At 44.0% G+C, this 72,089-nt stretch overlaps 3 protein-coding genes across 5 annotated transcripts; 1 reads left to right on the top strand and 2 right to left on the bottom strand.

The window, feature by feature from the left end:
* Positions 1-20,737: 20,737 nt before the first annotated feature.
* LOC125240042 (zinc finger protein 572-like) lies at positions 20,738-25,309 on the bottom strand. Its single transcript, XM_048147869.1, has 4 exons — positions 25,041-25,309; positions 24,507-24,644; positions 22,683-22,928; positions 20,738-21,544 (listed from the first exon to the last, which is right to left on the bottom strand). The coding sequence occupies exons 1-4, from the start codon at positions 25,102-25,104 to the stop codon at positions 21,069-21,071; spliced, it is 924 nt and encodes a 307-aa protein (XP_048003826.1). The 5' UTR covers positions 25,105-25,309; the 3' UTR covers positions 20,738-21,068.
* A 299-nt stretch (positions 25,310-25,608) lies between these two features.
* On the top strand, positions 25,609-34,683 carry LOC125240041 (zinc finger protein 79-like). 2 transcript variants are annotated; one of them, XM_048147867.1, is made up of 4 exons: positions 25,609-25,898; positions 31,589-31,729; positions 32,193-32,282; positions 33,419-34,683. In XM_048147867.1, the coding sequence occupies exons 1-4, from the start codon at positions 25,808-25,810 to the stop codon at positions 34,387-34,389; spliced, it is 1,293 nt and encodes a 430-aa protein (XP_048003824.1). In that variant the 5' UTR covers positions 25,609-25,807; the 3' UTR covers positions 34,390-34,683. The 2 variants fall into 2 exon arrangements, with proteins under 2 accessions (XP_048003824.1, XP_048003825.1); XM_048147868.1 differs by having other exon boundaries at positions 25,613-25,898; positions 31,592-31,729; positions 33,419-34,680.
* Positions 34,684-43,998: 9,315 nt separating this feature from the next.
* On the bottom strand, positions 43,999-71,569 carry LOC125239730 (phosphate carrier protein, mitochondrial). 2 transcript variants are annotated; one of them, XM_048147374.1, is made up of 10 exons: positions 71,450-71,569; positions 70,225-70,321; positions 68,812-68,914; positions 55,526-55,695; positions 54,793-54,855; positions 54,567-54,665; positions 53,496-53,675; positions 52,827-52,964; positions 45,222-45,353; positions 43,999-44,639 (listed from the first exon to the last, which is right to left on the bottom strand). In XM_048147374.1, exons 2-10 carry the CDS (start codon positions 70,315-70,317, stop codon positions 44,553-44,555), a joined length of 1,065 nt encoding a protein of 354 aa, XP_048003331.1. In that variant the 5' UTR covers positions 70,318-70,321; positions 71,450-71,569; the 3' UTR covers positions 43,999-44,552. The 2 variants fall into 2 exon arrangements, with proteins under 2 accessions (XP_048003331.1, XP_048003330.1); XM_048147373.1 differs by lacking the exon at positions 54,567-54,665 and having other exon boundaries at positions 54,694-54,855.
* Positions 71,570-72,089: the final 520 nt, after the last annotated feature.

The following is a 72,089-nucleotide window of genomic DNA, read 5'->3' as shown; positions in this document are numbered from 1 at the left end:
TTACAGATTTCGATAAACTCACACCCATAGGGTGTGAAATGATCAAAAATCACATTATTTTTGAGCTAGCTCCTACCGTTTCCGAGATAATATGAAAAATTTCATTTTTGCATAAAATCTGTTAAATTGCACTTTTAATATCACCTTATATTAAGAATGTCACAAAAATCATAATTTTCTACAAAAAATGTAAAAATGTCATTTTATGCCAAGATTTTGTCAAAGTGACAGTCTCGTGTCAAAACTGTTAAAATTCCATGTCATTTGGCCAATAAATTAGAAAACGACACTTAGGCCAAAAACTGTGAATTTGTGTCATTTTGTAAAAATCTGTCAACTTCAAGACGTGATAGCTCAGAAACGGTTAGAGATATCGGAAAATGGACTTCAGATTCGAACTGTCGGTGGTACTTTAGTACCCCACGAGTTATATGTTTCCGTATCAAAATGACTTTTTTATTTTTATTTTGGACAACTTTTTTTCAAAATTGACATTTTGACAGATTTTGACATATCGAAAAATACCTTTACAGATTTCGATAAACTCACACCCTACGGGTGTGAAATGATCAAAAATCACATTATTTTTGAGCTAGCTCCTACCGTTTCCGAAATAATATGAAAAATGTCATTTTTGCATAAAATCTGTTAAATTGCACTTTTAATATCACCTTATATTAAGAATGTCACAAAAATCATAATTTTCTACAAAAAATGTAAAAATGTCATTTTATGCCAAGATTCTGTCAAAGTGACAGTCTTGTGTCAAAACTGTCAAAACTCCACGTCATTTGGCCAATAAATTAGCAAGCGACACCTTAGGCCAAAAACTGTGAACTTGTGTCATTTTCTAAAAATCTGTCAACTTTAAGACGTCATAGCTCAGAAACGGTTTGAGATATCTGAAAATGGACTTCAGATTTGGACTGTCGGTGGTACTTTAGTACCACACGACTTATATGTTTCCGTATCAAAATGACATTTTTTTTTAATTTTTGGACAACTTTTTTTTCAAAATTGACATTTTGATAGATTTTGACATATCGAAAAATACCTTTACAGATTTCGATAAACTCACACCCATAGGGTGTGAAATGATCAAAAATCGCATTATTTTTGAGCTAGCTCTTAACGTTTCCGAGATAATATAAAAAATGTCATTTTTGCATAAAATCTGTTAAATTTCACTTTTAATGCAGTCTTATACTAAGACAGTGACTAAAATCAAATTTTTTTGAACAAAATGTTAAAATATCATTTTGAGTTAATATCTGTCAGAATGACACTATGGGTTAAAAATGACAAAGTGAGTCAAACTGTTAAATTAACATTTTCTGTCAAAACTGTCAAAATGACATGTTTGATCAAAACTGTCAAAATGATATTTTAAGAAACACTGTCAAAATGACATTTTAGTTCAAAACTGTCAAATTGACATTTTCTGTCAAAACTGTCAAAATGATGTTTTCTGTCAAAACTGTCAAATTGACATTTTCTGTCAAAACTGTCAAAATGACGTTTGGTCAAAACTGTCAAATTGACATTTTCTGTCAAAACTGTCAAAATGATGTTTTCTGTCAAAACTGTCAAATTGTCATTTTCTGTCAAAACTGTCAAAATGACGTTTGGTCAGAACTGTCAAATTGACATTTTCTGTCAAAACTGTCAAAATGATGTATTGTGTCTAAACTATCAAATTGACGTTTTCCGTAAAAACTGTCAAAATTACATGTTTGCTCAAAACTGTCAAATTGACATTTTCTGTCAAAACTGTCAAAATGATGTTTTCTGTCAAAACTGTCAAAATGATGTTTTCTGTCAAAACTGTCAAATTGACATTTTCTGTCAAAACTGTCAAAATGACGTTTGGTCAAAACTGTCAAATTGACATTTTCTGTCAAAACTGTCAAAATGATGTTTTCTGTCAAAACTGTCAAATTGTCATTTTCTGTCAAAACTGTCAAAATGACGTTTGGTCAGAACTGTCAAATTGACATTTTCTGTCAAAACTGTCAAAATGATGTGTTGTGTCTAAACTATCAAATTGACATTTTCCGTAAAAACTGTCAAAATTACATGTTTGCTCAAAACTGTCAAATTGACATTTTCTGTCAAAACTGTCAAAATGATGTTTTCTGTCAAAACTGTCAAAATGATGTTTTCTGTGAAAACTGTCAAATTGACTTTTTCTGTCAAAACTGTCAAAATCTGTCAATTATCATTAAGATAAATAATATTATGAAAAGAAATGACATCATTTATAACCAAAACCAAATATGACAAAAGTCTGTCAAATTTGACAGTTTGACAGATACTGTCAACAACAATTATAACATATTAATTTTACACCAATATATACATACAAAATATGAAAATTCCATCAAAACTATAAAAACACAACTTTATATGAAAATTGGTCAAGTGCGAGTCGGATTTCACGTTTTCCATACTAAACGCTCATGAGCGCCTGAATTTTTGAAATAGCAATCATTTAGTACAAAATAGTAAAAGTTTGCTATTTTTGGTACATTCATGACGTTATATCTCGGAAACGGTAAGAGATAGAGCAAAATGGACTTCAGATTTGGGCTTTCGGTGGCACGTTAGTGCCACACGAATATTATGTTTTCGTATATATAGACCTTTTTTTGGACCGATTTGGACAAAAAAATTTTTTTGAAATAATCTAACCCGGGTCTAAAATTTTTGTTTATTATCCGATTTTCATGAAAAAAATTGCATTCGATGCAAAATTACTTAAATTTTGGGGTAGCTATAAATCCAACACCCTTAAAAGAAAACCAAAGCGGAGAAAAAAAAAAAAAAACAAATGTATGGGAGGTACCAGACGCAGGATCATTTCATACCAAAAGCGAAAGACCAGAGATAGATCATGTAAAATAAAGCCCCTATACCAAGTTTGAAAGAAATCTACCGAGGACGGTACCTATAACCTAACCTAACCTAACCTAACCTAACCTAACCTAACCTAACCTAACCTAACCTAACCTAACCTAACCTAACCTAACCTAACCTAACCTAACCTAACCTAACCTAACCTAACCTAACCTAACCTAACCTAACCTAACCTAACCTAACCTAACCTAACCTAACCTAACCTAACTCAGACCTAACCTAACTCAGACCTAACCTAACTCAGACCTAAGCTAACTCAGACCTAAGCTAACTCAGACCTAAGCTAACTCAGACCTAAGCTAACTCAGACCTAAGCTAACTCAGACCTAACCTAACTCAGACCTAACCTAACTCAGACCTAACCTAACTCAGACCTAACCTAACTCAGACCTAACCTAACTCAGACCTAACCTAACTCAGACCTAACCTAACTCAGACCTAACCTAACTCAGACCTAACCTAACTCAGACCTAACCTAACTCAGACCTAACCTAACTCAGACCTAACCTAACTCAGACCTAACCTAACTCAGACCTAACCTAACTCAGACCTAACCTAACTCAGACCTAACCTAACTCAGACCTAACCTAACTCAGACCTAACCTAACTCAGACCTAACCTAACTCAGACCTAACCTAACTCAGACCTAACCTAACTCAGACCTAACCTAACTCAGACCTAACCTAACTCAGACCTAACCTAACTCAGACCTAACCTAACTCAGACCTAACCTAACTCAGACCTAACCTAACTCAGACCTAACCTAACTCAGACCTAACCTAACTCAGACCTAACCTAACTCAGACCTAACCTAACTCAGACCTAACCTAACTCAGACCTAACCTAACTCAGACCTAACCTAACTCAGACCTAACCTAACTCAGACCTAACCTAACTCAGACCTAACCTAACTCAGACCTAACCTAACTCAGACCTAACCTAACTCAGACCTTTTTTTTTTTTTTTTTTTTTTTTTTTTTTTTTTTTTTTTATCGAAGTGGAATGCATTTACGCATTCCCCCAGCCTTCAAAGGGGTCAAGGTCTTACAGGGGATATGTGGGACTCGCTCCATCAACCTGCAGCTCCTCTGAGTGAGGAGCGCGGGAGGAGAATACCCACTAAACCACTCCGGGCAGACATCTTGACTGTTGTTAGGGGGCAACACCGTGGGCCCAATTGAGGTCATTCTCCACAGTGACCCCCAGTCATCCGTTTCGGAACACACCTGGGGGAGAAGACGGGTGCCATGCCGCCTTCTCAACCTCCTAGAGCCTTTACGTAGCGGCACCCTGCCGCCAGCTCATTTCGGGATCAGGCGTCACGCAAAAATTGTGCTCGCCTTCTCCCCTTCTTCTTCTTCTTCTGAGCGGGGTGCATCAGCTGCCTCCTCTCGCTCGCGTTCTGCAGCCTCCTTCTGCAGCATTATATTTTCGCAGAAGGAGGCTACTGCCTCCCAATTCCTCTCGCTGCGCAGCATCGACGATATGACACTGTGCAGCGAGAGGTTCCCACCTATTTGCGCCTTCAGTGCGCGGCGCTCGCCATCCCACCCACTACATATTTCGAGGGTGTGCTGAGCAGTATCATCATCAGCACCACATTTCTGGCACTGTGGCCCCTCTTCTTTACCAATCTGACACAGGTAGTGTCCAAAACAACCATGCCCGGACAATACCTGTGTCAGGCGGTATGTAAGAGCCCCGTGCTTGCGCCTGACCCACTTCTTGAGGGACGGCAGGATTGCTCCTATAGTCCGCGTCCCATAGGGCGAGCACTCCAATTGGCTCTGCCACAATTCCCTACTGTACTGTTCATCTTCTCGACGAGCACGCGCCTCTTCTCCGGGGTCTGGGGGATCACTCCTGTGTCTGGTCGCCATCTTGCGCTCGTATCTCCTTGCCAGCACCTGATCATCCAGCTCCCACGGAGGAGTACCGGCAAGTAGACAGCCTGCCGCATGTGACACCGTACGGTACGCCCGACACGCACGCAGTGCCACGACTCGTTGTGGTCGACGGAGAAGCGCCCTGGCCTTCTCCGTTATCCTATCAGCCCATATGGGCGACCCGTATAGCGCCATTGAGCGGACCACTCCGGCATACAACTTACGAGCCGGAGCGTCTGGTCCGCCCACGTTAGGCAGCAGGCCGCCCAATGCTTTTGCCGCCTTCACTATTCTAGGAGCCAGTCTGGAGAAATGCTCCTCAAATCGCCATTTTCTGTCCAGGACAAGACCCAGATATTTAATGTGGGCCTTGACCTGGACAGTACCCCAGAAGTGCGTAGCACACGCCCATTGCACCTGCCCCACCCGCGGCCTCCGAAGACTGTAGCCTCAGTCTTCGTTATCGCCACTTTTAGACCCAGGCGCTGTATGCGGCTTACCGTGAGATCAGTGGCCACTGCCGCCCTCCTCAGCGTCTCCTCCAGTTGTTTTCCACGCACAGCCACCATTGTGTCATCAGCATAACAAATGGTGACCATGCGTGGGAGCTGCACTCCGCGTATGGCCCAGTCGAACCCGATGTTCCACAAGAGTGGTCCTAAGACCGACCCCTGTGGAACACCGAGCTCCATTGTCTTCTCCTTTATCCTTCCTTGGCATTCATAGAGCACTACCCGGTTTGCCAGATAGTGCTCCACTACCTTCCGTAAGTAAGGAGGCACTCCATGATGTCGGAGTGCCTCAATTATTACACCATATGGGAGGGAGCCAAATGCGTTCGCAATATCTAATGAGACAGCAACTACTCCCTCCCCTTTGTTTTCAGCAACGGTCTGTATTTCCCTGAGTGCCCCGATTGCCCCAATGGTAGACCGCCCAGCCCTGAACCCATGTTGGTTGTCACTAACATCGGGGCCCACGTCCCTCAAGTGCTTTGTTATTCGGGAGGCCAGGATCCTCTCAAAGGATTTCCCAGTCTCGTCCAGGAGCACCAGCGGACGGTATCCGGACGGGGAATCAGCCGGGCGTCCCTCCTTGCGCAGTAAACATAGCCTTCCTCCTTCCAGCATCCCGGGAATCGACCCTCCTCAAGGCAGTCCTGAAAAAGATCCCTCAGACGATTCCCGAGATGTTTGAGAGCTATGTACAACACTTTGCCAGGGACCCCATCAGGTCCTGGTGCCTTTCGCCCCCTCGGAGTCGCTCAATAGCAGAATACATTTCGGTGTCCGAAACTGCCGGGACCTCTTCCACCTGATCATTTCCTCCAGGAGGAGCCATGACAGGGGGAGTATTCCTCAGCCCTGGGAAATAGTCCCGAAACTATAGACTCCAGTAGGTTGGGTTCTAGCGAGCTCATAGGAGGAGCGCTACTGAGCTTATCCCGCACCAACTTATATGGGCGCCCCCACGGATCCCTGTTGAGGGTATCCAGGAATTCCGCCCTGGCTTCGTCTTTACGCCGGGCGATACAGGCGACAAGGTTTCCCTTAGCGATACGATAAGCCTGATAGAGGGGCGCAATCTCCTCAGGTGTGTGCCGCCGACGTCTACATCTTTGGAGTGCTCGGCGGGCCCCAAGGCACGTAGTGCGCAGGACCGCCACCTCAGCTGACCACCAATAAACCTGCTTTTTGTTTGGGAGGCGTGTGGCTTTGGGCATGGCGTAATTGCAGATTCGGGCTAGTACGTGTCGGAATTTTCCAGCCCTCTCTTCTGCATTTGCCGCCGCGGGGGAGCACACCACACTTCCACCAGTGCCGCCTCCTCCACCATATTATAGTCTAATTTCCCCAGTGCCCATCTGGGGAAGGTTTGGCCACCTCCTCTTGCTGTTCTATCAGGGACCCCTGTTGTCGCGGAGACCTCCATCCGTATATACAGATGATCGGATAGGGTCTCCGCATCCTCAAGTACCCTCCAGTTCTTGATACGTGCAGCGACGGCAGGCATCGCGAAGGTTACATCTACTATTGATGCTCCTTGCTGCCGCACGCACGTACTCACAGTACCACGGTTTAGTACCAGGAGTCCCGTCAGCACAAGCCAGTCTGACAGAACCGCCCCTCTGGGATCGGTGGCAGGACAACCCCATTCAGTGCATTTCGCATTGCAGTCACCAAGCATTGCGACTTGCAGGGGGCTGCCCTTCTTATCACCCCACTGAGTTTGTCAAGGTATTTTTCGAACTCACGCAGCGGCTTGTTTGGGGAAAAGTAAGTGCCCACTAGCATCATGTTCCCCCATTTGGCCGCCGCGTATCCTACACCACGTTCGAATGCGATGAGTGGGATCTGGTTTGATGCCGGGACCATCACCGCCACCGATTCATCTGTGGCCGCCACCCAGTTGGGGCGGTCCGGAACAGCATATGGTTCACACACAATGGCAACACTGATGTCCCACTCCGCCACATGCTGCACAAACAGGTCTTGTGCACGGGCGGAGTGATTGAGGTTGCACTGCAAGGCTTCTAAAACTGGTGGTCGTATTGGCATTAGAGCTCCATGTTATTGTTGTCCTGCCCGTCCTTTTGAGGACCCCCTCCTTCTCTTGATGCCGCCGTTCTCCACGGAGCCTCTCTGCCTCTGGTGACTGGAGGGGAGCAGGACTGTCCACCCATTATGTGATCCGCCTGTAGTTTGGCACGGGCGCAGACCGCACACCAAGGCTTATCGGCCTGGCACTCCCACTGGGAATGCCCTGCCTTGCTACATCTTCTGCAGAGATGGCCTCTTTCCACCGATGATGGGCATGAAGCGATAACATGGCCCAACTCAAGGCATCTGAAGCACCTCATCGGTAGAGGGCTCATCACTACGACTTTAGCAGCTGACCATCCAATTAGCAGACTTCCGGCAGCAGCTATAGTTTTAGCCGCCTCTGTTGGGCATCTGACAATGGTCGAGAAGACCCCCTGCCCTCGACCCTCAAACGCCCCACTGTAACGTGCTGCTCCAAACATTTACCACTTTGGATCACCGCTGCCTTTACGTCCTCCACCGTAACCGTCTCGTTAAGGCCAGCCACACGGAGGTCTGTTTTGGCCACCGGCCGGATAACTTCAGCAGATTCCCCGATTACTTCACGTATCCTATCCGCCAGTCTATCTGTGGCAGTCCCTTCCTTATCACTCGGGATCTCTAGAAGACGCGACCCCGATGCCGTGACCCGAATGTTGACACCTTCTATGCCAAATTCTGCCAAGTCCAAGGCTTTTGTGGCCTTGGAGATTACCGTCTTGTAATCTGTCTCGACATTAGGCTTCATAGTGATCATCACAGCCGATGGGAGCTTGACCAGCGGAACCTTAGTGGGGGGCTTCTTCGGGGGCTTCTGAGTCTGAGTCGTGCCCTTGGAAGCAGGTCTGTGTGCAGACGAGTGCGTAGGTTTGGGCGCAGTTTTGGGCGCCGGCGTAGTCTGTGCCTGTGCTGGGGAGGGCATCGCTTTGACCCCCTTACCCTTATTCCCCTTTTTCCTCACAACCTCATTCCACGGTACCTCTTCTGGCTCGCAATTATTTGCAGTAGCAGCCACAGCCTGTTCCGCACGTGAGGCATGTGGGAGGGCGCTCTGGGGTGCGCGACGATTCTGGGCCTGTTTTGGCGACACCTTCGAGACCACTTTCTGGGTGGCGGCTGGGGCCAGCGCTTCGTCGTTTAAAGGGGCAACTTCTTTCTCACCAGCGTTGGTCGTGGCCCTTCTGTCTGCCGCCAATGGGGGACGGAGGATAGGCTCAGGAGAAAGGGGAAGCCGAGAAGCCAAATCTTCGAGGCGGGCACTTATCATTGTACCTAGGGTAACAGTAAGGTCCCGCTCCAGTTCCCCCATTTTGGCCGCGAGGGTAGCCTCGATTTGGCCCTTGATGCTCTCCTGCTGAGTCGTGTTGGAGAGGGGGACATCCGCCTGAGGGGTCCGCGCCCCGCGTTCCGAAAAGGCGACCCTGAGTGCCTTGACCTCATCTTCAGCTATTTGTAGCTGCCTGGCCATTCTTTTATTGTCCGCTGCCAGGCGGGTTACTTCCTTCTCTGGGAGTTTTCCAACAGGGCGGCAACCTCCACTAGTTCCTTACACGCCCTGTTGATTCTCCCCAAATGTCCCCCTTTAGGTTGCCTGATTTGGCAGCATCCGCCTCGATGGCTTTAGCACAGCGCCTAACGCACTCCGATATCGTTTCTGCCATCACCTCCTCTACCGGTTTACGGGCGCCCTTACTTGACCGCTGTGGGCGGGGGCTGGGGCTGGAGACGAGGCCAGAGATCGTTCCATTTCGACCCCCTCTACATCTGGAGTATACTCCTCGTCCTCATTCGCCAATCTGGCGCGCGCCTTGGCCATGCCATAGTATGCCCCTATCGATGTAGTCCTTCGACCTCGTCGGGCTGTGTTCAGTTTAATACGCAGCTTCCCACCGCCACGACTTTTCCCCCTACTGGTTGGGGAAGAGAGGGTCCCCTGGCAGCAGATTTGGTTTTAGGGTTGGGGGCAGTGTCATCGCCGCTTCCCCCTGCCGTCTTACCCCTTTTAGTTCCTGCGATGCCTTGGGTCCTCATATCTACATCGCACTCTCTTTTGCTCCCCTCCGCGTACGCCTCCTCCCATTCACTGTCCGAGCTTTGTGACTGGGACAGTCGTCTGTGCTTCGGAGCCTCCTTCCTCCAGAGCTTACCCTCGGGTTCCATTTTACCCGGAGTATCACTCTCACTCCCCCTGTCACCTCCCCCTATGTATCCTGGGACATTGTCCTCATCGCTAGAGCTGGTTTTCGCTCGATCCTTGGCGTTTTTAGCCCTTTTACCCTTTACCCCCCCTTTTGAACTGTCGCAATTTTTTTTGGGTTCGTCAGACATGATAATTTGCTTTTTGGTGTACCGCATAAAAGAATAAGAAGAAAAACTGGGTTCGCCTTTTCCTGCGCGGGCCCAGAACTATAGGGGACAGCAGAGACGGCGCATTCCTATACGACTACTAGTCTTCATTCGCAGGAATATTCCCAATGTCCGTGGCTCCGTCACGCACTCGGGGATTGGCACAAAGGCCAACGCCGTTTGTATCCACTCAGTATTCCGTCGCTAGCGCGGAATACCAAGTGGACGTCACACTCAATGTCACCTGAGCGGTGACTTTCACCACCTACTTGGGGTTGCGGCCAGCGACGAATTACACCAAGATCCCCGAATCGACACGCGCCATACGCCAGAGGACATATGGGTGACGTTAGACGGGGCACATGGTCTTTGCTGCCGACCGCTTAGCACTTCAGTGGCTACTTGTACACATCGAGGATGCATTAGTGCCTTGCCTTAAACTAAGTAAATATTTTTATACACCGTAACACCCCACCGCACCAAAACACAGATCGTTCTTTGTTGCCATGGGGGGGTGTTTGTCCCCCATGCTGGGGTTGGTTTATGCCCACTAAAGGGACTTATAAAACCGGCCGACCCCAGAAGGAAGACCTGTGAGACGGTGCGGAGCGGTTGGTTAGTTACGGCCCCGGTCAGAACCGAGTATTTTTTTTTTTTTTTTTTTTTTTTTTTAATTTTTTTTAGATAGGGTGAAAAGAAGGAGAAGAATAAGAGATAGATTAGTTTAGTGTCACCTGTGGTCAATGGACCACACCGAGCCGCGGGAGGGCAAATACCCCTACCCCGCATCCACAACAGCTGCCTCCCGACGCTAAGGCCTCAGGCGCAGCATAAAATACCCTCGCCGTTGCAACTCGGCTGCCACCATGTCGACGGTAATTCGCAGAGAAAGGACAGAGAACGCGCAACTGAGCGTCTATCCATTCCCTCCCAGGGTGCACCACGAGGAGGTCTACCGTCTCGCACCCCAACCTAACTCAGACCTAACCTAACTCAGACCTAACCTAACTCAGACCTAACCTAACTCAGACCTAACCTAACTCAGACCTAACCTAACTCAGACCTAACCTAACTCAGACCTAACCTAACTCCGAACCTTACCTAACCACTCTAATTCTAAAACCACGTCATGATTTGTAGAAAAATCTTAATAGCGACTTTTATCTCAGTCACTTGCTTTTGTTCAGCGACATCTTCCGGGAACTTGGTTTTGTACAATATACTTCATATACAATATTTCTGTTAGTAATACTTCTCACGAATAGGTGGCAGTAGTAGTGTTACATTATCTTACTTTAGAGCAGAGTAAGATGTTATGATGGTTTTTATTGATGATGATGAGACATTTATTGTGAACAGTGTTGAGGATGGTTTTCGCCTTTCGCGGCGCATTTGATATAAAGTGAAAAAAAAAAAAAAAAAAATCATCGGTATATCTATTACACCCACATTTTTAACCCGTTATTACATAAATACATATTAAGGAAAAAAAAAAGTGGCGTATTGTAGTGACGACACGACGACGTTGCCACTTTTTAGTAGTGACGACACGACGACGTTGCCACTTTTTGGAAAAAAATGTTTTAATTTCTAGTCTTATTAACGAAGCTGTTTTTTTGAAAACTTCAAATACAACATATGTTTAAAAAATATGAAAAAATCACAAAAGTAGGAAAAAATTGTTTTGAACTTGATAGCAATAACAAATAATTAGCCTTCGAACAACTAGATGGTGATAGTAGTCCTGAATATTGAACTAGAGATGGGCCGAATATTCGTTAAATATTCGGTATTCGGCATATTTCTATTCGGCTATTTTGCATTGCCGAATATTTAGCGAATAAACAAAATAACTAATGAAGAGATAATTACCTATGCATCAAAATATTAGGTAGGTACAATTGTTTTGTAAAAAAGTTATAAAACCGTAGTTTAAGAGTTAAGAAGAGTTCAGAGTTGTTTTAACTAAGTTTTAGTTATCCATTAAATCATAATAATATAGTTGTAGTAACATATCGTCACTACTTTGAAAAAATCTCGTATCTCACGCTGCTCCTCAAAGTTAAAACGCAGTAAGTCTATAGATATGCATTCCATACATACTTACTACAATTTTCTTTTCATTGACAGACGAAGATACAAGTTTTTTTTTAAAGTAGTGACGATATGTAACCATTATCAATCATTTAATAGTTTTAATGAACATATCCGCTTTAAAAATATGCCGTAACCGAATATTCGGCCGAATGTTCGGTTCGGTAAGAGCTGAACCGAATGTTCGGCCGAATATTCGTATTCGGCAAAGTCCATATTCGGCCCATCTCTATATTGAACTAATAATATATTAACATTATTCAAACTTTACCTTTCTTGCAGCTTTCAAATTACTTATTATAGTATTGTAAATATTTGTGTATATGATTAAATTACAAAAACATGTCATTATTAGATTTTACAAAACAAAAAAATGAAAATAAAGACATTTGACGACCGGTCATGCCTAGCAGCGGGCGGTAGCCCTGCCTGCTGAGCCGCGGGCCTGAGTTCCAATACCGATAAGGGCATTTATTAGTGTGATGAGCTTAGATACCTATTTGTTCTTGAGTCATGAATGTTTTTTAACCGACTTCAAAAAAGGAGGAGGTTCTCAATTCGACTGAATGTTTTTTTTTTTTTTTTTTTTTTTTTTTTTGTATGTATGTTACTCGATATCTCCGAGAATCGTGGACCGATTTTCAAAATTTTTTTTGATCGAACCGGTATAACCCCGAGATGGTCCCATTGGCACCAAGTCAGGGTCTGATGATGGGATCCTGGAGAAATCGAGGGAACTCTTCAAATGTTATAGGCACATGTAATGTTTTTAGTCTATTTTTCAAAGGTACACCAGTATTTACGTCTGATGGTAATAATTTTATGTGGCTGAGCTGATGATGGAAGGTCAACTCCTCAATGGTTAGGAGTTTAAGGATAATTCTTTCACTACTGTACATGTATTCGGACTGATACATATAATATCACTAGGAACCACTAAAAATCAACTGAGCTGATGATGGAAGGTCAGCTCCTCAATAGTTAGGAGTTAAAGGATAATTCTTTCACTACTGTACATGTATTCGGACTGATACATATAATATCACTAGGAACCACTAAAAATCAACAAATAAATAAACTTTTTAACAAAAAATGAAACCGCCTTCAAAAATAAGCGCGTTACAAAACACGGAGAAACTAAAAAGCCAAAAATAATAAACCTTTCAATTCAGATTTCTTATCGTATTGCAATAAGCTAAACATCCAAATTATAAACAAATCAATTATTTTTGGAGTCGGTACCAGCCTGTGTATGGTTGGGTGGGGCAAACAGGCAATAGCAAGGCGACGAACAGGTCTGGTACCGACTACAAAAATAATTGTTTTTAACCGACTTCAAAAAAGGAGGAGGTTCTCAATTCGACTGAATGTTTTTTTTTTTTTTTTTTTTTTTTGTATGTATGTTCGTCGATATCTCCGAGAATTGTGGACCGATTTTCAAAAATTTTTTTTTGATCGAACGGGTATAACCCCGAGATGGTCCCATTGGCACCAAGTCAGGGTCTGATGATGGGATCCTGGAGAAATCGAGGGAACTCTTCAAATGTTATAGGCACATGTAATGTTTTCAGTGTATTTTTCAAAGGTAAACCAGTATTTACGCCTGATGGTAATAATTTTATGTGGCTGAGCTGATGATGGAAGGTCAACTCCTCAATGGTTAGGAGTTAAAGGATAATTCTTTCACTAGTGTACATGTATTCGGACTGATACATATAATATCAATAGGAACCACTAAAAATCAACAAATAAATAAACTTTTTTAACAAAAAATAAAACCGCCTTCAAAAATAAGCGCGTTACAAAACACGGAGAAACTAAAAAGCAAAAAATAATAAACCTTTGAATTCAGATTTCTTATCGTATTGCAATAATCTAAACATCCAAATTATAAACAAATCAATTATTTTTGGAGTCGGTGCCAGCCTGCGTATGGTTGGGTGGGGCAAACAGGCAATAGCAAGGCGACGAACAGGTCTGGTACCGACTGCAAAAATAATTGATTTGTTGATTTGTTGTTGAGATACTTCCATAAACGCCCTTGGTTTAGTTCCCAGCCTGGTTCATTAACCCCTTTAGCAACCTTTTCCTCTTCTGCCTTGTACCAGTCGTCTTTATCTTCTGGAGTTACTTCCAGTAATGCGACTTCTTCTGTAACAGCTCGAGACAGGGCATCAGGTACCGTATTATATTTCCCCCTTCGGTGTACTATATCGTAGTCGAATTGCTGTAAACGCATCGCCCACCTCGCCAGACGACCGTGTGGGTCTTTGTTGCGGTGTAGCCACTGGAGAGCACTGTGGTCAGAAATTACCTTAAAATGACTTCCTTCTATATATGGTCGGAATTGTTCAACAGCATGAATCACGCTAAGCAATTCCCTTTCAGAAGCAGAATACCTACACTCTCTTTCAGTGAGCTTTCTGCTCGTATAGGCTATTGGTGCTTCTAAGCCATCAATTTCCTGAATCAAAACACCACCTGTTCCTCTATTGGACGCATCACATTGTACCGAGAATGGTTTGGCGAAGTCTGGAACCTTCAAGACTGGTGTAGAAGTGAGTGCTGTTTTAAGATTAACGAACGCTTGCTGTGCATCTTCGTTCCACAGTATACGTTTGCCTTTTTTACCACCCTTGGTTAAATCATGTAAAGGAGACGCTACAATTGCAAAATTCTTGACAAAACGACGATACCAGCTTGCTAAACCAATAAATCGCTTTAACTCTGAAAACGTCGTAGGCCGAGGGTAATCTAAAATCGCTCTCACCTTGTCTGGGTAGTTCTATCATTTCGTGCAAATCATATGTTTGTTGATATAAAACATATACTAACTCCTAAATTCATTTAAAATATTTTTTATATGTTGCGTAAGGTTCATAGGTATACTTTGCATCTAAAATGAATTATATTATTGCAATATAAAATATATAAATAAAATATAAACATGCTAAAACTTCATTACCATTACCAGTTAGAACCTAGATTTATAGATTCGAGAGCAAATTACATAACTATTACATGTACTGCTTTAATTTAACCTCTTAATTTAGATGAAGTACTTATAAGGGAAAAAAATTTTGGTGGTTTATACAGTATTAACATTGATATTTATATCCACCGCTTCAAAATATTTTTGTACAGAAAATAATTTCATTACCATAAGTTTAATTTGCAACAATGGAATTGGCCAGTAGGCATTGCAAGTGTTATTCTATACGCGCGGGAGTCGTGTTCAATGCGCGCAGCGACGTAGACGCGTTGATGAGTAATTAAAATAAATTGCGAATTAGCGCGGCTACAGCCGCGCTGACGATTTGACGCGATGGATCACTCCAAATCGAGTCAACCCATCGTGAATGAATTCCTCGCCTTTCTACAACTGAAGAACAAGCTGTTGCTGGAAGGAAAGATGGATGCGGCTGCTGCTATGCAGATGAGTTCTCGTGCGTCGAGTTTTACCATCGAGGACATCTGCCAAGCGAAGCAAGTGCTGTGCCAGTCCCTGGGGATCGTCGGCACATATGTACCTCACCGGAGAGGTGATGAAACCGGGGAGAAGACCCTTCAAGACATTAAGAAGATCCTGAAGGAGTATGAAGACCGGATTCCGGAGTTTGTAGCGACGGATACCATCCTGCCGTCATGTGATCCGGATCTTGTTGATATATATTCGCTGCTTGGTTAAGGAAATCGTGGCCCTTAAATCAAGTCTAGCCGAAGTTAAAGTTAAGTTTGAAGCCAGCCTAATCACAATAGCCGAATTACGTAATGAAGTCTCTACTTTGCGTAATGCTCCAATTCGGTCGGCGGTTTCAAATATTATTAATAATGATATTCGGACTGACACTAGTGTTAAGTCGGTCAGTATGCGCGATGCTGACACGCTGAAAAGTCCAGCACGTGCCGCCGCTCCGCGCGCGCCCCCCCTGCGCGCGCGACTGCCCCCCGTGACCTCGAAACCACGTCAGCGTGATTATGCTGGCGTCGCAGCCGGTCAGCTTGTCGCAGCCAGCCGGGTCAATGCACCTAATAAGGGGTGTGAAGAACCAGTGGAAGAGAATTCCTCCCGCGCTAAAGTCGATAAGGAGGGATTCACACTGGTGGAACGGAAGAAGAAGGCGCGCAGGGCACCTCGTAAGACTCTGTGTGGCACCGCAGAGCCGGTTAATTCTGGTCTACGGGTTGCAACACCGAGTAAGGCGCTCTACGTGTCCCGTCTTCATTACTCCGCCGTGGCTGACGATGTGGTGGAGTACGTTCGCCGGAAGACTGGCTACACGCTGAGGGTACACCAGCTACAGTCGCGTCATTACGTGCACTTCAGTTCGTTCGTGGTGCGCGTGCCGCGGCCGCTGCAGGACACCATCGCGAGCGCAGACTTCTGGCCGAAAGGTGTGCTTTTTCGGCGGTTCCGGGGCAACTTGCCGAATCCTACACCGGGGCAAACGACGCAACGGAGCCACGCTGTTTCGTCATCGCCCAAATCAATTGTTTAGTTATAATACTTTTATTCTTTGTAATGTTTTTTTTTATTATTTAATTTCATGACGCATTGGATTTATCTGTAATGTCATTGAAATATGTTTTCAAATAAATAAATAAATAAAATAAATAAATACGACGTTCGCTCTGACCGCGATCACCACGTCAGTCGGCCAGTAAACAGTGAACAGGACTGACGTGTGCCATTTTTTTATAAAAAAATATATCGCGCCGGAGATTTGGATTTGGTACGTTTTTTCTTCATTACCATTTGCACTGTTTTGCTATTTAATTGTTACGTGTTTTATTGAACTATGAATATTTAAATAATGAATATTCTATTCGAAAGCTTAGTTAATAAATATACCTAGAATAGCATTTGCTTTTAAAGAGTTAATCGACAAAAGGTAAATAAAACTCATTACCATTCTTTTCATTACCGTAATTTACTGTTTACTATAAAGAGAATGGTAATGAACATAAAACGGTGGTAATGAATTGCAGTATTAAATTCATTACCATCATTTTATGTTAATTACCATTCTCGTTTATTAGCATGCTCCTGACTATTGAAAGTAACAAGTAAATATTCAAAACTACGTTTTCAGTAGGTATATTTAAAATAGAACATGTTATTATTAATTACTGTTTCTCTTTTTTGTGTTTTTGGCTTTTTTATTTGACACTTCATTACCATCATCGCATTTTCATTCCCATAAATATCTATCATCATTACCATATTCTATACTTCATTACCATTTCTTTTGGAAAATCTTTTGTTCATAAATCGGTAAATTTTGCGTATAAAAGAAAATGCATTATTGATAAATGTTTCTTTTTCATAGTTCTTACCATTACCACACAAAAAAATGGAAATTAAAAAATTCTCCCAAATTTTGCCGATTTGCACGAAATGATAGAACTACCCGTCTGGGTCTGTGCGTAAACCATCTTTATCAACTATATAGCCTAAGTATTTTAACGATGGCCTCGCAAAGACACATTTCTCTAAGTTTATGGTGAGACCTGCTTCTCTTAACTGATTCTTGACAAATGTCAATGACGACAAGTGATCCTCAAAATTGTCATTGCATATGACTATGTCGTCTAAATAAGAAAACACTTTACCCTCGTACTCTGGCGGAAATAAGCGGTCCATTAAGCGTTGTTGTGTTTGCGACGCATTGCTTAAACCGAATGGCATGACCTTGAAATGATACAGTCCTTTACCAGCCAGCCCGAACGCTGTTTTCTCCTTACTCCCTTCCTCAAGCGGAATCTGCCAAAAAGCTGAACGTAGGTCAATTGTCGATAAGAAGCGAGCATTTTTAAGGCCGTCCAAGATCGTCGTTACTCTGGGCAGTGGATAGGAATCCTTTGTGGTTATTTTGTTCAACTGCCGACTGTCTAGACATAAGCGGTTCTTACCGGAAGCTTTTTTCACAAGGAGTACTGGCGAGCGCCACGAACTGCAGGAAGGTTCAATTACATCGTCCTTGAGCATGTCTTCAATCTCCTGCTCCAACTCTCGCATTATCGGCGGTGCAAAAGGGTATTGCCGTTGGCTGGTAGGCAAGTGATCACCTGTGTCAATTCTGTGCTCAATTAAAGAAGTTCGCCCTAAACCTTTACCAATTTCCTTATCCATTTCTTCTAAAAGACTATCCAAGCTTGCTTTCTGTTTACCCGTCAATTCATCACGTGAAATTACCGGAGTCACATGTGTCGCGACACAAACTTCTGAAATGCTATCACCTCCCGGTACTTGTTCCGTAACTGACAAATCAAATGCATCAAAAAAAGTCATTCCTAAAACCATGTCATGCTTCAACTGTCTCATGACGAGAAAAGGGACTACCTTATACTTAGCTCTAAACTGTATAGGCAAATCCAATATCGTGTCTATGTAGTGATTAGTGCCGTCAGCAGTTGAAATATTATCATTGTTTGCACGTCCTGTTAGCCCTAAGTCCAACAGTTTTTTCCCAAATTCGTAGGACACTAACGACAACGTAGCTCCGCAATCTAACATTCCCATGAATGGCTGGTTCAATATCTTGAGATTTGCATACAACCGCGTATCTGATCTCCTCTGAATATTACAAATTTCCCCCGTAGTAAAAAACGTTGAGATGGTACCTAACCATTTCTGCCAATCGTCATGCGCAAATCTGCCTAATTTCTTGGAGTCTGATCGGCAGGCATCGACTCCGCTTTCCCGTTTCCCTCCTTTGCGGCGTTGCAACTACACTTCTGAAACGTATTCCCAAAGCGTCCACACTTATAGCAAAAAAGTCTTTGCCTTGGCAAATTGCATTCCCTAAAGCGGTGTCCTGTACTTCTACAATTCCAGCATTTAGACTGCGACTTGTCTCCCATGGCTGCCACCTCATTTTGCCTGAGACACCCTGACTCACCTACGCCCTTATAAGCGAGATCTCGCTCCAATGAATAACTATCTTGTGTTGGTTCTTTGAATTTCTCGCACGTTACCTTAGTCCGCTCAATAACTTTTAGAACTGCTGTCAATTCTGCCACCGTTCCGAAGTGATCACGACATATCTCCTTCTGGAAGTAAGGTTGTACATTCTTTCGCAAAATTACTAGCTTTTGCACCTCAGTGAGTGGCTCAGGTAAGCGATTAAACATGTTCTGCATGGTGGACACATATATGATTACGCTCTCCTCAATCAAAGCGACTAAAGTGGCTAACTTGCTGCTACAAACAGTAATTTCACTACCCTGATTTTCTGCTGAGGCAATGGGAACCTTGAACGAAACTGAAGATTCCCCAGAAGCTTCTCGTTTTAACATCGCCCGCAAAAACTTCCGCATAGCCGCTACAGTCTGACAATCAGACACCCCTCGGCAGGCCAATTCAAACTCTAGCTCATCCTTGTGTAGGTGGTTAACATCCATGATTTTATTTGCTAAATAACGAGAATAATACAATAGTAACCACTTATCTAACAACTAAATTTCCATATAATGCCAACTATTGCCAATGGTGTATCAACTCAGTACTACCTGCCAGGCGCCAATGTAATGATCAGGGTTCGTGCAGTGTGCGTACACCAAGGAAACCATTGACAAAGTTGACTAATCTTATATTAAGTAGGTAATTAACAGTAAAATTTGGAAATAGTAACTACAATTTCTAACAGAAAACTAAAATAAAATAAACAATTAAAATACTATACAGGATAAAATGACTTGGGCCGTATAGACGAAACTTTACAACAAATATGAAATAAAACTTATCTTAACATGCAAAATTTAATCTAAAATAAAATATAAAACAATAAAAAGGCATAAAAACACAAAAACAAATATAAAACTAAAAAAAACACAAAAAATCAAAAAGGTAGCCTGCCGGGGTTCGAACCCACGACCTCCAAGTAATGTCGTCCCGGAAACCTTGCTATCTTGCCGCTGGGCCAACTGAGCGATAGTGAATGCGGCGAAATATGGAATCGTATCCTATCGATAGCACTTGAATGATTCGATATTATTTCCTTCTATTTATTTATCCCAATTTCGCACATGAAATAAAAGGGCGTGCCCGTATGCTGCGGACAAAACGGATATATGAAATTTACCAGTAATTTTGAGAAATATTTTAAAAGCAAACTCAAATAGTCCCGACTGGAAATATCAATGTAAGAACACTCACCCCGTGACTCGTTCACACCAACACACTCCAAATATTATGTTTCGAAATGGAACGCGCACTATGACCATAATATGTGCATATTTACATGGTAATTTATTGCGATTGCAGTTACAAACGCCTTTCGCGTCTGTCTCCGCGGTTATTTTTCCGTTGTCTACCGCGTCCTATTTTTGACCGCTACCCTCAAATTATCATCATAAAACTTTATGTTTTTAAAACGTACCGCAGTGACTTTCACTTCATGGAAATAAACAGAGATGGCGTTAGTATACCCTTATTAACGTTATGAACCGTATAAGAACATTGCAGATAATACTGGTCATACTAGCATAGTTGCCCTTTGTTCTAAATGCTTTAAAAGGCCAGGTAGCTCAGTTGTCGGGCATATAACTAACACCTTCTTGAGGTTACCGTGGAACTTAGTCAATTTGTATAAACATGTCTTAAGTTCTATTCTAAAGGAACATGTCATAAATATTCCGAAACGTTCAGAAACGTTACGGCCAGCATAATGGTGGTTTTTAATACAGATTCTTCACTTGTATTTTAATGGGTCCCATTATGTATTAGACCCATTAACGATTATTATTTGAGAGCAGGTACGCAATAAATAAAACGCATTTTTAAGGTAATTTAATTTTTACTGGTAACTAGTAATCTCCTCGGAGCACCACGTGATGACTTGTCGTGCGCCGAGTGTTTCCCTTACGGCTTGTTGTTTTCCAACTTTAGGAATGACAGTCTCAAAATTCTTCGGTATATAGCAGTGTATGTGTGTGAATCACATATTTAGCAAGACAATGGTTTCTCCTTCATGTTCGTTAAGTTAAGCCCTTGTCGCAACTCGTCCGTAGAACATCGCTTTCTCCCTCGCGCGCGTCGCGCTGCCTCTCCCTCGGGCTCCGCGCCGTCGCAAAGGTTTTTACATTTCCCACATGGAAAAAGTTTTTCATCTATGTGTTTCGTGGTAAACGATAATTTTATATTGTATTGATTAAATGTATTTTGTATCGTAATATTTGTAATGTTTATCACGAACAAATGATTTATATTGTATTGAATCGGTTCATATCTTTGAACTCTTTGTTACACACGAGGCAAACGAACTACTTCACTTTTATGTGAACGAAGCTGATGTGTTTTGAGGTTGATGCGTTGTGTAAACGTTTTCTTACATATATCGCACGCATAAGGTTTCTCACCGGTGTGGATCCGCTCGTGCGCCTTCAACGAATTCCACTGTCCGAAACTTCTGTCACAAGTGCGGCACACGTATGGTTTGTCCCCGGTGTGCGTCCTCATGTGTATCTTCAAGCCGTTGGAGAAGGAGAACCGCTTGTCGCACACGGTGCAGGGGTAGGGCTTCTCCCCGGTGTGTGTGCGCTGGTGTATCAGCAACTTGTTCGCTCTCGTGAACTCCTTGTGACACACGTGACACAGGTGAGGTCCGGTTCTCCTTTTTCTTCGGCTCTTCGAAGCGGCGCCGTTTTCTTTAGTTTTTCTTTTTTTCTGTTGTCGCTCGGTGCGCTCGGCAGTCGCCTCCGCGGCGGAGTCGTCACGCACTAGAACAAGAAAAACCTTTTGTACACTAGCAGGGTCTGTATTGGTTCCTATAAAGTTGTACATAAGTCATAATATATCGTTTGTTCACTTTTTCGTTGGTCATAATTTGGATTTCCTCAGAAACGCGTAACTTTGCAGGATTGCCATAAAACAAACTTAACCTATCTATACATACATGACCTTAACGAAAACCCTGAAAAGTTAACCGTTTCAGAACTATGACTAATGATAATCTGGAAATCATTACATTATGACTTATGACTTTTCAATCACATCATTATGTGAAACAAAAGGATCCGACACTATTAACTTCATAACACGGTAGCTAGACTAAACTCGACGTCCAAATTCCAAGTCTTTCGCTTACTCGTAAATTAACATATGAACAAAATGTTAGTCAAGCAACAGGCTTGCCTCAATCTGAAATTTATTCCAAGCAAGTTATAACCAAACTATAATTCTGTGGGCCTAGTGAAAAAGGGTATAACTCAAATTGACTAGGTGAAAAAGGGCACAAGTCCCATCTCGGACTTGTGACCTACGTAGTTTTCTCCCAGACAGCAGTGCGCCTCCCTCCCTTGGGATGTGTTTCTAAGTACCAACCGTAGAGGAATAAGTAAGGGAAGAGTTGTAACTCCATACATCAGTAATTGCAAGTTATTTGTAGTGACATCTAGCGTCATCCACGCGTCAATCACGCGTCGACTAGCGTAAATTATCAGTACTGCTACTTGTCAATAGATGTCGCGACGAACAAAAAGGCTAATGCTCAATAATTTTTAACTAATATTACAATAGTATTAATCAGTTATCTCTGTTTTCAATTCCTTCTGCTTGTAATATAAGTTGTAAACTGTTTTAATATTACATTTTTGGCAGACGCGACACTGTTGGCACCTAGTGTCGAGTAGTGGTACTGATAATTTACGCTATTTAACGCGTGATTGACGCGTGAATGACGCTAGATGTCACTACAAATAACTTGCATTTACTGATGTATGGAGTTACAACTCTTCCCTTACTTGTTCCTGTATGGTGCCGACAGAATCACTTCACACTGCATAATAGTAACAAATGAAGTATTCTGCTTTAAAAAATAATCTCAAGATATAGAGTTATGATATAGTAGCGACATACCTTCGGTGTTCGTGCCCGCCTCCCCCCTCTCGTGTTGGTCCCCCTCTCTAGGGTCAGCGACCTGTGCACTAGGGCTGGTATTCCGTACACCGCGCTCGCATTCCGCCTTGTCGTCAATCCGCTCGAGCTCGAGTGTGATCTCGTAAACGGTCTCCCCCTCTTCCTCCTCCTCCCGGGTCGCGTCTTCTTCTTCGATCTCTCGCTTGACGCGAACTGTGGCGACATCTGGCGGGACCGTGGCGTCCGCTGGAATATAAAAAAAAAATTGCCAAAAGTTCACAAGAGGTTATTAGAAAAATTAAAAACTGGCTGCAACAAGTCTGTTTTGTGTAATTGTATTTTGAGTTATACCGAGGTATGTAGAAATGTCAAACATGTATTAAATTATGACTTTAAACTAGCACAGATGCAGCTATCTAACTCGCTGCCCACTAAGCTTGGCGTGACTTATTTGTGTAGTTCAATAATGACCACCACAGCCACACAAAAAAAAGTCCTACAACATACTACTTGCATACTACCATTTCTTAACTTAGTCATTTTCTAATTCCCTGATAAAACTGCTGAGCTTTTTCTGTATATTGTATGTGTTCCACGCATGGATTGCATAATTTGAAGTTTGAGAGTATAGAAGGTTCCTATAAAGTCGTACATAAGTCATATTGTATCGTTTGTTCCCATTTTCGTTGGTCATAATTTGGATTTCCTCAGAAACGCGTAACTTTGCAGGATTTCCATAAAACAAACTTAACCTATCTATACATACATGACCTTAACGAAAACCCTGAAAAGTTAACCGTTTTAGAATAATTATGACTAATGATAATCTGGCAATCATTACATTATGACTTTTAATCATTATGTGAAACAAAATGATCCGACACTATTAACTTCAATCCAACTCTACTACTTACTTTATTTTTTATTTAGCATTTTAATTTTTACCCCTTGGCGGTTGCCCTACCGAGTCTTATCCTAAGCCCGTTTTCACATTATCCGATCCGATATCGGATGTCGGAAGGATTCCAATGGAAAAAATCCAAGATGGAGCCTGTAATGCATGCGATATTGATCCTACATCCAATATCGGGTCTGATAATGTGAAAACGCACTAACGCCGTCACTGGTTTCACCCCCAATTGATATATTTGCGTTATTACTATTCAGAATTAGGGTTGCAAAAAAACGGTTTTTTTTCTGGCTTGAAAAAAAACATGAAAAAAAACCGTGAAAAAAAAAACAGTTTTTTTTCTGGAGTATGTTTTTTTTCTAAAGTACGAAATCTCAAAATTTGCAAAATAGTTAATACTTTTATACGGTTTTTTAGACTTAATGTTAACTATTAAACGAATTTAATCAAATACTTTAATTTCTGGTCTTATAAAAGTAACATTTACGAAATGTGTAGTTGATAGTTATCACTATTTACTGTTGGCAACACAACCGCCTCTCCACACTACACGCAACATCGGGGATTTCCCAATAAACGTTTGTATACTGAATTTTAATTGAATTAAAATGTACGTTATTGTTATTGAATCACGTTACAACTCACGAAAAACCCTTATTGTTGTATTATTTGTTCATCTGAAAAAAAACCATATTTAGAAAAAAAACCATGGTGCTCGGTTTTTTTTCATGTTTTTTTTCACAATTCTGAAAAAAAAACATTTGGTTTTTTTTCTATTTACAACCCTATTCAGAATCATGAAAAGTTGTGACAGTTAATAAATAATTAAATAAAGGGTTTTTACTGTCATAATTTAATATTATTTAAGCAATAAAAAAAACAGTTGATATAATGAGCCTCTAAGTTATTTTTACCAGTGGATCCCGTCCAGGCGACCTCCTCCTTGATGTGGTGGAGCGGGCGGGTCAGCGCCGCGGCACAACTCTCCCAGCTCGGAGGCTCCTCCTTTATATACACCGTCACTCCTCTCTGCACAGGATCACCACCATTGACTGCAATACATCATATTATCTATCGAACACACAATTGACTTCTTCATTGCATGAAAAATATTTTGCCATTTTTGTGAAGACATTTGATTATGATTGTACTTTAAACATATGTTAAAAACTTAATTATAATAATAGTAACAAGAAAATGCTTAGAAATGCAAAACAATCTGATTATTTGATTTTATTCTTTATATAATAAAAATTCTATTCTATTCTATTCTGTCTTCGGTATTCGTAATATAGTTGAAAGTTTCTAAGCTGACTGTTTTGGGTACTCTCGACACTGACCATGCAGTCCTAAACTAAAATGAGAGCTAAAGTTTTGAACTGTGAGCTCTCATAGTACTCAAAAGGCCGATGCAACGAAGCCTGTCTCTATCGCCGCGGATCACTCACTCTGCCCAGCCTCCTCCTCCTCCGCCTGAAGAGGCTCCTCCTTGACGCGAAATTCCAGCGACATTCTGCCACTTGTATAATCAAGCTATGTTGAAATGCGAGTCACTAAGTAAATAACAGTATTATGTCTGTGGCTTTTTGCTTCAGAAATAAGATACTTTAATGTAAATAAAATAAATTTAAATTATCTTTATACACTGAGCCGCTAAAAATACGAAGTACTTGGGAGTTGGGAGCTTGGGAGTTTTCGATTCGAGTGACGCTTGCCTTGTGTTGTCAGTTGTCATTGTCACTCGTATCTGTCACTGTCAAAGCCCATGGCCATCGCATGGCGCTATTTGAGTTCTGGTCGTTGTTGATCCTATAATAATTTCTCATTCCTTTATTATAAAAACCAAATAACTGTTACTGGCGACAAAATCAGTCGATAATTTTGTCTTTTGCTGTAGACTGACCGCAAGAAACGCTTTGGTGAGTTATTGAGCGCGATGAACGAATTCTTTAATCGAAAAGTTGGTCACCCTGGAAACGTCACCTTCAGCTGTCAATCGATACCGCAATAATCCTCGTAAATCCCATGATCCCTGAGAGTTTTAAGATGTTGTCGTGTTTATATTACGCTTGTTTCGTTAATTTCATAAATTAATGTACCCTTTTTAACAGTTGAAGTGGATGTTTCACGCTTGTAGTATATCGCATCCGTGCAAATCCGTACAGTAAAGTAGTCAGTAGTGTTGGTAGTGCTTTAGTCGCGTCTCCCGGATGAGATGGAGGCGGTGTGGGTGAAGGCGGAGCCGCCGTGGGAGGCGGCGGAGCCCCCGGGCTCGCAGGGACTCGCGCAGCCTCGCGCCGCGCACGGTGAGTCACTTCACACTGCAACGAGCGAGGACTTAAACCCGACGAAAGACCCGTTTAAGCTTTCGGCGAAATACTTTGCAGTCAGGGTTCGAAAATATCCGATATTTATAATATATATCAAAATCCGATATCCGATGTATATCATATCCGATACTTATGATATCTATCGGATATATATATATCATCTTTTTGATATCTTATATCCATTTTCTATGGAAGGCATATTATTATTTTGTTGCATTATTTATGAATACTACAACAAACAGAAGCTGCTATGATGCTATGATGCTTTAGGGGAAGTTTTAAGTACTCTGCTACAAAATGTTGGAATAACATACCTCCACCACTACGAATACTAAAGAATAAAGTTCATTTTAAAACAAAGTTACGACAACACTTATTAGAAACTCAGAAAAGAAGTTCTTAAAATGTAACCCCATCTCGCTCACCATTTGTCCTTTATATTTCCACATCATGACCATAACTCTGTTACCGATAACTAAACATTGTATATTGTAATATCATACCTATTCTGTTCACATACCTACCCTACTCTTATTGCGTTTGATGAACATTATATATTTGTGACAATATTTTGCTTATTTATTACCTACCCAACCTACTCGTACACCCTATAAATATAATATATATCGACTTGCGCTGCACTAGGTCGTTCCCTTAGTATTAAGTTTGTAAGGTTCTGACAGAAGATCAGCGCTGCGGCTTCCGTAGCATGTATGCTGAGTCAGCGCCTATTCTATACCACAACTCACATTCCACAACCAATACTTCAGTTAAAATAATAAGTGTGTTAATTATTGTATAATGTTAAGTTTTTTATTTTTATTATTTCGTTTTGTGTTGTAGAATTTATCTATCTATCTATCTACTACTTTAGATAAGGAAAAATGTACTAAAACACATATTAACATTTAGTAGAAAAACAATAACAGACACAAAAAAGCATATTTTAAACATGTTACATATTTAAAACTGTTTTGTATAGCAATATTTATAAAAAAATATATAATATCGGATATTTATATCCGTTGATATATATCGTCGATCCAGCTGGATATATATCTTCCGATGTATATCGGATATATATCTTCCAATATCTTGATATATATCCTCAAGCCCTGTTTGCAGTATTGCTGACTTAAAATTGAAAATAAAATTTTTACTCTAGAATCTCTAGATTTTGTCCAAAAATGCTAATTTTCGTCCATACATGAAATAGCAAATTATTTATTTAACTTGTAATTATAAGGGATATTACCAGGCTGATGATGAAAACTATTACTTGTAACACTTTTACTTTATTCGTTAATTACAAACATAATAACAACCAATTTACAATAAATATTTCAAGACTTCTTCACTGCAACTCGTCTGTACTCGAACTGGCCCCCGTCACTGTATGTCCGCCATTTTTATAACAATCCAAGATGGCGGAAACCAGTGACTAGTATGAGTCAATTGATATTCTTTAATACTTTCATCATTAATAACAGTAAGATAAATCAAAATATAAGGCATTAATAAATAATTACTCTTACAGCTCGGCCATCCTGTGCGAGGCGAGACCCTTCGCCAAAGCTTAATGTGAAATAATTCAAAAGAAAGACAATACCAGTTTATACAACCACAAAAAGTGTAGTATAATATGCATTTGAAATAATTCTTAAACAATAGAAATACAAAACCTTTACCACATAATTACGATATGCTGTAAGACTAATATTAGCAAAATATTATTTATTTATGGAAGAGTAATTCTCAATTATAATAAAACTATAACTTACGTATATTAAAAATGGATTTTTAAATATTTCTATAAACCTTATCAATTGTAAAGAAAGAGCATTAATCAGACATAGGCCTGTGAAAAATAAATATATGAATAAGATTTACTTCGATACAATTAAATTATTGAGATCCAATTAAAATCATTACATTTAATTAAATTCATTACATCCAATTGAATTCATTAAATCCAATTAAATTATTATGATTAAATTAATTAGAAGGCATTCACAAGTTATAAACATATTTCAGTAAACAATGCAACACTTCACTTCACACTTCACTCGCGAAACATAAGCAAAAAGAACATATTTACACGATTTTATGATAGACATAGACATAGACATAGACATTTTATTAATAATATTATAAATATCACCACCTCATCACATGATTGAACGGAATTCCCGTGCCGCTACGGGGAAATAGCATCATGGGCCACCCAAGCTCTGTCAGCCTGCTGCCGCAGCTGCTCATCACGGACGCCGGACATTGCGCCGCCAGACGCAAGCTCGCATACCATGCCAGCATTTAAGGACTCAGTCGACGATCGAAACAGAGGTATCTTTACCCTGACCCTCTCTCCTGGGCACTCCTGGGTCGGAAGTGAATCTACACCCCGACCCTCTCACCTGGGCACTCCTGGGTGGTAAATGAATACCAGACCCTGGCCCTTTCACCTGGACGCTCCTGGGTCCTTGATCTGAAACTTGCAACACTTTCTTTAGGAACATAAAACTTCGACTGTCTTCGAAATTATGGTAAAATGATTATGGTTCGGTAATCAATTCAATAAGTCATAATGTATTGATAATCGTTATGATTAATTAAATTATTGTCGTCACCTATTAATATATCGCTATACTGAGTAATAATATTAAAGATTTTTCAGATTTGTAGTATACACATTTACAGAATCTTACAAATGACCTGTCAATAAAATATCGTGCCTAGTTATTTATTTACCATTTGTAACGTATACATATTATATTACTGAACCATTTAAGGCCAACCGCAAGTACACGACTACGGTGTACGTCTTTTTTTTTAATCCTGTTATTATTATTATCACATAAATCACACATAAGGCAAGTATATATTTTCTTTTCACGAAAAGCTATTACGAATGAAAGACAATGAAGATAATTAATGCTGGCTCTCTACATTCTAAAGTGTACATTTTCAAATTATTTCTTTTATCTATGAAAGGGGAACTAAACGTTAGTAACGATTTTATTATTTAAAGACAATGAAGATTATTAATGCTGGCTCTCTGCATTTTAAATTGTAAATTTTCAATTTATTTCTTTTATCTATGAGAGGGGAACTAAACGTTAGTAACGATTTTATTTTAAATCTGATAGGTCTCTTCAGAACCGATAAAACGTGTAAGTACCTACTTCAGTTTTAGTATGTACCTAATATTTTACCAACTAAACCTGCTAGGTAATAAGTTTTACATGTTAATAAAATTTATTTTAACTTCGGATCCGAACATAATAATAATAGTCTCTTTTTTTGTTACTTTATTCTTGATCACCTAAGACTATAAAACATGTAAAGAACTGGATACAGGTAGCCAAAAGAGAAATATGTAATTATTGCTGTACTGCTTTATCCAATCAAAAGTCGCAAATAATATACATTCTTATAGACACAATAATTTATATTGTACTTTTATTTTAATGTTTCATGTATTTATAAAGATTGAAATTAAAGTCATTCACGTTCATCAACGTGCTTAAAAGTTATGCACGTACATCCACGCGCTTTAAATCTCGCACGTCCATCCACGTGCTCTAAATCTCGCACGTCCATCCGCGTGGTCAACCATTTATTCCACAAGATACGATACATTGTGCCATACCCTGGCTCAATTCATTATTTTGTACGGGGGTCAAAATACCCGAGTTTACGCGTATACTGTGACTACAGCACGTGACTACATATGACTCTACATATGACTCTACATATGACTCTACATATGACTCTACATATGACTCTACATATGACTCTACATATGACTCTCTCTACATATGACTCTACATATGACTACATACGACTACATATGACTCTACATATGACTCTACATATGACTACATATGACTACATGTGACCGTCACCCATGTCATGTCACATGCACCATAATATATAATCATAATTATCAAGATTAAATCGTTGTTATTGTTATTAAAGAAGCAAACAAATATTACTAATAGTCTGAAACATGTCTTCAATGATATTTATTCACACCATATATATAATTTTTCGATTTCCCATCGAATTCTCATCCATGATCACCATGGTTACATTGATTAAATACTTCTGCCATCACTGGCCATTATAAAATAGTATTCATATAATGTTGTAGCATACCGTCAACAATAAAAATGAGATCAATCAGTCCAATTCGTGAAATAAAACGTTGGACACTCTACAACACAGTTCAGTTTTATGGTCATTAGTAAAAAAACTCAAAACTTTAAAACGCTAAACATTTTTATAACGAGTTATAAAATATCCGAAGATGATTTGAGATACAACATACTCTCCATTATTCATACCAGAGGTTGGCAACCTTATTATTAAAGTTTATTTATTTAAATTCAGTACTTAACAGAATTGAACTACCCACAATTGCACAACTTCGATTTTAACGGTTAATATAATGTTATATTCATTGTTAAATATTTATTTGCCAATAAACAGGAATCGTTTTGGTATATACTAGAATACTATGATAAAAATCATACTTAAGTATTGAAGTACTTTATGATAACATGTTTTACACAGCGTATTTAATTCAGTATGAATTTTTAATTGTGTATCTGATCTGTATAACCTGACAAGCTCGAATATGTATTATTATATTATAATAACAGAATACAACAGCAGTTTAAATCTAGACGTAAAGATTTAAACCATTACAATTGCCTCGTTGGAATAAATTACACCACTTTTCCGAAACAACATAAAATAGCTTGACCGTGTTTAACAACTCAAGGCATCGTTAAATAAAGCGGTCATTTAATCAGAAGTTTATTTCTATTGACAAAGTACAAGTTTACTCATAATTCCACGGTTTTCTTAAGCCAATTAATTTATGAAATTTTAGTGTCACAAACTGAATGCCGTATTATATCGCGGCGCTTATTATAGTTATCAGAAAAATATACTAGTCATATAGTTATCAGATTTATGTGTATCAATAACTAATGGGTAATATAATGTTACACACCTTTTGTAAAGAAAATTTTTTTAGTTACAAAAGTAAGTCATCTTTTAAATAAAAAAAAATGAAGTTAATAAATAACGAGAGCTCATCAATTAATACTGTCATGAGGGTAGATTATCACACCAGTTTCAGAACATGTAGTTTAATTTTAAGAAAAATAAATAAATATATGTCTCACTTACCATAGCAATTTAAATGCACGTTTCGTTAAATAAATTCATTACATTAGTTTGACTTACACAAAAAAAAACCTTACGTTTGTGCGGCGTGGCAAAAATCTTATCGATTCTTGTTCATCCCACTACTGAAACTATAAGGGATATTACCAGGCTGATGATGAAAACTATTACTTGTAACACTTTTACTTTATTCGTTAATTACAAACATAATAACAACCAATTTACAATAAATATTTCAAGACTTCTTCACTGCAACTCGTCTGTACTCGAACTGGCCCCCGTCACTGTATGTCCGCCATTTTTATAACAATCCAAGATGGCGGAAACCAGTGACTAGTATGAGTCAATTGATATTCTTTAATACTTTCATCATTAATAACAGTAAGATAAATCAAAATATAAGGCATTAATAAATAATTACTCTTACATAATGTTGTGCTTGCAATACTACATTATGTCATGACAATTAGCAGATGCTGTGACAGAAGCTCCTCCTGCGCAGTCTGGGTATGTGTCAGTGAAGCAGGAGCCAGTTTGGGAGGACGACACTGTTCAGCCATGCGCGACCGAGGGTGACTCACATGTCAGGGCGACACCAAGTGAGCAAGAAGGTGAGTAGTAGATGTATTGTAATGTGACACAGGCCCCTCCTCAGCCTGGGCTTATTTTGAAATATTTACTACTTAGTCCTCATATGGCCTACCATGAACACTAAGTCCGTTTCCAGACTATTTCTGTCATTTAAAGAGGATTGCTCTGCATAGAGCTTTAGGCGTCCATATTCCCAACAATTCATAAATTCATATCATTCTTTATTGCAGCCATGCTCATTTTACATAGGAATGTATTTAAATATTATAAGGTAGGTACATGATACCCTGTTAACAATGTCCTTCGAGCGTGTTAATAGGAATATGCGTACGCTTTCAGCTTTAAAAGTGGTTTCATTTTCATTATACGTAAATGCCACTTGATGCTGATAGACGTGATTCCAGGCCAAGTTCACAAATGTCTCTTTTTTCTCTGTGGTAATTTCCTCTCAGTACAGAGTTGTAAGTAAAACATTTGTTGCAGTGCTCATCCAGGTGGAACTGGAGTTCGTGAAGCAGGAGCCGGTGGGGGAGGGGGAGAAAGAGACAGCGCAAGAAGACAAACAAAAGCAAAGTAAGATGTTCATTTTAAGCATTCCTTGAAAAATAGCACTACAGTGTTATTCAGGACTAATCCGGACGACATTTGTCAAATTTTCACGTGATCCTTGTGACGTGAAGGGAATGAATTATAAAGTTAGTCATAACATAATGTTGTCTTCCTGCTGATTTAGAAGGATGCTAGGCTAGAGGTGTTGGAGGCCAAAACTCATTTTGGGTTATCACGCCAGCCAAGTAAGTAAGCTAGAGGTGATGGATAAGGTATATTGACGTACATAGTGTGGTGTACTAATTAAAATATATGAAGTTTCTATTGAATTGCTATTTTGTTTTTTATGGATATATTGTGATATGTAGTATGTAGAGTCTGTTCGGTGCGGGCCTAGTCCACCCAACACATTCCACGACTCTTCTCTTTTCGAACACACTTTATTGTTCCTCCGTCCCCATGTCACGTTAGGACCACCAGACAATCGGCAATGCGGCATCGCTTCACGGTTAGTATTCCAAAAATACGCACTAAGCGTTTCGCTTCAACATTTATTTTGCGAACCGCCAAGAGTGGAATGCCCTGCCAAAGTCTGTGTTTCAACATGAGTACAATCCGGGTCTCTTTAAAGCGAGAGTAAATAGGTATCTCATAGGTAAGCGTGCTCCACCGCAGATCGCATCATCACTTACCACCTGGTGTGATCGTGGTCAAACGTCTACCTATTCATACTAAAAAAAAGTCTGATATTGATCTGAGCCAAGTTGGTAGATATTTCTAATTAAATTAAATCAGTTCAATTTAAAAAAAAAATTTTTTTTTTAATATATGACATCTTATTTCGATTTTTAATTTATATATAGTAGTGTGACTACATAAAAAACACAAAGCAAAATATTTGTTAAAAATAATTTGATTTGTTCCCATAGTTGCAGTTCAATTTCTGAAGATGAAATACTTACATCCCACGCAAATCACATTCATGTAAAATTGAATCAAAAACGAGACCATAATTTGATGAGCTCTTCTGCGTTATACCTACTTAATCATGCAGAAAGGTCTAAAGGCAGGGCTTGAACCTGCGACCTGCAATCAGTTCTCAGTTGATTAGAGACGCTACACCGGCTATGTATAAAGCTCACGCTTTTATTTATTTTCAGTTACAGAATTTGAAAAGTCACAAGAACCGCCTGCCCGCGCGCAGAGCCGCGGGCCCAACGCGTGCCCCGTGTGCGGCAAGCAGTTCAAGCAGTCCTACAACATCAAGGCGCACATGCGCATCCACAGCGGCGACAAACCCTATCCCTGCGCGCACTGCCACAAGCGCTTCCTCACCCCGCGCGACCTCGCCACGCACGAGCGCACGCACACCGGGGAAAAACCGTTTATGTGCAAACTCTGTAATAAAGTGTTCTCGCAGCTCGGCAACCTGAAGACGCACGAGCGCACGCACTCCGGCGACAAACCGCACGCCTGTCCCATATGCGGCAAGGAGTTCGCGGAGACGGGCAGCCTGAGGAAGCACGAGCGCATCCACACTGGAGAAAAACCGTACTCGTGCAAAATATGCAAGAAAGAGTTCCGGCTGGCGAGTATGTTATCTAAACACAAGAGAGTACACGTCGAGGACAAACCATACGCTTGCAGCATCTGTAGCAGGCAGTTCGTGATGGAGGGAGACCTGCAGATACACGTGCGCGTGCACACCGGCGACCGGCCCTACGTGTGCGCGGTCTGCGACAAGGAGTTCACGCGCTCCAGCACACTCAGGCGACACGAACGCATCCACTCCGGACAGAGGGAGTACTGCTGTGAAGTCTGTAAAAAAGAGTTCACCAATTCCAGCGATTTAAAGAAACATCGGCGAATCCACACTGGTGAAAAGCCGTATTCGTGTGAAGTTTGTAAGATGGAGTTTACGGGGTCTAGTGGCTACCACCGACATATGATGATCCACACGGGACAGAAGCCGCACGCTTGCGACATCTGCCACAAGGAGTTCCGGCAGACGAGCAGCCTGCGCGACCACCTGCGCATACACACCGGGGAGAAACCATACGTGTGCGCCGTGTGTGATAAAAGCTTTAGGGAACTGAGCGGGTTCAGGAGACATGAACGGACTCACAGGTAATAGTGACCGAGTGTGTGTAATGATACTTTTAACGAAATACGAAAGTTTAAATTAAACGCCGCATCGCTGCCATAGCTTGTATCTAGTTAATTTGAATTTCTATCAAACAAAGGAAGTGTGTGAATAGAAAATAACACGAAGTTTCTTTTGGTGTTTAATTTTTCCAGCGGCACAAATTATTTTCTATGCTTTGCGTTTTTAATTTTAAAGACTGTTATTGTGTGTTACATGCTCACTTAGAATATCTTTCTTCAAGACAAACCTTCATTCATTCTCAACAGTAAGAGATCCAACTTCAATTTCTCATTAAACTCATTAACAATCTCGGGGCCAGACAGCGTAAAGGTAAAGTTGGGTGGATGGGTGTCAAACAGGCAATAGCAATGCGAGGGACAGGGCTGGTACTTGATTATTTTATAATTTGGATGTTTAGATTATTGCAATCCGATAAGAATGATTTCAAAGGTTTGGGCAGGAAATCGTATCATCATATTATAATGTTTAAATGTAAAATTATTTTTTTGCTTTTTAGTTTCTCCGTGTTTTTCTTATGCGCTTTTTTTTTGAAGACAGTTTTTTAGGGTTCCGTAGTCAACTAGGAACCCTTATAGTTTCGCCATGTCTGTCTGTCCGTCCGTCCGTCCGCGGATAATCTCAGTAACCGGAAGCACTAGAAAGCTGAAATTTGGTACCAATATGTATATTAATCACGCCAACAAAGTGCAAAAATAAAAACCGGCCAAGAGCGTGTCGGGCCACGCTCAGTGTAGGGTTCCGTAGTTTTCCGTATTTTTCTCAAAAACTACTAAACCTATGAAGTTCAAAACAATTTTCCTAGAAAGTCTTTATAAAGTTCTACTTTTGTGATTTTTTTAACCGACTTCAAAAAGGAGGAGGTTCTCAATTCGACTGAATGTTTTTTTTTTTGTATGTATGTTACTCGATATCTCAGAGGATCGTGGAGCGATTTTCAAAATTTTTTTTTTGATCGAACGGGTATAACTCCGAGATGGTCCCATTGGCACCAAGTCGGAGTCTGATGATGGGATCTTGGAGAAATCGAGGGAACTCTTCAAATGTTATAGGCACATGTAATGTTCTTAGTATATTTTTCAAAGGTACACCAGTATTTACGCCTGATGGTAATAATTTTATGTGGCTGAGCTGATGATGGAAGGTCAACTCCTCAACGGTTAGGAGTTAAAGGATAATTCTTTCACTACTGTACATATATATTCGGACTGATACATATAATATCACTAGGAACCACTACAAATCAACAAATAAATTAACTTTTTAACAAAAAATAAAACCGCCTTCAAAAAAAGCGTGTTACAAAACACGGAGAAACTAAAAAGCCAAAAATAATAAACCTTCGAATTCAGATTTCTTATCGAATTGCAATAATCTAAACATCCAAATTATAAACAAATCAATTATTTTTGGAGTCGGGGCCAGCCTGCGTATGCGTGGGGCAAACAGGAAATAGCAAGGCGAGGAACAGGTCTGGTACCGACTACAAAAATAATTGATTTTTTTTATAATTTGGATGTTTAGATTATTGCAATCCGATAAGAAATCTGAATTCAAAGGTTTATTATTTTTGGCTTTTTAGTTTCTCCGTGTTTTGTAACACGCTTTTTTTGAAGGCGGTTTTTCATATTTTTTAAACATATGGTTCAAAAGTTAGAGGGGGGGGACGCATTTTATTTTCCTTTAGGAGCGATTATTTCCGAAAATATTAATATTATCAAAAAACGATCTTAGTAAACCCTTATTCATTTTTAAATACCTATCCAACGATATATCAGACGTTGGGATTGGAATAAAAAAAAATCAGCCCCCACTTTACATGTAGGGGGGGTACCCTAATAAAACATTTTTTTCCATTTTTTATTTATTTTGAAACGTTTTTGACATTTAGATATTTTTTCTACTCCCGAACTGTTATTCGTCATTTACAGGGTCGTGCATAGATCTTTAAAACCCTACATAAAGGTCTATTCCCCAAAGCCAGCGTCCGCCGGCTTTCCGCGCATGCGCGCAGTATCGAAAAAACTGAAAACGCATTGTTTGGCTCTGTAACCATGGCAACGCCTTATAACGACACTGCGCGAGTGCGCGGAAAGGCTTTGGGCAGCCGAGCTGACAGTGCAAGCCTTCGCGTCAAAATACAGGAAGCAGTGTGAATTTCACGAAAGTTGTTCAAAAAAAAATATTTATTATTATTATTATTCTCTTTATTTATTTTCTTTCTTAGGCTAGGCTGTTTATAATATGAATATAAAAGTAAAATACAAAAACACATACAAAACAATATAAAACACATATAAACACATTATAAAAAACCTAACCTAGGGTGCCGCCAGCAGCGGGCAGGGCCCAAGCTGCCGGTGGTTAGGGCTGCAGAGAGAGGAACCGTCGAACTATCCGTGCTGTGTCCAAGATCACCGCCTTCTGCATCTGGCCCTTGATCCAGCCACCTAGCGAGAGTCTCTTAAGATGTTGGTCGAGACTCTTCGCTATGAGACCGTTCGCTGAAACGACTATCGGAACAATGATCGTTGATTCAACATCCCACATGGCGGTTATCTCGTGAGCCAAGTCTAGGTACTTACTGGACTTGTCCTTCTCGGCTTTCACGAGATTCTCATCATGGGGGATGGTGATGTCAACGAGCACTGCCCGGCGTTGCAGTCGATCTATTATCACAATGTCAGGTTTATTGGCTACAATAGTCCTGTCAGTGATAATAGATCGATCCCAATAGAGCGTGGCACGACCATTTTCGAGAACTGGCGCAGGTAAGTACTTGTAGTACGGTACTTCGCGGTCCACAAGGCCGTATTGAAGAGCAAGTTGCTGGTGAATAATCCTGGCTACGAGATTATGTCTGTGCAAGTACTCGCCGTTAGCAAGATGAGAACAACCGGAAATAATATGCCTGAGTGACTCTCCGGGACGGCGGCATGCCCGACAAATGTCGACCGTACCGTCCTTCAGGATATATTTCCGGTAGTTGTTCGTCATCATAACTTCGTCCGCAATTGCACAGGCAAAACCCTCGGTTTCTCCGAAGAGGTCCCCGAATCGTAACCAGTTCACCGATGCGAGCAGATCTACATCGGGTCCCGTGAGGGCCTTGTAGAACCGCCCGTGTAGCTGCTTGCTCTCCCATACCGCCTTGCGGTCCGCAGTACTTAGTACCACAGGTTTGCGCCAGTTCTGTTTCGCCAAGGAGAGCGGCGTGAGGTTTCCGTCCACTGCCACCACATCACGATGCATCCCGCACTCGTTGTTAAGGAAGTAATTCCTGAGATTGTACACCTCACGGTTGTGGAGATCTTTGGCGTTTAGGAAGCCTCGACCTCCGCACTTCCGTGGGATGTACAATCTCATAACAGACGAGCGCGGGTGTAACATACGGTGTGTGGTAAGCAGTGAGCGGACCCTCCGATCCAGGGCGTCCAGCTCAGTCTGGGTCCACCGTAGTATGTCAAAGGAGTATATGAGTAGAGGCATTACCCAGGCGTTAAAGGCGCGCACTTTGTTGCCTCCTGACAAAAGACTGTTAAGGACTTTTGTCAGCCGACTGAAAAAGCGCTCCTTCACCGACCGTCTAATGCCAACATCCTCAATACCCAACGACTGTGACATACCAAGGTACTTATAGGTTTCTGATTCAGAGATAGATCTGAACGACATCGTCTCAGAAAGTTGTAAATTTTCTGAATTTACAACCTCCCCCGCTGCACATGCATGACCGCACACTTATCGACACCAAACTCCATTCTGATGGCGGTACTGAAAACTTCTGTGGTTTTCAATAGCACCATCAGGTCTTGGGTGTTCGGTGCAAATAGTTTGAGATCGTCCATGTACAGAAGGTGAGAGATGACTTCACCCTCTCTCCGAAGCCGGCAACCTAGCCCAGAATCCTTCAGCAGCGTGCTGAGGGGATTCAGAGCTAGGCAGAACCATAATGGACTCAAACTGTCACCCTGGAATATTCCTCGCTCAATCCTTATGAAGTCCTGCGGGCCAGGGGGCCATCCCTGCCTCCTGGTTGACGAAGGACTGTGGTCCACTGCCTCATACATGCAGCCAGGAAGGATATTAAAGCTGCATCAAGTTTATACAGCTCCAATACCCTTCTCAGCCATGAATGAGGCACCGAATCATAGGCCTTCTTATAGTCAATCCAAGCGGCCGAAATGGCCCCCTTGTTCCGCCGAACTTGTTGGCAGATGGTCATGTCTATGAGGAGGAGCTCTTTAGTACCACGGGACCCAACCCTACATCCATTTTGAGCGGGAGCCAGAATGTTGTTAGCGACAATATGCGCGTTAATTTTTGCTCTCAAAATGGATGTAAGGAGCTTGTAAAGTGTAGGCAAGCACGTGATGGGTCTGTAGTTTTTTGCTTCCGTGGTACTACCGGACTTATAGAGCAGGAAAGTAACACCAGTTGTTAGGGAAGGTGGGAGAGAACCAAGATCGAGGGCTTGTTGAAATTGCGTTGCCAAACGCGAGTGCGAGCATCGAAACCATTTTAGCCAGAAGTTGTGCAATCCGTCCGGTCCAGGACTTTTCCAGTTCTGGGCCGTACGGGTAGCACAACTTACGTCGTCGGGGCTGATGGTGATAGCCCCCATAGGCTCGATGCTCTCGCACTCGCGTTCGACAACGGTCATCCACTCACCCTCCGTGTGTTCGACGGGCACCGACCAGATGCTACGCCAGAAATCAGACATGGCAGTAGCATCCGGCAGCCGCACGTCAGACACACGAGGGTCGGTTTCCTCCCACCTTCGGTATACTTTCCTTTGGTCGCTTTGAAAAAGACGATTCTGCTGGAATCGGTCCACACGCTTTCTGTAGCGGCGAATACGGCTTGCCCATGCATAGACTTTCTGCTTCAGGAAGTCGATGCGCTCTGTGACATTGGCCAAATAGTCGCGGGGCCTGATGTCCGTCCCCGCGAACGCCTGGTTCACAAAGCGCATTACTCGGGGGCGATTATTACCCCCTCTGAAGCAGATCAGCTTTGCAATGAGAGTCCTAAACGAGTTGATACGACGCTCGATCCGTACTTGCCATGCAGGGACACCTTCGGCGGTCCTAGTTGCACGGTCAGCGTCCGGAAACTTGAAACTTATTATTATTTATTATTAAAACTAAGTGCATGGTCGTAGAAAAAGTATTGTATGCAACGGTGTTTAACTGAGTCAAAAAATACTCGTGGCGTTTCAATAACAATTTTCGGCTTCGCCTCAAATTGTTACACACGCCACTCGTCTTTTTTGACCTCCTTTAAACGCCTGTTGCATAAAATACTATTAAGACAGGGGCCGTGTGAATAAAAAGCAAATTATGATATTCGACTGATTTAAGAACACGATTTGATATTTAAGCTTGGGAGTAAGCTATATGATACCTACATTTAAAGACAATGGCATTATGATATTTTGGTGTAACGGAATTAAACCCCGTTACGAGTTACAAGTCAAACACTGGAAATGTCGCACGGTACGGAACCCTAAAAACGACGTGATTTACGGAACCCTTGGAACGCGAATGAGGAGCGAACAGTAAGTGTTCTCCCCTCTAGGGGTCGAAAATGAAAATATGGAACTTTTGGGAAATCAATGAACAGCGGATTGGAGAAAAAATTGCAAGCAGACGACAAAACAAAAGCCAGTATAATAATAAGTGTGAGTGACCGGCAGCTTGGGCCCTGCCCCGCTGCTGGCGGCACCCTAGGTTAGGTTTTTTATAATGTGTTTATATATTTTGTATGTGGTTTTGTATTTTACTTTTATAATCATGTTAAAAATACCTAGCCTAAGAATTAAAATGAATAAAGAGTGTGAGTGAGTATATCTAGGTATGTAGTGACTAATAGGAATGGGCTATATGTTCACCACAGTAATATTGACACTGCTATGCCTATTTTTTTGGGTTCATAATAACTCTGCGTCAATTTTTCCTTGTTGAACATGAGCAATGAACGGCCAAGTATCACTGTCGGGCGACAATGGTCACTATTGTAAAATAGGCCATGTAGATGTGCTATACAATCGTGAGTGGTCCGCCGCGTGCCTCGTTTATAATATACCGTCGCGGAGCGCTGCGCCGCCGCCGCCGCCGCGGCTCCGCTGCCGACGCCGGCCGGGCCCGCGCTCGTCGCCGCCGCGCACCCTCACGTTGTAAGCCATTTTGATCATTTCTAATTATTATTGGTACAGTCGACTACAAAGAGAAGTCTCTACTTTTTCACTTTATTACAATGCATTAAGGTGAAAAAGTGGATACATCTTTTTGTAGTCGACTGTACCTACCTACAGAAACGGTCAAGCAAATTTTGGCACTAAAAAGTCGCAGAATACAAATTTTATGTGGGACTTTACACCTACGCCCACACGTTCTTAATTTGCCGCCTTTTACGAACGTTTGAGTTGCAGGCGTCCGTGGGTTGCGGTGGCCGCTTTCCATCAGGCGGACCGTTTGCCACTGACGTAGTATTAAAAAAAAAAAGGTTTGTCGTCCCATAGCAAATTTGAATTTCGCACATTTTCTTAGTGTCAAAATTAGCTTGACCATGGCCGTCAATAGATACATAGTTTTTCATGTAGACTATGATATTATGCGGTCCACACTCCACAGTTGGAGCAGGAGGTGGACAGCAAATGGTGCCGCGCTGCGCACGCTGGTGGACGAAGGATCGCTGACGCAGGAACAACTGGACGCAGCCGCCGCCAGGCTCAGCTCAACTTTATATATTTTACTAGCTTTTGCCCGCGGCTTCGCTCGCGTTCGAAAATTGCGGAAGCTCCATACAAACTTCCACCCCCCATCTTAGGGAAACGGGGGGTTAGAAAGAGACAAAAAGTAGCTTATGTCACTCTCCATCCCTTCAACTATCTCCACTTTTAAAAATCACGTCAATACGTCGCTCCGTTTTGCCGTGAAAGACGGACCAACAAACAGACACACACACTTTCCCATTTATAATATTAATATGGATATCCCATACATACCAATTTCATAAACCTAATGTCTTAACTCTGGCATATTTTACTCCTTCATGGCCTTTACTACTTCCTAATATCATGCGAAAACTTAGTAAATAAATAAATCGGTCGTGATCTCCTACTAACTTAGGTATTTTTTTAGATAGGAATAATTTATTATTTAATTATTCCTATCTAAAAAAATACCTAAGTTATAACAAATCACATACAAAAATTAATCAGATTGACTTAGGGCCTCAATTTATCAATCTTTCTTCTCTATATTTTTATACAATGTCAATTTGTGTGGGCTAACCCCCTTATTCATAAACGTTCACTAAAGTTATCAAGCCGATAAAGTTTGTTTGTCCCTTTCTATCACACCAATACGTCGGAAAGGGACAAACGAACTTTTCACCACACCAACTGGTAAAGGCTTTGTTTGCTATTCGAAAACAGATAGCAAAATTGCATTTTATCTACAAGGGAGCAAAGTAATTTCATTCAAATTTTAACTCGATGTCTTAATCTGGCTGCTAGATTTTTTTTTAGATGATTTTGAATCATAAATATTGAATAAATTGATGGATTTGATTTTGATGTCAGTATTTTGTTCTCGTTGGTGTGGTGAAAAATGTTGTGTTTCACTCGGTGGCAAAGTTTGTTTAACCTTCGTGCCTTGATACCCTCGCAACGCTCAAGATTCCACTTTTTGAACCACTCGCTACGCTCGCGGTTCAATATTGGAATCTTTCGCTTGCTCGGGTATCAATATTGGCACGTGCGGTTAAACAACTACTTTGCCCCCTTGTAAAACAAATAACTATTATCGGCTTGTAATAATAGCGTGCTCACTCAATCCACACGTACACTGATAACTTTAGTGAACGTTTATGAATAAGGGGGTAACTGTTTTCGGCACTAGCCTATTTTTAACCGACTTCAAAAAAGGAGGAGGTTCTCAATTCGACTGATTTTTTTTTTTTTTTTGTATGTATGTTCCTCGATATCTTCGAGAATTGTGGACCGATTTTCAAAATATTTTTTTTTGATCGAACGGGTATAACCCCGAGATGGTCCCATTGGCACCAAGTCAAGGTCTGATGATGGGATCCTGGAGAAATCGAGGGAACTCTTCAAATGTTATAGGCACATGTAATGTTTTTAGTGTATTTTTCAAAGGTAAACCAGTATTTACGCCTGATGGTAATAATTTTATGTGGCTGAGCTGATGATGGAAGGTCAACTCCTCAATGGTTAGGAGTTAAAGGATAATTCTTTCACTACTGTACATATATTCGGACTGATACGTATAATATCAATAGGAACCACTAAAAATCAACAAATAAATAAACTTTTTAACAAAAAATAAAACCGCCTTCAAAAATAAGCGCGTTACAAAACACGGAGAAACTAAAAAGCAAAAAATAATAAACCTTTGAATTCAGATTTCTTATCGTATTGCAATAATCTAAACATCCAAATTATAAACAAATCAATTATTTTTGGAGTCGGTGCCAGCCTGCGTATGGTTGGGTGGGGCAAACAGGCAATAGCAAGGCGACGAACAGGTCTGGTACCGACTGCAAAAATAATTGATTTGTTTATAATTTGGATGTTTAGATTATTGCAATCCGATAAGAAATCTGAATTCAAAGGTTTATTATTTTTTGCTTTTTAGTTTCTCCGTGTTTTGTAACGCGCTTATTTTTGAAGGCGGTTTTTTAGGGTTCCGTAGTCAACTAGGAACCCTTATAGTTTCGCCATGTCTGTCTGTCCGTCCGTCCGTCCGTCCGTCCGTCCGTCCGTCCGCGGATAATCTCAGTAACCGTTAGCACTAGAAAGCTGAAATTTGGTACCAATATGTAGATGAATCACGCCGACAAAGTGCAAAAATAAAAAATGGAAAAAAATGTTTTATTAGGGTACCCCCCCTACATGTAAAGTGGGAGCTGAATTTTTTTTTCATTCCAACCCTAACGTGTGATATATTGTTGGATAGGTATTTAAAAATGAATAAGGGTTTGCTAAAATAGTTTTTTGATAATATTTATATTTTCGGAAATAATCGCTCTTAAAGGAAAAAAAAGTGCGTCCCCCCCCCTCTAACTTTTGAACCATATGTTTAAAAAATATGAAAAAAATCACAAAAGTAGAACTTTATAAAGACTTTCTAGGAAAATTGTTTTGAACTTGATAGGTTCAGTAGTTTTTGAGAAAAATACGGAAAACTACGGAACCCTACACTGAGCGTGGCCCGACACGCTCTTGGCCGGTTTTTATTTTTTTCTTGTTTCTCTATCTAATCGATCACTTGTTTCTGTATACTCCAGATAATTTCTCGGTTCATGGAAATCAAATGGAAATAAAAGGTCCGAGTGCGCCGACTGCGGCGCTTACTTGTGCGGCGCGGGAGTCGGGAACTGTCTACTGCGGATTGTTGTATAAACAAATATTTTCACGTTATTCGATCCGATATCGGATTTAGGAAGGACGTCAGAGGCAAAAATTAAATAATTATGTATAGGATATCGGTCCTATTTTCACATTATACGGATCGGATAATGTGAAACCGCACTATAAATTGAAACGAAGGGGGTGTTGAGATGATTTTATTACCTTTTTTCATTCAACGATCAACTACTTACATTATCGCAGCCATCAAATAAACGGAATACATAAATAAATAAAAATATAATTTATTTAATAATAAATTAACATGATCGCTCACTTATACTGCAACTTGGTAGTAATTATTATTAATAATCACGTCGGGCTATTAATACAGTGTGGTACGGAATCCGAGGCGCGGGACAGGTTTTATCAGCTGAAGTAAACTATTAGTGACATTCCAAAGAAAAGATCCTTACGTATGAGCACCCTTAAAATTTGGAACGCCATATTGTACTTATGGTTCCATACCGATTTAAAGAATACTTCAAATTGGCACGGAACCGTCTCACATTGCACGAACTACAACAGTGTCTCAATGTCATTATAAATGACATAAATGGTAACTCCACACTCTGCCGCAGCAAACACGCAGCTTTAGATTCACGTCAGCTAATAAAATAGATTCCGTGTGTGATACCGCGCGAGTTCCCTAAGTACTAGTGTTGTCCATTGTTTAGTACGTTGGGCGTGTGGTGGTCTAGTTGAGTTTGCCCTCGGCCTCGAGGCGCTTGCGCATGGACTCCGGCATCTCGGCGGGCGGCGGCCGCGGCATGCGCAGCCACACCTGCGGGAAACGGTTTCATTTACCATTTGTAGCGAAAATGTTGTGAAATATGAGTTAGAAGAGGGCTCATAGTAGATAGTATCCACAGAGATGTCGGTAGGAACAATTGGTAAATTGATTAATCATTGAATTATCCGCTAAAATATCTGATTTTAATTCAGCAAAGCAACTTTTTGCTCAACAGTGTCTTTGGTATTACTCAAAATTTCTCTGGAGTTGCCATGAAAGCGAACTCAAAAGTTTTAGTTTTCAGGTTAAACAGTTATGACCTTATGACTTGAGAATCCATTATAAGGGTAAATTTTTCAAGTAAAAATCTGCAGATAAATGTGGGTTAGTCAAAAAGTTGATTCGCCCAATCACCTAAGATACCGCGCTGTACTTAGGCATACGGAATACTGCTTGTATTGCTAAGTCAGAATTTTTTTCGTAAAGATGTAACATGTGTTTTAACAGTGGTGACATCTGGCGGGATAAAATGTCAGTTTGCTCCCCCATCTACACAGCCGATGTCTGAGTGACCCAATGGATTTGTTTTTGTCAAAATGCATAGAGTTATAAAGTTAGGTGTGAGTGATGTACCTTGACGGCGTCGTAGATGAACCACTGCAGCGCGGTGAGCGTGCCGATCATGATGATCCTGGGCCCGAGCCCCTTCCACACGCCCGCGAAGCCCAGCTTGCCCACGATGGACCCCACCGTCGCGGTCTTGTCCTGTTTACACACAAACAACGTTCATAATGCGGTCATATGCGACGCCATTTCGCTTTTCAATCTCATTTCATCATCATTTAGCAATCAGAGAAGACATGTTGTTGAACATTACATGACAATAGTCCATCAGCACCTGCTGAGCATAGAAGAGACCTATGCTGATTCGAGTGTGCCATATACCCCACAGTCGCAAGCCAATCTCAACCAAAAATGTCTCAGTTGCCAATGTTTTTTAGAAGTGGGCCCCGTTCATTTTTGGCTGGAATTTCAAGTGCCACAGGTTCTTTATTCTTAGGTTACTAAATCCAGGCCTATAATATGCACAATAATAACATATGTACTTTCATTTTAAAATTTGTAAAAGCGAGGTCGCTACGGGCTCTCAAGTTGTATACACAAGTGTCGTCCCTGTTCTCGGCCGCTGCCAGTACCCTGGTTGGGCGCAGAACACGCCGGCGATGTATCCCGCCGCGAACGTGAGTCATACCTGGTTGAGCTTGGACACGACGGTGTCGGCGGGGTGCGACACGATGGCGCAGAACACGCCGGCGATGTATCCCGCCGCGAACGTGAGTCATACCTGGTTGAGCTTGGACACGACGGTGTCGGCGGGGTGGGACACGATGGCGCAGAACACGCCGGCGATGTATCCCGCCGCGAACGTGAGTCATACCTGGTTGAGCTTGGACACGACGGTGTCGGCGGGGTGGGACACGATGGCGCAGAACACGCCGGCGATGTATCCCGCCGCGAACGTGAGTCATACCTGGTTGAGCTTGGACACGACGGTGTCGGCGGGGTGGGACACGATGGCGCAGAACACGCCGGCGATGTATCCCGCCGCGAACGTGAGTCATACCTGGTTGAGCTTGGACACGACGGTGTCGGCGGGGTGCGACACGATGGCGCAGAACACGCCGGCGATGTATCCCGCCGCGAACGTGAGTCATACCTGGTTGAGCTTGGACACGACGGTGTCGGCGGGGTGGGACACGATGGCGCAGAACACGCCGGCGATGTATCCCGCCGCGAACGTGAGTCATACCTGGTTGAGCTTGGACACGACGGTGTCGGCGGGGTGGGACACGATGGCGCAGAACACGCCGGCGATGTATCCCGCCGCGAACGTGAGTCATACCTGGTTGAGCTTGGACACGACGGTGTCGGCGGGGTGGGACACGATGGCGCAGAACACGCCGGCGATGTATCCCGCCGCGAACGTGAGTCATACCTGGTTGAGCTTGGACACGACGGTGTCGGCGGGGTGGGACACGATGGCGCAGAACACGCCGGCGATGTATCCCGCCGCGAACGTGAGTCATACCTGGTTGAGCTTGGACACGACGGTGTCGGCGGGGTGGGACACGATGGCGCAGAACACGCCGGCGATGTATCCCGCCGCGAACGTGAGTCATACCTGGTTGAGCTTGGACACGACGGTGTCGGCGGGGTGGGACACGATGGCGCAGAACACGCCGGCGATGTATCCCGCCGCGAACGTGAGTCATACCTGGTTGAGCTTGGACACGACGGTGTCGGCGGGGTGGGACACGATGGCGCAGAACACGCCGGCGATGTATCCCGCCGCGAACGTGAGTCATACCTGGTTGAGCTTGGACACGACGGTGTCGGCGGGGTGGGACACGATGGCGCAGAACACGCCGGCGATGTATCCCGCCGCGAACGTGAGTCATACCTGGTTGAGCTTGGACACGACGGTGTCGGCGGGGTGGGACACGATGGCGCAGAACACGCCGGCGATGTATCCCGCCGCGAACGTGAGTCATACCTGGTTGAGCTTGGACACGACGGTGTCGGCGGGGTGGGACACGATGGCGCAGAACACGCCGGCGATGTATCCCGCCGCGAACGTGAGTCATACCTGGTTGAGCTTGGACACGACGGTGTCGGCGGGGTGGGACACGATGGCGCAGAACACGCCGGCGATGTATCCCGCCGCGAACGTGAGTCATACCTGGTTGATACCTGGTTGAGCTTGGACACGACGGTGTCGGCGGGGTGGGACACGATGGCGCAGAACACGCCGGCGATGTATCCCGCCGCGAACGTGAGTCATACCTGGTTGAGCTTGGACACGACGGTGTCGGCGGGGTGGGACACGATGGCGCAGAACACGCCGGCGATGTATCCCGCCGCGAACGTGAGTCATACCTGGTTGAGCTTGGACACGACGGTGTCGGCGGGGTGGGACACGATGGCGCAGAACACGCCGGCGATGTATCCCGCCGCGAACGTGAGTCATACCTGGTTGAGCTTGGACACGACGGTGTCGGCGGGGTGGGACACGATGGCGCAGAACACGCCGGCGATGTATCCCGCCGCGAACGTGAGTCATACCTGGTTGAGCTTGGACACGACGGTGTCGGCGGGGTGGGACACGATGGCGCAGAACACGCCGGCGATGTATCCCGCCGCGAACGTGAGTCATACCTGGTTGAGCTTGGACACGACGGTGTCGGCGGGGTGGGACACGATGGCGCAGAACACGCCGGCGATGTATCCCGCCGCGAACGTGAGTCATACCTGGTTGAGCTTGGACACGACGGTGTCGGCGGGGTGGGACACGATGGCGCAGAACACGCCGGCGATGTATCCCGCCGCGAACGTGAGTCATACCTGGTTGAGCTTGGACACGACGGTGTCGGCGGGGTGGGACACGATGGCGCAGAACACGCCGGCGATGTATCCCGCCGCGAACGTGAGTCATACCTGGTTGAGCTTGGACACGACGGTGTCGGCGGGGTGGGACACGATGGCGCAGAACACGCCGGCGATGTATCCCGCCGCGAACGTGAGTCATACCTGGTTGAGCTTGGACACGACGGTGTCGGCGGGGTGGGACACGATGGCGCAGAACACGCCGGCGATGTATCCCGCCGCGAACGTGAGTCATACCTGGTTGAGCTTGGACACGACGGTGTCGGCGGGGTGGGACACGATGGCGCAGAACACGCCGGCGATGTATCCCGCCGCGAACGTGAGTCATACCTGGTTGAGCTTGGACACGACGGTGTCGGCGGGGTGGGACACGATGGCGCAGAACACGCCGGCGATGTATCCCGCCGCGAACGTGAGTCATACCTGGTTGAGCTTGGACACGACGGTGTCGGCGGGGTGGGACACGATGGCGCAGAACACGCCGGCGATGTATCCCGCCGCGAACGTGAGTCATACCTGGTTGAGCTTGGACACGACGGTGTCGGCGGGGTGGGACACGATGGCGCAGAACACGCCGGCGATGTATCCCGCCGCGAACGTGAGTCATACCTGGTTGAGCTTGGACACGACGGTGTCGGCGGGGTGGGACACGATGGCGCAGAACACGCCGGCGATGTATCCCGCCGCGAACGTGAGTCATACCTGGTTGAGCTTGGACACGACGGTGTCGGCGGGGTGGGACACGATGGCGCAGAACACGCCGGCGATGTATCCCGCCGCGAACGTGAGTCATACCTGGTTGAGCTTGGACACGACGGTGTCGGCGGGGTGGGACACGATGGCGCAGAACACGCCGGCGATGTATCCCGCCGCGAACGTGAGTCATACCTGGTTGAGCTTGGACACGACGGTGTCGGCGGGGTGGGACACGATGGCGCAGAACACGCCGGCGATGTATCCCGCCGCGAACGTGAGTCATACCTGGTTGAGCTTGGACACGACGGTGTCGGCGGGGTGGGACACGATGGCGCAGAACACGCCGGCGATGTATCCCGCCGCGAACGTGAGTCATACCTGGTTGAGCTTGGACACGACGGTGTCGGCGGGGTGGGACACGATGGCGCAGAACACGCCGGCGATGTATCCCGCCGCGAACGTGAGTCATACCTGGTTGAGCTTGGACACGACGGTGTCGGCGGGGTGGGACACGATGGCGCAGAACACGCCGGCGATGTATCCCGCCGCGAACGTGAGTCATACCTGGTTGAGCTTGGACACGACGGTGTCGGCGGGGTGGGACACGATGGCGCAGAACACGCCGGCGATGTATCCCGCCGCGAACGTGAGTCATACCTGGTTGAGCTTGGACACGACGGTGTCGGCGGGGTGGGACACGATGGCGCAGAACACGCCGGCGATGTATCCCGCCGCGAACGTGAGTCATACCTGGTTGAGCTTGGACACGACGGTGTCGGCGGGGTGGGACACGATGGCGCAGAACACGCCGGCGATGTATCCCGCCGCGAACGTGAGTCATACCTGGTTGAGCTTGGACACGACGGTGTCGGCGGGGTGGGACACGATGGCGCAGAACACGCCGGCGATGTATCCCGCCGCGAACGTGAGTCATACCTGGTTGAGCTTGGACACGACGGTGTCGGCGGGGTGGGACACGATGGCGCAGAACACGCCGGCGATGTATCCCGCCGCGAACGTGAGTCATACCTGGTTGAGCTTGGACACGACGGTGTCGGCGGGGTGGGACACGATGGCGCAGAACACGCCGGCGATGTATCCCGCCGCGAACGTGAGTCATACCTGGTTGAGCTTGGACACGACGGTGTCGGCGGGGTGGGACACGATGGCGCAGAACACGCCGGCGATGTATCCCGCCGCGAACGTGAGTCATACCTGGTTGAGCTTGGACACGACGGTGTCGGCGGGGTGGGACACGATGGCGCAGAACACGCCGGCGATGTATCCCGCCGCGAACGTGAGTCATACCTGGTTGAGCTTGGACACGACGGTGTCGGCGGGGTGGGACACGATGGCGCAGAACACGCCGGCGATGTATCCCGCCGCGAACGTGAGTCATACCTGGTTGAGCTTGGACACGACGGTGTCGGCGGGGTGGGACACGATGGCGCAGAACACGCCGGCGATGTATCCCGCCGCGAACGTGAGTCATACCTGGTTGAGCTTGGACACGACGGTGTCGGCGGGGTGGGACACGATGGCGCAGAACACGCCGGCGATGTATCCCGCCGCGAACGTGAGTCATACCTGGTTGAGCTTGGACACGACGGTGTCGGCGGGGTGGGACACGATGGCGCAGAACACGCCGGCGATGTATCCCGCCGCGAACGTGAGTCATACCTGGTTGAGCTTGGACACGACGGTGTCGGCGGGGTGGGACACGATGGCGCAGAACACGCCGGCGATGTATCCCGCCGCGAACGTGAGTCATACCTGGTTGAGCTTGGACACGACGGTGTCGGCGGGGTGGGACACGATGGCGCAGAACACGCCGGCGATGTATCCCGCCGCGAACGTGAGTCATACCTGGTTGAGCTTGGACACGACGGTGTCGGCGGGGTGGGACACGATGGCGCAGAACACGCCGGCGATGTATCCCGCCGCGAACGTGAGTCATACCTGGTTGAGCTTGGACACGACGGTGTCGGCGGGGTGGGACACGATGGCGCAGAACACGCCGGCGATGTATCCCGCCGCGAACGTGAGTCATACCTGGTTGAGCTTGGACACGACGGTGTCGGCGGGGTGGGACACGATGGCGCAGAACACGCCGGCGATGTATCCCGCCGCGAACGTGAGTCATACCTGGTTGAGCTTGGACACGACGGTGTCGGCGGGGTGGGACACGATGGCGCAGAACACGCCGGCGATGTATCCCGCCGCGAACGTGAGTCATACCTGGTTGAGCTTGGACACGACGGTGTCGGCGGGGTGGGACACGATGGCGCAGAACACGCCGGCGATGTATCCCGCCGCGAACGTGAGTCATACCTGGTTGAGCTTGGACACGACGGTGTCGGCGGGGTGGGACACGATGGCGCAGAACACGCCGGCGATGTATCCCGCCGCGAACGTGAGTCATACCTGGTTGAGCTTGGACACGACGGTGTCGGCGGGGTGGGACACGATGGCGCAGAACACGCCGGCGATGTATCCCGCCGCGAACGTGAGTCATACCTGGTTGAGCTTGGACACGACGGTGTCGGCGGGGTGGGACACGATGGCGCAGAACACGCCGGCGATGTATCCCGCCGCGAACGTGAGTCATACCTGGTTGAGCTTGGACACGACGGTGTCGGCGGGGTGGGACACGATGGCGCAGAACACGCCGGCGATGTATCCCGCCGCGAACGTGAGTCATACCTGGTTGAGCTTGGACACGACGGTGTCGGCGGGGTGGGACACGATGGCGCAGAACACGCCGGCGATGTATCCCGCCGCGAACGTGAGTCATACCTGGTTGAGCTTGGACACGACGGTGTCGGCGGGGTGGGACACGATGGCGCAGAACACGCCGGCGATGTATCCCGCCGCGAACGTGAGTCATACCTGGTTGAGCTTGGACACGACGGTGTCGGCGGGGTGGGACACGATGGCGCAGAACACGCCGGCGATGTATCCCGCCGCGAACGTGAGTCATACCTGGTTGAGCTTGGACACGACGGTGTCGGCGGGGTGGGACACGATGGCGCAGAACACGCCGGCGATGTATCCCGCCGCGAACGTGAGTCATACCTGGTTGAGCTTGGACACGACGGTGTCGGCGGGGTGGGACACGATGGCGCAGAACACGCCGGCGATGTATCCCGCCGCGAACGTGAGTCATACCTGGTTGAGCTTGGACACGACGGTGTCGGCGGGGTGGGACACGATGGCGCAGAACACGCCGGCGATGTATCCCGCCGCGAACGTGAGTCATACCTGGTTGAGCTTGGACACGACGGTGTCGGCGGGGTGGGACACGATGGCGCAGAACACGCCGGCGATGTATCCCGCCGCGAACGTGAGTCATACCTGGTTGAGCTTGGACACGACGGTGTCGGCGGGGTGGGACACGATGGCGCAGAACACGCCGGCGATGTATCCCGCCGCGAACGTGAGTCATACCTGGTTGAGCTTGGACACGACGGTGTCGGCGGGGTGGGACACGATGGCGCAGAACACGCCGGCGATGTATCCCGCCGCGAACGTGAGTCATACCTGGTTGAGCTTGGACACGACGGTGTCGGCGGGGTGGGACACGATGGCGCAGAACACGCCGGCGATGTATCCCGCCGCGAACGTGAGTCATACCTGGTTGAGCTTGGACACGACGGTGTCGGCGGGGTGGGACACGATGGCGCAGAACACGCCGGCGATGTATCCCGCCGCGAACGTGAGTCATACCTGGTTGAGCTTGGACACGACGGTGTCGGCGGGGTGGGACACGATGGCGCAGAACACGCCGGCGATGTATCCCGCCGCGAACGTGAGTCATACCTGGTTGAGCTTGGACACGACGGTGTCGGCGGGGTGGGACACGATGGCGCAGAACACGCCGGCGATGTATCCCGCCGCGAACGTGAGTCATACCTGGTTGAGCTTGGACACGACGGTGTCGGCGGGGTGGGACACGATGGCGCAGAACACGCCGGCGATGTATCCCGCCGCGAACGTGAGTCATACCTGGTTGAGCTTGGACACGACGGTGTCGGCGGGGTGGGACACGATGGCGCAGAACACGCCGGCGATGTATCCCGCCGCGAACGTGAGTCATACCTGGTTGAGCTTGGACACGACGGTGTCGGCGGGGTGGGACACGATGGCGCAGAACACGCCGGCGATGTATCCCGCCGCGAACGTCACCACCAGCTGCTCGCCCTTCGAGCACTCCGCGCGCGGCTTCGGCACCACGTACTGCAACACACAACCCACTCAACATTACTATTCTATACAAAAACAATCCCTCTTGAGCTAATACAAGCAGGTCACAGTCCTTTGATGATAACTGGTCATCTTTGAGACCTGTAAGTCATGCTGAACTAGGGATGTCAATAGCTTGTCTCAGACAATGATTGAAAGTGTCTAAACACTCACTTGTCTTTTTTAATATTTAGATAAAGTTTAAAATTACGAGTATTTCACACTAAAAGTGCTCGCCGCGTCGCTCACGGCCGCTGCCATTCCAGTGTGAGCCGACCCTAAGTGCGTTTCACATTATCCGATCCGATATCGGATGTCGGAAGGATTTCAATAGAAAAAATCCAAGATGGCGCCTGTAATGTATGGGATATCGGATCGGATAATGTGAAAACGCACTAACGGTGATAAACAGTTTGATGCAACCGCAAATTTCGAAATGTTATTATTTAAAACTCGTTGAAGGCTCTATTCTGTCAGGCCCAAACAACACAACAACAAGTTAGAGTGTTGTAGAAGAAGTGTTACCTTGTAGAGCAGCTCAACAGTCTTCTCGAAGCAGGCGAACTTCATCATGGTGTAGGGGATCTGGCGGCCCCACAGCGGGGCGAGCCCCTTGTAGAAGGTGCCGTAGCCCTCGTTCTGCACCATCTTGGGCCACGCCTCGCGCAGCGTGTTCGCGAAGCCCGGCATGGTCTGGATGCGGACCTACACACGGACACACACACATTATTACACGTTACTAATGTAGACAAGATGGCTGCTACTAAGAAAGTTGGCACAGCGTTGCTAATTGCTATGGAAACGTGCGATACGTCTATGCAACCTCTAAGATCTATAAACCTAGTTTTGCAGTATTTATAAATATATAATATTTGAAAAATGTGGATATTAGAAGATATTCTAACCGAAGTTTTACCTAGAGCCAGTTCGGAAAGAGAAGAGTCGATATAATGGACCCCATACATTTGATGACTCTTCACTTTCAACATAAGAATAAACAGACTGATGGACCGAGTACCAAGAGGGTTCTTTTTGTACCTTATTGGTATGGAATCCAAAAACATCTTAAAATGTTGTATAACAATTTTTCACAGAACTTGATGTAAAATCAAAATAAGTAGCCATTCGCCGGGTCCACACTGACGGAGCAACCAAAACATCACATAATGGTCAGTGTAGCCCCGGATATGTAACTATTTGTTCACGAACGTGTACCTTAGCGGCCTCTAGCGGCGACAGCGCGATGTCGGCGAAGAACTCTGCCGAGGCGGAGGCGGCGAGGTAGACGAACGTGCGGTAGGTGTAGGCGGTCTCCTCGTCCAGCAGCTGTAGTGTCTCCTACCTTAGCGGCCTCTAGCGGCGACAGCGCGATGTCGGCGAAGAACTCTGCCGAGGCGGAGGCGGCGAGGTAGACGAACGTGCGGTAGGTGTAGGCGGTCTCCTCGTCCAGCAGCTGTAGTGTCTCCTACCTTAGCGGCCTCTAGCGGCGACAGCGCGATGTCGGCGAAGAACTCTGCCGAGGCGGAGGCGGCGAGGTAGACGAACGTGCGGTAGGTGTAGGCGGTCTCCTCGTCCAGCAGCTGTAGTGTCTCCTACCTTAGCGGCCTCTAGCGGCGACAGCGCGATGTCGGCGAAGAACTCGGCCGAGGCGGAGGCGGCGAGGTAGACGAACGTGCGGTAGGTGTAGGCGGTCTCCTCGTCCAGCAGCTGTAGTGTCTCCTACCTTAGCGGCCTCTAGCGGCGACAGCGCGATGTCGGCGAAGAACTCGGCCGAGGCGGAGGCGGCGAGGTAGACGAACGTGCGGTAGGTGTAGGCGGTCTCCTCGTCCAGCAGGTTGTTGTAGCCCACCTTGAACACCTCGTACAGCCCGAACTTGCACAGACCCTGCAACACAATACACCTTGTTTACGATTCATACCAGTTTCAATTACAGTGTTTACAATAAAGAAATCTCATAGTAAGTTTGTCTACATGGTTCTTCGGTAGGAACAATTGGTATTTTATTATAATCATTGAAAATTAAATGTAGTATTTGTGCCAGTCTAGTCAAAAGCTCTACTTTTTGCTTGCCATAAGAATTATATTTGTCGAAAAGATAAGTATGTTTAACCATAGATTACATATAAATAGATCATACCCTCCTATACATTAAAATGCGACCGCCTAAGAACGCGTATACACTACACCACACATAGATGGCGCCACAAAATTTTAATGTATGGGAGGGTATGATCTATTTATATTTAATCTATGGTCTAACCTATCTTTTTTTCTTTCTGTTATTATTATTTATTTTACTTTAAATACATCTGCATAGCCTCTGAAATAATTGGCAAATAAGGGGGATATCCAATTCATTATTTTTATTCACAAGTACACTTTTTTTTTCTTGAAGATTTTAAGACAGTTTTCTCTTTGCTGCTATCCTGTCTGCTTAATAGATATTATCTGATGGAGATGGCCAGCATGCCCTCCTCCTTGAAGCCGGTCAGCACAGCCTCGCACTAGTCCGGCTAGCCCGAGAGCACCAGGTGCAGCAGGAGTGGCTACTGACCTGCAGGGAGTACCCGATGAAGGTGGGCGCCCAGCCCTTGGCCAGGCCGCGCATGCCCTCCTCCTTGACGGAGACCTTGAATCCGTTGACCACGTTCTTGTACTTGTCGGGGTCCACCTGCAGGCGGCATTTCACCAAGTCCAGGGGCACCACGGCGGTGTGCGTGATACCTGGAACCCGAGGATTATATTACGATGTGTTTGTTAGAGAACGGTCGAGTATAGTGGGGAGGAAGCTCATAAGATGTTTGTCTACATGGATGTTCGGTAGGAACAATTGGTATTTATTATAATCATTGAAGATATTGTTACCAAGATTAAGGAAAACTGCAGTCAAATATAGTCATAGGGCTTACGGCGAAATTATGGTCAAAAGCTGCACTTTATGCAGAAAGCAAGCCACTTTGCACAGTGATACTAGGGACCAATACAAACGTTTTCATCCGAGGAAACACGATTTTCATCCACTAGAATTCAAGATGGCGGACATTTTCCAAAATGGCGGCCGCATATTTTTAAAAATTTATAGAATCGTAACGGCTGCACCGATTTTGATGGTTGGGGTGTCTATCGCATCGTATTGAAGAGTTCATTAATATAAAAAAATAAAGTCATAAAAAAGGTAAGATGGCGGCCGAATAATAAGAAAAATATGAAAATTTCAAACTTTTTTTTTCATTCTCGTGCAATTTACCAATAAATTTTCTATGATATGGTCACATTTTTATGTATTTAAATTAAACCTGATAATATTATCTATATAATAAAATAAAAATCATGAAAATCTGTTGAGTAGTTTTTGAACTATACTCATTTGAAATGGAGCGCGCGGATTTGAAAGACGTTTTCGCACGTGATGTAAACAATTTTGGAATCATAACGGCTGCACCGATTTTAATGGTTGGGGTAGCTATCAGTTTGTATTAAAACATTTATTTATATAAAAATTAAAATCATTTAAAAAAATAAAGATGGCGGCCGAATAATAAAAAAAATATGAAATTTTAAATTTTTCTTTTATTCTCACGAAATTTACAAATAGTTTTTCCACCATATGGTCACATTTTTATTTATTTAAATAAAATCCGATATTAACGTCTACAAAATGAAACAAGAAACATTAAAATCCGTTCAGTAGTTTTTGAACTATACGCATTGAAAATAAAGCGCGCGGGTTTGAAAGACGTCTTTGCACTTGATATGTGATGCATCGTATCGTTTGGTACCGCTATACACGCAATACTGATTATTTATTTTGGTCTCAACTTACTATATTACTATTCAGAATCAATGGTTTTAGTATTTATATATATTATTAGTTTTTTATTCCGAGTTTAGGTATATTTAGACAACCCCCGTAAACTTGACCATCACATAATTTTTATTTTAATACGTAAAAGAACTTAAATGCACATAACATAACATTTGTATTAATAGCAATTGTCCTTTCCGAGGACTCCAGAGATAATTTTCGACAACTTCTGTAGGGGGCTACGGAAACATATATTAATACAAAACATATTTTTTACTTCTCGTCTAGGTTATACTGAAAGATAAAAGAGATACAAAATAATATCAAACAAGGAAATAATGATAACATAATAATTTATAGTAATAGCATAGTGGATACCCCCTCCCAACTGAGGGGGGACTGAAATCTCGAGGCTGAGGCGTAGGGTTAGAGCCGGCGTAGCATTATTTGACATTCATATGCGCATTGTAATATGCCTACTTGAAAAATAAATATTTCATTTTCATTTTTTCATTTTTTTTATAATATCATTTTTGCAAAATACTTTTTATTTTGGCAGATCCCTTTGCAAATAAAACATTATTAATACATTGCATTATTTGCATTGCGCCGCGCAGGGTAGACCCACAACACGTACAGCGTATTGTTTCGCAGCCTTTTTCACAACCGCAATTGTCCAAGTATACATATTCATACCATATCTCCCTGTTTTCAGACCACTGCAGTACCCAACTATCGTTGTACGTCTTCCAACCCCAGGATGATGGAAGTAATATCCAGAATATGGGGCGTTGTTATACGACACGGAGTGCTGCCGATGTTGGTTAGGTACTAATTTATTTTCGGTGGTAAACAGTTTCATGCTCACCAAGTTGAACTGGAGTGAACTTTTCAAGCATGGCGATTATTCCTCCCGGAAGACTTTGTAGTTACTGCGATGTTTCTATCAAAGCTGGTATAACTTCAGTGTGTGTGCAAACAATGTTTTAGAACATGATTTTTTCCTTTTGTATTGAAAAAAGAAGTGGTATCAGACGTAAAAGCGTAAAAACCACGAATAGCAGTATCTCATTTGAAGTCTTAAGAAAATATACTAGATAAGAATTGGAAATTTCCCAATATAATTAGCTCCACAGATCACATTCTTAAATGCCAAATTGGGACCGTTCTTAACACATATTTTAGTGAGCAAGCATGGACTCAGGCCTGTTTACCGGTATGGTTTGGCGGCTGAGGCACTCGTAAAGTGTCGTTTTGCCGTCATTCCTGCCTCCATTTACATCACGTCCGATCTCGCACGTAACGCCCTGAAAGCCTCCACGGCTACAAACTGCGAGATAAACTCAACGAAGGGCATTGGACACTCTAGCATCCGTTACCACCCTGAACTCACTCGAGGTCTCACATGAGGCAAAGACCTTTCGAGGCTCTAAGCTAGGTCCAAACCCGAATCTGGCCTGACTTTACGTCTATCCTTTACCCGAAGACTCCAGTGGTTTTTATTTAAATACCAAGACATCTGTATCGGAAGATGTGAGGATACGCGTGAGTCCCTGTTCCGCCATATCTTTTGCGCGAGGTACAATGAGGCTATCAGCTTCTTCCGGTTACGTTCCTATGGTTTACCCTGAAATAGCAGAGCAAATGTTCTCTGAGGAAGTAAATTGTTTAGAAAAAAAAATCACCACATTTATAACATCAACAGGCTATAGTTTCTCGAAAAAGTCTTGTTGGTTGTCATGCTGAACAGTGTCTTCCTGGAGGAATAATGGCCAAGCTTGAAAACTTGATCCGCAGACTCAACATTTATAGGTTAACTTGGTGCGCAAGGAACTGTTTCCAACCAAAATTAATAACCAGCATCCCACCAACATCGCCAGCACTACAAAAACATACGCTCCTTGTCACAGAAAACAAGTTATTTTATACATAGATATTTCTGAAGCCCCTACAGAAGTTGTCGAAAATTATCTCTGGAGTCCTCGGAAAGGACAATTGCTATTAATACAAATGTTATGTTATGTGCATTTAAGTTCTTTTACGTATTAAAATACAAATTATGTGATGGTCAAGTTTACAGGGGTTATCTAAATATACCTAAACTCGGAATAAAAAACTAATAATGTATATGAATACTAAAAACATTGATTCTGAATAGTAATATAGTAAGTTGTGACTAAAATAAATAATCAGTCTTGCGTCTATAGCGGTACCAAACGATACGATGCATCACATATCAAGTGCAAAGACGTCTTTCAAACCCGCGCGCTTCATTTTCAATGCGTATACATAGTTCAAAAACTACTGAACGGATTTTAATGTTTTTTGTTTTATTTTGCAGATGTTAATATCAGATTTTATTAAAAAAAATAAAAATGTGACTATATGGTAGAAAAACTATTTGTAAATTTAGTGAGAATAAAAAAAAATGAAAATTTCATTTTTTTTTTTATTATTCGGCCGCCATCTTTATTTTTTAAATGATTTTAATATTTATATAAATAAATGTTTTAATACAAACTGATAGTTACCCCACCCATTAAAATCGGTGCAGCCGTTATGATTCCAAAATTGTTTACATCACGTGCGAAAACGTCTTTCAAATCCGCGCGCTCCATTTCAAATCAGTATAGTTCAAAAACTACTCAACGGATTTTCATTATTTTTATTATTTGTGCCGTTTGTATATCCGAGGTCTTTATAGAGAGAGTACGTCGTAGACGTCGCATTGGACCGATAGATGGCGCCATCGTTCGTTGTAAGTCGCTCCGGCGTCACACCGCCGCGATGTTGGTAGTCCCGTTTTTCCCCACCTGCAACACAAGGCCCCCCGCGCCCCGACCCGCCACCAGCCACCCTCATTGTTTCGTCGAACGCCGAAGTGACCGGTTGTCGCGTATTCCGTTCGAACATTTTTACAGCATGGTGTCTCGAAATTAATCTTTTAGTTTCTATTTCCTTGTTATTTCTGGTCAAACCAGAGTTATTCGTGTTTTTATTTAAAAAGTGGCTTATAACGTTTCGGAATTATGAAATTTTTCAATTTCTATTTCATCCGTCAATTCTTTCTTCCCTTTTAATTTACGCTCGTTCGTCTTGAATAATGAGATATATTATGCCTCGCTGGCGATCATTATTCGTCTTTCGGGGTTCTCACTATAGAAATGAACGAGCGGTGCTTTATGATTCTACCCACTTTTTTGTAAGAAAGTTCCATGCTGCAAAAATCGTTACCGTTAATCAGTTTTCTTTTTAAACTATTCGCATTTCCGAGACTAAAGTAGGAAGTGTTATCCGCGTATTAAAAGTTTCGCGCGAGAATATAAGCGGTAACGTAGGTAAGTTGCTCCGCCGGGGACCACGTGCTCCGGGGACCACGTGCTTCGCGACCGCGGGCTGCGCGACCTGCGGGCTGCGGCGGCGTCGGCGGCGGGCGCGGTGGAGGAATACCGCGCTCCAAGGAGGTTTGAATTTCTCCGACGAATGGGTGAGCAGCTTCATATTATTTTAGAAAGAACATGTTCGGTTTCCGATTCGGTGCGGAGGCCCCAAGCCACGTGTCGGCGCCGAAACTTACTGTAGCGCTGCGATAGCGCCGCTGACCGCGGCAGTGCTGTCCGCCGCGTCGGCGCCGCCGAGGTTGCGTAGAAGTTGCCTCCTCGTAAACGATGGCCATCTCTGCGGTGCCGCCGAACGACGTTGTGGCCGCCGCATAGGCGTCGCGTGCGACGCGCTGTAAGTATGTCTGCTGCTGCCCCGACGCGAGCGCCGTGCCGTTAGTGATCAGTCGTCAATACGCAGGCTACCAGCGCGGCCACCTTCTGCCCCCGCCACAACGCCGCGAGCCTGCTGAAGCTGTCCACCAGTATCGCTGGCCGCCACGCTTATGCTGGCGCCTCGATGGTGATGCAGAGCGTTCGTCTGCCGTGACAACGCCGCGATCCTGCTGAAGCTGTCCACCAGTATCGCTGGCCGCCACGCTTATGCTGGCGCCTCGATGGTGATGCAGAGCGTGCGTCTGCCTTGACAACGCCGCGAGCCTGCTGAAGCTGTCCACCAGTATCGCTGGCCGCCACGCTTATGCTGGCGCCTCGATGGTGATGCAGAGCGTTCGTCTGCCGTGACAACGCCGCGATCCTGCTGAAGCTGTCCACCAGTATCGCTGGCCGCCACGCTTATGCTGGCGCCTCGATGGTGATGCAGAGCGTTCGTCTGCCGTGACAACGCCGCGATCCTGCTGAAGCTGTCCACCAGTATCGCTGGCCGCCACGCTTATGCTGGCGCCTCGATGGTGATGCAGAGCGTGCGTCTGCCTTGACAACGCCGCAAGCCTGCTGAAGCTGTCCACCAATATCGCTGGCCGCCACGCTTATGCTGCCGCCTCGATGGTGATGCAGAGCGTTCGTCTGCCGTGACAACGCCGCGATCCTGCTGACTGTCCACCTGCTGTAGCTGTCCACCAGTATCGCTGGCCGCCACGCTTATGCTGGCGCCTCGATGGTGATGCAGCGAGCTCATCTGCCGTGACAACGCCGCGATCCTGCTGAAGCTGTCCACCAGTATCGCTGGCCGCCACGCTTATGCTGGCGCCTCGATGGTGATGTAGAGCGTTCATATGCCGTGACAACGACGCGACCCTGCCGAAGCTGTCCACCAGTATTGCTGGCCGCCACGCTTATGCTGGCGCCTCAGTGGTGATGCGGAGCGTAATACTGTTAACCGCTGCACAGGCGTCGCAATCCTTCTGCTGCGTCTGCCGTGACAACGCCGCAAGCTACTTGAAGTTTTCCACCGGTGTCGTCGGCCGACACGCTGATGCTGGCGCCTTGATATCGCCTCCATCGCACGAGGTAAGATTGCAGACGCGGCGACCTTCATCGCGCCACCGAGCGCAATACTGCGGCTGCCGCGAAGGCGTCGCTAATTTTCCTGCCGCGTTTGCCGTGACGACGCCGCGAACTCTGTCGATGCTGTTCATCGATGTAGCTGACTGCCACGCTGGCGCCGGTGCCTCCCGCGCTGACGGCGGCGACCTCGAGAAGGCCACCGAGCACGATACTGCGTGACGCGACAGGGCATCGAGACGCCTTTCGAGCTGACGACGGCCGTCTCAATCTCACCGCCGAACATAACAGCGTCTGCTGCAGTGACAAGCTGGTAAGATTGCTGATGTGGGCCCTTGGTGCTGCTAGCCGCCCCGCTGATAACACCCGTCGCGCCTAAGATGTCACGCTCACCGCGAACACTGTCTTCCCCTACAATGGTGCCACGACCACGACTATCCAGGCTCCGTCTGCTACGGTATCGTTGCAGACTCTGTTGCTGACCAGGCTGATACTACCCTCCAATGTGACGCCGGGCGCCGCTATCAGCTGACATCCCGTACACTATGGTATCCACTCTTCTCTTTCCAGTTCCCGTGAAGTACGACAGTATTTACACTCTATTTTGACCAAGGACTCCTCCGTCGCCGAAGTGAGAACAGATAAATTCTAAAGATGCTACGTCCTAACGTGGTTTGGACACCCATAGTTGAACGAGGTAAGACGTCAATAACCGGACGAGGAGCCGCACTGCTGCGAGGGTGTCCTGACGATGTTCGCGAGCTATCTAATCGGAGAGGCGCCTCGCGAGACGACCCTGTGATTCCTGTACATCGCTCATTGTGTAGGTCAAAGACATCGTAAAGGTTTGCGGAATAAAAAAAAAAAAAAAAAAATCTCTTTCAGAATGTCCAGATCTAAATTCGAGCCAGCGTCCTGCATCCTGAGCGTGCGTCTGTTTACCGGGTGGACACCAAAACCGATCGGTAATCTGGCCGCGGGGGTTCCAAGTACACGACGATTTCCCGGAGGCTTGTGGCGCCCCCTGTCCATTCGAGAGATTAACTTATTCCCCGAGCCTCTAATAAACAAATTGGGAAAAATAAACCCGCTTCGCCTTAGTGAACTTGAGATTCCAGCTCAAAGCGAAAGGGGCCAGGAACTCAGGAGGACTTCAGTAGTTATCATCTGGCTCGACTATACTGAATTAATATAGTGCTTGATTCGATCGTAGAACCTGATTTCATCAATTTCACAACTTTCGTAGTCTACAGAGGAAGGTTGCACCGCTGCAGTTTCCAGCATTACCTCGTACAGCTGCCGATAGCCGTAGGCCAATCGCCCCTGTTTTGCTTGCATCTGCAGCCCGATAAGACCTTCAATAATCGGAACATCGTACGAAGTAAAACTCTTCCAATGGAAAATAATCTTCAACAGGCGGTGGCGCTGGCGACTGAAGTGACATGCAGCCGGATTAAGGTTCGCATAGCACTATATGCTATGCACAGTTCGGTTGTATGTTATGTTATGCTGTACGATGGCAGGACTACATCTCTTCTGTTACGAGTAACTACGACAGTAACTGCTGACTCCAACAGACTGTCGTACGAGGTCAGTATGCACCCCCTGGGAGCCAAGTAAGTGACCTTCGGTGACCTCGCCTTCTTCTGCTTCGCCCGTCATCGTACCTCTTCGTCTGCGAGAGCCCTGCATTACGCCGTACAACGGTACGTATTAAGCCTCCGCCACACATAAAGCGCATTCCGCTACGCTATGAGCGCGCTGAATGCGCGTGCATTCCGCTCGCGTTCCGCGCGCGTTGCGCTCGCAATCAGCGCTCGTTAGTTCCCGCTAGCGCCCACTGGGCGCAACGCCAGCGTTTGTGCGGTGCACCGCCATTATTGCGCTCCGCCTACGCTCTTAAAGCGCGCATGTGTGGCGGTGTCTTAATTCACCCCTTGACCTGCTACCACGACGCGTTCAGCAACCACCAGCGATGCGACACGGACGTCTCCACCTCTCAGTCTACTCTGTCGACCTTCATTGCACGAAGTAGAAATCCGTCGCATCGGGTTTGGATTAGGTAATGGATTACCCTAAGAGTCAATGACTGACTTGAAGAAATCGACTGATACCTCCGTCCAGTGTAGTAGCAATCGACAGCGCTCGTACTTTTCATCTTCTAGGCTAGTTTTACCGAGCGATCGGTATCCTCAAATGCCCTCACTAAAAAGAGTTCAGAGTTCAAGAGTCTCGCTTGCAACCGCGCTCGCTTGACGCGAAATAGTCTGATCGAAAATACCAGTATTGTAACAAATAGCCCTTGGGCGCGTGAGTGATGACCTTTTTCTGTGTTTGATATGGACGTAAGACGTTGGACTTTAAATAGTCATATCAAAGCTAATATTGATTTATAATTTTTACGAAGGGTTGACAAAAGCAGTATCAATTACGTTACCCTGCTACAGTAAAGATAGTTACACTACTTTTACAGTTAATTTCCACACTTTGTGTCTGAAATTGGGTTTATAACCTGATAAAATAACGTGTCTGTTAATAATAATAGTGTACCTAAGGTTTTTGTATCTTGTTCAAGTCAGCCTCGCCTACATCTTTTTTGGTTTTGATCTGCGATGTATAATAATGTCATTTCTCTAACTATTCGCTGACTAAAGCTAAACGTCATCACGAAAATCTCTTTAGGCGTTTCTGGCACCGAGATATTCGCGGATCGAAGGCGATTTCGACTGATACATCTGTCAAATCGGTTCAACAACTGATTCACTTATTCTTCTACGCTATGCCAATAGGGCTACCAAAGGCTTGCGCGCCAGCTGACTCGCCACCAGGAGATAATAAACAGGTCTCTATAAAGACCTCGGATATACAAACGGCACAAATAATATAAAAATTTTACCTTCCAATAAAATTGTTATTATTTTGCCTGGTATATCCGAGGTCTGAGTGATGCCTTCCTGGTAGGCTTAATATACCGTCGGCACTTCTCCTCAACAATGAGGGTGGCTGGTGGCGGGTCGGGGCGCGGGGGGCCTTGTGTTGCAGGTGGGGAAAAACGGGACTACCAACATCGCGGCGGTGTGACGCCGGAGCGACTTACAACGAACGATGGCGCCATCTATCGGTCCAATGCGACGTCTACGACGTACTCTCTCTATAAAGACCTCGGATATACCAGGCAAAATAATAACAATTTTATTGGAAGGTAAAATTTTTATATTTTATTATGTAGATAATATTATCAGGTTTAATTTAAATACATAAAAATGTGGCCATATCATAGAAAATTTATTGGTAAATTGCACGAAAATGAAAAAAATAGTTTGAAATTTTCATATTTTTCTTATTATTCGGCCGCCATCTTAATTTTTTTTATGATTTTATTTTTTTATATTAATGAACTCTTCAATACGATGCGATAGACATCCCAACCATTAAAATCGGTGCAGCCGTTACGATTCTACAAATTTTTAAAAATATGCGGCCGCCATTTTGGAAAATGTCCGCCATCTTGAATTCTAGTGAATGAAAATCGTGTTTCCTCGGATGAAATCATTTGTATTGGTCCCTAGTATCACTGTGCAAAGTGGCTTGCTTTCTGCATAAAATGCAGTTTTTTTCCGTAAGCCCTATGACTAATAACACTGATCCTACTCATAAATAAATAAATATTAGGGACACCTTACACAGATCAACTTAGCCCCAAACTAAGCAAAGCTTGTACTATGGGTACTCATAATACTGTATTCCTGCAATCCTGCAGCGCTTATTTTACGCATCGGAAAGCTGAAAGACCGTTTTCACATTATCCGATCCGATATCGGATGTCGGAAGGATTTCAATAGAAAACATCCAAGATGGCGCCTGTAATGTATGGGGTATCGGTCCGACATCCGATATCGGATCGGATAATATCAAAACGCACTAGAAAAATTGAGATTGAAATTTTTGTCCTGTCCAGATGATAAATTATTTATTTTCTGTCTATTTTGAATGTATCATATTATCTGCCACCATCCATTCCCATGTCATCAGCGCATTTGTCAATTTTACTATCTGATATAATAACAAAGTTAAGTTCTAAATCTAAACGGTAGACAGATGACATAAGTACATAACCCCAATTTACTGAATTCAGATAACAGTATCAGGTTGTCAGTGATTGAATGTCGCGATTATTTCACGACTATCGCCGCTTATCGGCATAAGTAAATAACTAAATACTTCGTGCTTTACTGCCCTGCACCAAATCCCCCGATAATACCCTGATTATGTTTACAATGCATTGCAATCATCCATCTTATTCAATTAAATTTTAATAGTCTTACGTTTGAGACTGATTGCCTAATTGTCTTAGGTATTTCCATTAAATTCTTGTTTGAATGTTATAAAAGCATAAGTTATGCGTAGCAGTTGGGTTATCAGTAACACCATGTTTGTCTAGTAAGATAAATTGCTATACGTAATATCGCCTCGTAAAATCAACGTCAAGCTAATGAGTACATACTTATACTAAATCAGTGGTATATAGTATATGGTACTATCATTCCATTTATTTAGGTCTCTTTACTGTAACATATTCAATAACTTGCCTTGTTTCATATAAAAAGTAAACGAACATAAGGTAAGTCCATGGACAACTCCAATACCACAAGGGTTACAACTGTTACAAGTGCGTTGCCGTCATTCATGTAGGTTTGTAGGTCGTATCTGTCCCGAAATACCGCGGGCAACAGTGTTCACAACAAGGCTAAATACCTATCAAGTGCCATCGTCTCATTATGTCTCACGCAAGACATATCGTCCGCATTGTTTAGCTACAAAATAAGGCCACCATGCCACCAAGCGGTTACGTAGGTACTAGAAACAAAAATTATATTTATTTTCTGTGACGTTTAAGTCACATATTCTAAAACGTCGACAAATCATAGTACTTAAGTGTGTCATAAGGAGAAATGTGTCTGGCCTTCACATTTGACCCTATTACTCATAGTCACAGGTTTTGCGAGTTCATACTTTGGCTACTTGCTACTCACGGTTAGTGGTAAACATATAAACTCTCAATAAACACTGATCATTGGTTTAAACAGGCCAAATGTGAAGCCAGACGCACTTCTCCTTTTGACACACTTACCCGTATTGACTTTATTTATTTTTAAAAGTATTATTAAGTTACGGATCTAGGTCGATTTATGTAACATTGTCCCATCTAATTATACCTACAGTAACTACTATATTTATTATCAACGTTGTGCCGTGGGCTCTACACTTCCTCATGCTACTCATTGCTCGCATTGGCCACATCGCTCGGCTGCAAGTACGCAGTCATTGCCAGTGACTTTGCACCGAGACACGGCTGTGGCAGCCGCCCAAGAGTTCACGGCCAGTTACGTGAACGCTGCGTTACGTCATACGTTGATAGACGGAAATAACTGCGTGTACCCGCCATTGACTACATGTGTTTACTAAAGCTTTTTTTATACATATATCTATCCCGCTACAAACGCTACAATCAGGTTCCGTAGCCGAATGTCATGTCTGCGACGCGAAACGCCGCAGAAATGTAGTCGGGCTCTGTCGCGCCAATACGCAAGAGCGATAGGGATAGATAGCTACGAAAGAGATATTATCGTGAGCGTTTGTACTTTCCGATAAGCACACAGTTTAGATATGTTACTCGATAGCGACAATGTAACGGAGAATTAATACCATTTTTGGTTCTAGTAAGCCTAAGCAACCGTTTGGGGGCGCAGTTATGATATTTCTATGTATTTTCCACAACATTCTTGGTCGAGTAATGTATTCTAAATTCATAGTAGCTATTTACACTGATACTTAACGCAGATTGATTATTTATTAACCCCCTTATTCATAAACGTTAACTAAAGTTATCAAGACGATAAAGTTCGTTTGTCCCTTTCCTGTACGTTTATGAATAAGGGGGTTAGTCGTTATCAGATATATTGGACCGGCAGATATCCTCACTAATATCGAAACACGTATTTATCATGTACAGCCGGTCACATTATTCATTTATGCTCTTCAGTGATTTATTAGTAACTAATAAACACAACATCGATAAGCACGAGTTCGCACATTAACCTTATGAAATGAACTAAGCGAAAGTACACGAGGAAGATAGACCACAATAAGTAGATATCGTTGAACGCCATTACGCCATAGTTATTGCGTGCGGCATTTTCAAGGTTACATTAGTAGCAGTAGTAGTAGTAAAACACTTTATTGTACCAGAAAATAATACAACACACAGGAAAAAGAGCTTATTACAAGTACAAAGGCGAACTTATCCCTACATACATTAGGTTGCAACTTGTCGGTGACGTCTTTAGTGGTATGAAAATTAGGGCCAGTTGCATCAGCAACTACATTTGGCAGACAGTTAATCGTCAAGCAGCAGACGTCTATGTAACTTCCCATACAATAAAATTTAACGAACGCTTTAACGGTGACAGATGGTTTGATGCAATGCCCTTAATTAATAAATGTATTCACAAAATATCCCACAAATGGCCTAAATCGGAAACAGAAACTCTACCCCAAAACACGTGCTGCCCTCTGCAGTTCACGCACGTTTTCTGGCGCATTGTAGGTTCTGCCACAACGTGGGCTTCATTGCAAGCATATACTTGACATCTCCTGGGCTTCAATGACTTCAATGTCGTAATACTCGTAATACCAGTACCAATATCAATTAACTCCAATTCTACTTTTGCAGGGCAGGGACTAAAACAACGACGCAGGTATCGCTAGGGCGTTCAGAAGCGAATTTGTGCGATCCTCCAAGCTGCAAACTGGCACCGCAGCTGCAGACCGCACATTAGGACCAAGACAACTGAGCTATTCTTATCCAGTTGTAACCGGCAATTTTCCGGATGTCGTCTCCAATGAGTCAAGGAACGACTTTGCCTAGCAACAAGTACCACTTAACTCTATTTTAGAACAGCTGACAGAGGCCCGCCATCTTGCCGAGCAAATTTTCTCGGGCGAGGCAAACGTGCGCGCGTGAGCACGGACGTTATACGCGCGAGGCAATGCCTCGCGAGGGTGCTGGGTCTGTGTGCACCCGGCTATGACGAAACTCACGCCTTGCACCTTGGTGCAGGCGACGGATCTCGCTCGATCTTGGTACCGATATGGTGGGTTGCCAGATTTGCTAGAGGTGAAGGAACTTACCGCAGGAGAGGATGCCCCCGAGGCCGCAGAGCGCGAAGTACTTGGCGGAGCCGAACTCGCACGAGTCGCCGAGGTCGGCGGGCGCGGCGTTCGCGGCCATGGCCTGCCGACAACACAACACAATTATTACACGTCTCTTCCATCACGGAGATCGTTGGGTACCTTTGAGCGGCGTGCGCGAAACCTAACACCTAGATGGTCTTTTGACACTTTTTCAGTGGATGTTGCCGTTGATGGTGTCATGGAACTCTAAACCGGATTTTTTGATGTATTATATATTAGTACAAGATTTTAAAGAAATTTCTTTGTAATATCTCTCTATATTTTCTCAACGTTAGGACTACACGTGTTAATTTTGTCCCCATGCAGGGGCATGCGTAGCGCGGTTGTAGGATCGAACGGAGATCACTACAGGAGGGCCTGTACAATTATTGTTCTAAATTGTATGTTCAGTGAAGAGTATTAGCCTTAAGTCCTTATATTGGTTACTTGTGATTTTAATTTCTACATTTGTACTTATTTTAGGTTTTATAGCTTACATTATTTACTTTGAGGGATGTTTTATGCATCATGACGCACACTCGATGAAAAATACCAGTAGTTAAAAGGTTATCCATACTAATATTATACTTAAATGGGAAAGTGTGTGTGTTTGTTTGTTTGTCTGTCTTTCACGGCAAAACGGAGCGACGAATCGACGTGATTTTTTAAGTGGAGATAGTTGAAGGGATGGAGAGTGACATAGGCTACTTTTTGTCCATTTCTAACGCGAGCGAAGCCGCGGGCAAAAGCTAGTAACTTTATAAGCGGGCCCTCAGATCTCATAATCATGTGTCACAGGGCCCCCTCCGCGCCGCACACGCGCCGCCGGCTCGCTTGTGTAAGCTAGAGAGAGAGACATTCTGCGGAACGAAGCGAGCATGGTGGCGGGCCGCGACATCGCGGCCGAGCGGCGCGGCCCGGCCCTCCGGCATGAGTTCTCATCATCGGGCAATTTGTTAACTTGTTCACTTAGTCTTCCAATCCCTGTCTCAATGACCCAAAAAAGATCTCAGAAATAGTAAATGCTTTTGTTTTCCAAATCAGACTTTATTCATTTTGATATAGATATTATGTTTCTTGCGTTTTCAATAAGATTGCAAGTATAAGCTAGAGAGAGATCTCTGCAGGAATGAGGCACAGTTCTCAGGAATGAGTTGTCATCACTAGGTCACATGATGCAGCAGCTACTGAATGTAGAGGACATTCATATTATATTGTAGAGGACATTGTTACTTGAAAGTCACAGAAAAATGTATTAACTTTTGGTTCTAGTAGGTGACACTTTGCTTTGATCGAGTTCTCCACACAGAGCCATTTCCTGTTAAGTTTATGATATTGAGTAATGTATGGTGAACATAAAAGTGTACAGACCTGTGAGGGGGCGGCGAGGGCGTCGCACTTGGCCGGCGTGAGCGGGCCGTGGAACGGCGAGCTGCGCGCCGCCTCCAGCAGTGAGGAGAACATTCTTCTGGAACACCATCCAAAACATCATATTAAAAGACATTCTTATGCAAATTGATGTTTATATTTTAGTCAAACTTTGTAATATACACTTAAATACATAGAAAACACAAATGACTAAGGAACAAATCTATGATCTATGGAAAAAATAAATGGCATTACCAGGATTCAAACTCAGACATACATAAAATTGGTGGATTTTATAGAAAATTCAAGCATCACTGTAAGTACATGTCATATCTGGACTTTATCTACTGTTCCAATTATTTAGCTAATTCAAATCTAAGTTTCCATGTAATTGAGTTACTGATTTCAACAAATGTTTTCCTTATGCAATTTAGCTATAGGCATTCAATAGTATGTGTAGTTTAGAAACAGTTTATGTACTACTCGTTAGTTGCTCGATATCATTACAATGTAAATAAACAAATGTTACACGATCACAGGATCGTAACAAGTAGTACAACCTAACTCAAATGGCACCTATTTCTATTGATAAGCATCGTTCGTCTTTTATATATTAAATGCTTAAATTACTACACAACGAGTAAGTATAGGTATAGAAATCTCCGTACAATATTTTCTATCGTTACGAGACTCCATAAATACTTTTACAAAGCGATTCGACACGGTAGCATTGAAAGAAACCTTTCGTGTCACCGCCGTTAAGACGATCTGTCAAAATGTTAGGTAATTTGAATATTCTTTTGTTAATATTAACTGATATCCTTCACTAAAGCACTGTTTAAAGCTCTGTTATCCATTCCTGAAACTCAATTGATTAAGTAATCTAAAGATTTAAAGCAAAAACTACAAGTTAAGAAAAAAATATGTGTTGACGTTAATCAATACTGCTTGTAACCGGGTCTACCCAGAAACCATCTAGATATTGCGCCAATTGAAGACATTAACCGTCAACACCTTTAAGCGTACTTTATAAAAATAGTTCCGATATTAAAATTAATAAAACCCCTAAAATATAGGGCAAGGTCACGTGAGAATAAGCCCATTAACACATTACGTAAGGAAAAACTCAAGTTTAAGCTAAAAATACCACATTCACTGACTTAAACCAAATCCTGCGCTATTCTTAGACTTGACACGCAATAAAAATAAAGGAAATTTCGTTACTTACATGTCTAAAATACTATTTCGCCGTTCAACACTCCACACCGCGCCTGACGCACAGTGCTAAAGGAAATGCAGGGGCGAAGCGCGCGCCATTGACGGAAGTTATGTAATCACGTGGAACCATTTTGACGTTTGGTTATGGATGCGTTCAATGTAGAGAGAAATACAAGGAGAAGTATCAAATTCAATACATTTACAGCATGAAAAACATATTTACAGAATAAAAGTTAACATTTATGTACGAAAATATACCTGGGCAAAAATATAAAATATTTTGAACACATTTTAAATTATTGATAATTCTGACATCTGTCGGCGAGTAGCAGTACTACAGTGTTAGACAACTTGTTATTTTGTGACACATCGCCATCTGTTGTTGAGATATCTAATTTTATTATATAGTTGTTTAACAATGGATTCGATTATTTAAAGTCTTCGGGCGTAGAGAGTAGTTTTAAAAATGGAATCTTGAAACTAGGAGTATTATTTAAAAAACTATCAGTAAGCTTCGAAAAGTCGCCAGTGGGCGCACCCTCCAAATGTAAGGCTTTGAATATATTATATTACGAAACATTACAAATTACTTACAGTAAAAAATAAATCTGGTAAGTAGTAAGTATAATGATCTTAATAGCATAGACTAA

This window comes from Leguminivora glycinivorella, chromosome 26, assembly GCF_023078275.1.
Source record: "Leguminivora glycinivorella isolate SPB_JAAS2020 chromosome 26, LegGlyc_1.1, whole genome shotgun sequence".
Lineage (NCBI taxonomy): Eukaryota > Metazoa > Arthropoda > Insecta > Lepidoptera > Tortricidae > Leguminivora > Leguminivora glycinivorella.
Note: the sequence above shows the minus strand (reverse complement) of the source record. Positions and strands in the feature narration are given on the sequence as shown.

Coding starts and splice junctions, on each gene's coding strand:
- LOC125240042 (XM_048147869.1), bottom strand. CDS start 25,104: ATGTCGCTGGAATTTCGCGTCAAGGAGGAGCCTCTTCAGGCGGAGGAG. Junction 24,645..25,040: donor GGAGGAGGAGGCTGGGCAGA/GTGAGTGATCCG, acceptor GATGTATTGCAG/TCAATGGTGGTGATCCTGTG. Junction 21,545..22,682: donor GGCGGGCACGAACACCGAAG/GTATGTCGCTAC, acceptor TTCTTGTTCTAG/TGCGTGACGACTCCGCCGCG.
- LOC125240041 (XM_048147867.1), top strand. CDS start 25,808: ATGGAGGCGGTGTGGGTGAAGGCGGAGCCGCCGTGGGAGGCGGCGGAG. Junction 31,730..32,192: donor GACACCAAGTGAGCAAGAAG/GTGAGTAGTAGA, acceptor CATTTGTTGCAG/TGCTCATCCAGGTGGAACTG. Junction 32,283..33,418: donor AGAAGACAAACAAAAGCAAA/GTAAGATGTTCA, acceptor ATTTATTTTCAG/TTACAGAATTTGAAAAGTCA.
- LOC125239730 (XM_048147373.1), bottom strand. CDS start 70,317: ATGTTCTCCTCACTGCTGGAGGCGGCGCGCAGCTCGCCGTTCCACGGC. Junction 54,856..55,525: donor TCATCGGGTACTCCCTGCAG/GTCAGTAGCCAC, acceptor ATTGTGTTGCAG/GGTCTGTGCAAGTTCGGGCT. Junction 53,676..54,693: donor CGCCGCTAGAGGCCGCTAAG/GTAGGAGACACT, acceptor GTCCGTGTGTAG/GTCCGCATCCAGACCATGCC.